This window comes from Genypterus blacodes, unplaced genomic scaffold, assembly GCF_046128005.1.
Source record: "Genypterus blacodes isolate CSIRO-AG114 ecotype Tasmania unplaced genomic scaffold, CSIRO-AGI_Gbla_v1 ptg000021l_1, whole genome shotgun sequence".
NCBI lineage: Eukaryota > Metazoa > Chordata > Actinopteri > Ophidiiformes > Ophidiidae > Genypterus > Genypterus blacodes.
Window position 1 is genome coordinate 4,041,112 of NW_027466834.1, and position 63,889 is coordinate 4,105,000.

Genomic DNA, 63,889 nt, shown 5'->3' on the forward strand with positions numbered 1-63,889 from the left:
TATTATACGTGTTATTACTGCTTTAACAGTTTGTATTTGTTCTCAGGAAATACAGACTTTAATTAAATCACTTTAATCAATATACTCGTTATAGTGATTATTACTACAATTTATAACAATAATCTCATTAAATAAACAAATGTAATATCAAGTGTAATATTTTTGCTGTAGATGGAGCCTGTATGATAATGAACACACACACAGAGGGAGTTTCCTTCACTCTCAGCAGCCCCCCCCCCCCCCCCCCCCGCGCCCACACACACACACACACACACACACACACACACACACACGGAGAGAGAGCTAGCCTGCCTGCCAGCTAGCTCCACCACACATCCACACTCACTGCTCCTTCACCCAACTAACCCACTAACCATCGCTTCTCTTCTCATCTCAAACATGGATCTTAAAGACATCTTGTCGCAGCTTGAAAATGACAGCGGGGAGGAGATCGAGAAGCTTCTCCTGCAGTATAACCGAGAGGTGAGTCGGCGCTCTGCTAGTGGAGACGTTAACCAAAACAAACCGCTGTGCTAACCGACAGCTAGCTGCTGTGGCTAAACTGGCTAGCTACTGTTTAACTAGCCAGCAGGTTATCAGTGTCACCGAGGGACTCAAACGCCCCATCGCTAATTGTATCAGACTGACAAACTTAACCTCAACGTGATGCGTTTACGACATTTCAATACGGTAGAAATGCCGGTGAACAGGCTAATGCTACCTGCTAACAGAGGCTCAGCAATACACAAGCTGTCTCGCTGTTGCTACTTTATTAGCTGTTTCTTCCATGTCTATTTCCAAGGCTCCTGTATTTAACTTTAAACTGATACCCATCTAGGTTTGTGTATTTAATAAACATGTACTTAAGCATGATGTCATATTTGTTAGTGAATGTATGTTGTGTTGTTTGGTGTCACTGAGTGTCTCATCTGTTTCAGAACAGTCACACCTTCAGCTTTGACCAAAAGGAGGAGAAGCTGCGCAGTGTGAGTATGAAATGATGTGTTTGTCACGTCGGCCCTGTTATTAGGTAATGACAGCCGTGTCGTTTCAGAGGCTGTGTCAGAGCCTGCTGACTGTCCTGGGGAGGCAGGTGGCGCCCAGCTGCCAGAGGACATGTCTGGAGACGCTCCGCATCCTCTCTAGAGACAAGAGGGTCCTGGCACCCGTGGCCACCAGAGAGGGCATGCTGACCCTGGGCGGGATGGCTGCGCTGCGTGGCGCAGAAGATGGAGGCGACGACCAGGAAAAACCTGAGGACGTCCTGACGGAGGAGGAGGAGAGGGTGGTGGTGGAGGCTTTGAAGTGCCTGTGTAACGTGGTGTACAACAGTCCCGCTGCTCAGCAGGTCAGTGTGGAGGTGCAGCTGGTTCACGGCCTGTGCACCAGCTTACAGGCCGCCCGCACCTGGCACCACGAGGTGGGCCTGTTCACCCTGCGTCTGCTCTTCCTGCTGTCGGCCCTGCGACCTGATGTGAGGGGGGGCTTGAAGAGAGAGTGGAATGCAGTGAGACTACTGACAGAGGTGCTGGAACACACCCTGGACGTGCGCTGGGTGGGCGAATATGAAGCGGCCCCCCCTGACCCACAGGCCCTGCCTATACCTGCGCAGGACAACGAGCGAGCCATGGAAGCACTGAAAGCCTTGTTCAACCTCACACTGTCTGCTGGGGGTGAGGTGAGTGTTTACTGCACACATTACATGCTATTTAATGTATACAATAAGAACAACATAAACACTTCCTACCCCAGGCTAATAAGAGTTGAATGGACCCTATGTTAGTTAGTGTTAGTATTATAAACTAGTTGTTACTCTATAAACAAACATGTTTGAACACTTATCAGTACAATTCAACATTTATCACCTGCTTGACCTTACCAAAGCCCTCTAGCAGCGACTTTGTCCTCTGTGTTCAGCCCGTGTGTGTGTGTGTGTGTCACCCAAAGATAGAAAATGCAAACATAAACATTACTGCAAATCTAAACCCTACAGTTTTTGGGTTTTGTATATTTCTCTAAACATCCAGTTCATCCAATCTTACTCATTCTTTTACCATCACACATTATAAACCTATTCCTGGCGTGATTGAGAGACAGCATCCTTTATGCTCTTTACATTTCTTACTCTTTCTACCGATTGTGACTGCTCCTGTCAAGATAAGGTTCAATTGTGTGTTTCACATTCGTACTTAACCACTTCTTTTCCTCCGCACGACCAAATGTGACTTTGCTTTGTGTCTATGTGGCTTGATTTGTCAGGAGGGAGACCACCAGTTCCGCCTCATCTCTGCCATTCTGCGTCATCTCCTGATGCTAAAGACAGAGACAGAGGACAAAACGGAGGAAGCTCACAGGTTTGACGTTCTGTTATTGTCCCTTCATATAGTAGATGTTCCCGGGTTTCATTTACTTGGCAGTGAAAGAACACACCACAAGCACAAAAGCATTCAACCCTGCCACACACCTGTATGCTGTAGCTTTCCTCACCTCTGTATTTAGGCAATATTACACTGTGGGGATTCATTTGCGTAGAAGCACACACAGGCAAGATGCAGCTGCCGTTGAGCAAACCAACTTGAAGAGAATCATCAGCAGTTATGTGCATATAAGAACATAATTAGAAATGTACTGATAATAATTACATAGGTACTGTACTTTAAACAATGTTTCCTGATGTGTTTTCGTGGGAGGGGCCTCCTTTTATGGTAATTAAATGGAAGAATGCCAAGAATCTGTGGCCTTAAAGACTGAAAATGAAATTGTGTCAAGTAAAGGTGACTGATGTTGTAATTATCTGAGTATGGGACAGAAATGGAAACGATCTGGAGATTAAAAAGGAGAAACACTGAACTTCATTTGAAATTCATCTCAAGATCCAGAAGTTTCTTAAGAGGCCAATATTGTCAGGTTGATTTATGGGGAAAACTGTCAAATTCATCTGGAACAAAAGAACCCCAACATTTTTGGAGTATTAACCTACATGTCACACTTTGCTTTATTTGTCAATTCACTCTATTGTCAAGTATCTCACATTTGATTTACTTCTCTAAAATGTTCTCTCTCTCTCTCTCTCTCTCGCTCTTGTTGTTCAGCCACGCCATTAACCTGCTCAATAACCTGCCTGTGTCCTGCCTGGACGTGTTAATCGAGGTGCCTGTCCAGGGAGGACAAGAACAATACGGCGGCAAGAACATGGACGCGGTGCAGGGCCTGCTGGACTTCATGGAGAAAAGGATCGACAAGGTGAAACACACACCGATGTCTTATGATTTTACGCGGCCCTCGATACATCATGACGTCATTCTGCAGCGTTGCGGTTGAACGTGTAGGACGTCTTAACGACATACAGTTCAGTTTGACACTTCCACTTCATCAGTGCATAAATTACACATGATTGAAAAGAGTAAACAAACATAAGACTTTGTTGACCTGCGAAATGGAGATAATTGAAGAAATAGTCCAGATTTACTGTTTTGTTTACAAGCACTTGTCTGTTTTGTACAGCTTTCGTTCTACTTTGCCCGCCGTCGTTCACATTTACGTCACAGATTACAAAAGAAAGGAAAGGAAATCTGAGCTCTGCCGGGAAGATAAACTGTACATGTTTGGATGGTGTGTGTTGTTGACTGGCTCATCTGTCTGTCTCTCTCTCTCTCTCTCTTTCTCTCTCTGAGCAGGGCTCCAACTACAAGGAGGGCCTGACGCCGGTCCTAAGCCTTTTGACGGAAGGATCCAGACACCACAGGGAGATTCGCAGATACATCAAAGCTCAGGTACGGAAAAACGAGTGTCTGTATCGTACCTGCTGCCGTGATAAGAGTGTTCGCTGTCTCTGTGTTTGTTTATAATTCTATCTCTCTGAGCACGTGGCATTGAGTGACTCCTTTATTCCTGAATCATCATCATCCACTGTGCTCAGATATCACCCTGACCTTTGATCTTTGAGTACAATCACAGTCAGTAGCTCTGAGTTCGAGGTTAGATCCACTAATCTGATGTGTGTGAAACCTCTGCCCCCTCAGGTCCTTCCCCCTCTGACAGATGTGAAGATCAGGCCAGAGGTGGGCACCGCCGTCAGAAACAAGCTGGTCCGTCTCATGACCCACGTGGACATGGGCGTCAAACAGACGGCCGCCGAGTTCCTCTTCGTCCTGTGCAAGGAGAGCGGTGAGAAAGGGCAGAAATGGAAGAAATGGGGCGCAGCAGATGGAAGAAATAGATTTAGGAAGGAACATGAATGATGATTGTGATGAAAACATACTGAGAGGAGTGATTACAGTGAACTACAGGCGTCCATGTATGAGCCTGCACACATTAACACAGCACCGTGTGTCTCTGCTGTCATCTTGTAGTGGACAACCTGTTGAAGTATACAGGGTACGGAAACGCAGCGGGACTCCTGGTGGCCCGAGGACTCCTAGCAGGAGGGAGGGGAGAGACGCAGTACTCTGAAGATGAAGAAGACTCAGACACAGAGGAATACAAATCTGCCAAACCCTTGTGAGTGGACCGTATGATGTGACGGTGTGTCTCATGCATGCATACACACACACACACACCGAGTGAGACAGACTTAAGCTGTGAAGCAGTTTTCAAGCTGTACATTGATCGCTCTCACTTTTGTCCCAGCATCAATCCCATCACAGGCCATGTGGAGGAGCCCATGCCGAACCCCATCGAGGAGATGACCGAGGAGCAGAAGGAGTACGAAGCCCAGAAGCTCGTCAGCATGTTTGACAAGTTGTCAAGGTGAATACAGCAGAACAGATAACAACCCGGCAAAGCCTCAACTAGGATGATTAACCTTTGTTTTGCACTAATAACTGCTTCTTCTCCCTCGTTCTCATTATTCATATTTGTTATTGTCCTCGTGCTTTGAGCCCAACTGTGTTAGTGTTGACCTTTCCCTGAGAGCACGGAGGCTAACGGGAGGAAAACATGGCGTCTGTACAAAGGTAGCGGTGAGCTCGCTCCCTGCCAACCGATTCATCAAAGAAAGAATCTCCCGCCGTTAGCCTCCGCTTCAATTAGGCCCCAGACTTCCAGCACGCCTGTAGCATTCAGCCGCGGTAAAAGGAAGCTGCCGGCACGCCGCTGCAGCATCATTACAAGTACTCCTTTAATTATCACCTAATTGGCACACAGGGTTGGCTTTGCCGCGTCCTGGCCCTTCTTTATGTGCCGCATTCAGGTTTTTAATAACACACGTGTCCTGACTTTTATTCTTCTCCCTTTCTGAGAAGCCAAACATTGCCCAGACGGGGTGTGGACACAGAGAGAGACACAACTAGACAAAGCATATTTGGGGGGCTGAACGTTGGGAGAGGATGCGAAACACGGGCGAACACCCGCGCAGACAGAAGAAAGCTGACCTCGTCATTGTTGGACGGCAAAGCCGGGGGGGAGGGGGGGGGCCTCAGCCGTAATGAGGCACGTGTGTGTGTCTGTGCGTCCGCAAGAGGACAAGATTCCTTTTTTTCCGAGCTGGATCCTCTTTCTTCTCGTCCTCCTCCTCCACATTGACGAGAGGTGCGAGCAGCAGGATGAGCTGCCTCTGTCCACAGCTCTAAGGAGATCGCTCAGAACCCTGCAAGAATGCGCTTCCCTCGCCACCTAACTTCTTCTCCAATTAGCACATATTGTGGACACACACACACACACACACACACACACACACACACACACGGCCATCACCACATCATCGTCCCTGTTAATGTTAAGGAGGAGAGGGTGGACTTAACCGCTAATTGGGAGAGAGAATGTCACTTGTGAAAGGCAGCATTGGGTGGATGCTACATGTGTTTTTGTTTGATTTGTTGTCAGTGGACCAGTTATCACCCACTTCTCCTTACTCCTCATTGTCCCCCGCTGTCTTTGATGAGGGACACCAGGCTGCGGATTGGCGGCCGGTGAAGTGCAGCAGGAGTCACAACTAAAGAGACGCTTATGTCTTCTCAGCTTTCATCTGCTCAAAACTTCGGTTATACTGTGATTAAGATAATGAATCGCTAGTAAACACATTAATGGGATTGAAATCGGCACAATTATATAACCTGTGATATGATTGTAGGACTACGATTACGCAACATGCCACGGATACTGAGCGTGGAGTCCATGTTGACATACCGGCTGAGAAGATACCAAAAGATTTAAATATCCTTTCAATTCTATCAGGCTAGTTAATATTTCCCACAGGTTATGTCTTAAATTGATTTAAGGCATAAGTACAGATTGTATGACCATTAATGTTTAAAACGTATAAATGGCTTTTGATTAGATAATTCCCTGATAAATCATCTCAGAGGGACTGGTGACACACGGTGCAGATATAATTGGATTGGGATGAAGGGGGCAGCCGTGGCTTTGAGGAGATTAGTCTGAGCACTGATCCTGTAATTAAAGTGCCATAGGAGGCGAAAGGAGGAGGGCCGAGACAGAGAGAGAGAGAGAGAGAGGGAGGATGGCCAGGAGCGGTCGGTGTCCATGGAGGGGGGGAAGGGAGGGGTCCAGGCTCGCTGTATGCAAAGTGTAAAGATGTACAATGGCACCTGCCGCTCCTGAAGAGCCTCTGTGGACACAAAGCTGAGCAGGGTGAGATGTTTGCCTTTGCCTCTTCAGGAGCTCTGACGTTCTCTCCAACTCTCGTGTCCACAGGCAGAACGTGATCCGGCCCATGGGGGTCAGGCCAGACGGGACGCTAGCGCCCCTGGAAGAAACTCTGTGCGAGCCGCTGGAGGACAGTTCAGGATCAGACTCTGACTAGTGCACTGAGCCTCACACGTTCCAGGCTAAGGCCAGTGGCCCACAGAGGTATGTATGTTAGAGGCCCTCACACAGACGCCAGCCACATAAAGGAAAGAGGAGCTGGACTGGATACATGTGGCGGGAAGACTTTCCAGTGGCGCCATTATGCATAGGAGGCTACATTGATTACTGTTTCGTGACGTTTTTGTTTTTGTCATGCATCCTTTTTTTCTTTTTTTTTTAATTTTGATTCCTACACATGTGAGGAACTTTAGAGGCAGGAAATCAGATTAGTATCACTGAAAGCACTGCTGTCTGTTTGATAAGAGCGGAACCGAGTCTGAATACAAAATCATTCCTTGACGTGTTCCTTTGTTTATGACACGTATGTTTCCCTTTCTGCTAAATTATAAAGTTGTCCATTAAATACTAGTAAGCACATACCAGTTAGCTATTTTCATTCGGGGGCGCGTCGGCAGCCGTTTTCTCACTGAACGGCGTTGTTGACACCGTAACGACTCGACTTTAAATCTCTCATTGGCCAAGTTAAGGATTTCTGACGGTTTTCTGCGGTGGATGAAGAGTAGCCACATAGTTTCTGCCTTACTTGTGAATTCTTGATAAAAGAAACTTGTGAATTGAAATTGTTTTCTATCGTCCTCTGGCAACTCTGCATGATGTTCAAACGATTCTCAGATGTGTTTTTTTTATATATATATATTGAAAAATGTTGATTTTATATAAATCTATCTAGTGTATGAATAAATTAAATAATGAGAAAATAGAGAGTGTGTAGGTCACTAGGCCTGAGCTTAACCTTTTCCTGGATTTTACTCTTAACCAGACAAATCTAATTTATAGGAGGCAACAGCTCACTTGTTGTTGATGTAGCTGGATGATGTCACACCTTCACCTTTATCACACGGGCACAATTCAGATAAGAAGTACAAAGATTTCATCATTTTGGGGCTCTTACCTGAGGATTTCCTCCTGTGAGCTCTTAGTGTGTGAATGCAACTCCTCATTTCTTCCACTCCATAACAACACGTTCCAGTGGAACAATGGGACACACTCGCATGTTGTTCTTGTTGTCCTTCTCTCTGTTATTGGAATAGCTTTGTATTTCTTGCACATTTTTATTTAGTGAGGCTTCCACTGAAAAGTCATTAAACTGGAGAAAATAAATAAAAAATGTGTCTTTTTTGGACTGTTTAGGACAAACTATGGCAGACGCAATATGCATATTACACAATACTTTATTAAATACTGTTATAAACCATATAAAATACTGTGCTGTAGGGATATAAAAACAGTAACTGGATTTTAATTTGATACGTGGCTCAGACATTTACTAGTGTTCTGTATAGAGTCCCAAAATAAGTGCTTAAGTATTACACACTGACATAAGATATACATCAAATATACACTCTGATACTTCCAGACTACTCACTCAAAGATTCCCTCTGTGAAATTACCACTAGGCCAAACTAACAGTTCTGCATCTATGGTGTCGGGAGCCGTATGTACAAAAGGAGAGAGGAAACCCGTCTCCCATCTTCGTTATGAAACCGTCCTTGCTCAGTTGCTGTGGCCGGACGATGCCGAGCTCTTGCTGTCCGTCTCAGAGTCGCTGTCCTCGCTGTTGTCGGTGGATCTTTGAGCTCCCGGTCTGGACTTCAGCCTGCTGTGAGGCTCTGATGCTCCTCTCCCCCCCGGGCCGCTGGATTCGCTCTGGCAAAGCTTCTGCCCGCTCACCGCCGGACCGCTGCTTACAAGTGCGGGGATGCTCTGCTGAGAGAAATATTACAGCCGCATCTGACAAGTGCTCTTTGTAACATGGCCCGGAGAGTTCCCACAAGATTCCCCACCGTCTGAGGGATTTAGCCTCAGCAGAGCTTTGTGATATGGGAATATAAGCGGGCCTGATAAAACATTTCAAATGCTGTCTTAGATTAAGTTTAGTCAATAACAAACTCGGACTGCGCTGTGACGGAACCGACCTCTTCTCTCCGACTCATCATCAGCTGCTCGATCTCACTGTTCCAGCCCAGCATGTCGGCAAACCTCCTCACTGTATCCTCCAGATCTCCCAGCTCCACGTGGTCGCACCTCCGCAGTGGCACCTTCTCAAAGGGGCCCACAGCGTGCCGGTTCAGGAGGAGACGAGGCACAGTCGAGCGCACCGTATTCACCAGGCTGGCAAACGGTTCAATCTGGAATGTAGGATGATAGTACAGATAAAAGGATTCTCTTTCTGTAATACCAAAACTTGCTACAATGTCAAGTGTTTACCTGTAAAGATGTGCCCATAATAATGAGCAGGTCGGCTTTGGGGAAGTCTTTCGTATGGAGGGAGTATTTCTCAGGAAGGTCCTCGCCGAAAAACACGACGTCAGGCTTGACTGTCGCGGCACAGAACGTACATACAGGGACGTTATCGTTCATTATGGCGTGCTGTGAAACGAACGGGTGAAGGATTACTCAAAAGAATCCCTGTAAAGAATTTGATTGGTCTGCAAGCTCTGAGGTTCTGGTGTGCGGCGCCGTACCTTGGCCTCCTCCGCAGGGTACGGAGTGTAACACAGGTGACAGGACGCTGTGGCGAAACTACCGTGAGCCTCCACAAGCTTATCATCCGGGATGCCGCACACTGTGAAGGCGGTTAAGTAGAACCATCAGATAACAATCCAACATCCGACGCCAAGAAGTGCAAAAGACTCTCCAAAAATCCAGAATCCACCTGTAGGAGCAGCTACAGAGACGTACAGAACTTTTTCTTTTACAGTTACATACTGCAGCTTGAAGGTCTCACTCACGTTTCTCCAGTCCGTCGATGTTCTGCGTGTACATCCGGAGCAGCAGGCCTTTGTGGTAAAGCATGCGGATGAAGTAGTGGATGTAGTTGGGCCGGTGGCTGCCGGGGTACAGCTCTTTGGCCAACGAGAAGAAAGGTTGTGGGTCGTTGGAGAAGTAGTCGATGTTGAAAATGGCCTCTGGGAACGGGATGCTGTACCTCTCCAGGTTGGCGTAGAGGCCTGTTCCTGGCGTTCTGATGACAGAGCAGCACAGACGTGTTTACATGTACATTTTGGGGCGTGTTAAGAGAGATGATGGTGGGGTTGGAGACGTTCCAAACCTGAAGTCAGGGATGCCGCTGGCTGTGCTGATTCCGGCTCCGGCCACCACCACCACGTTCTTACAGCGGCCCAGCTTCACCAGCCGAGCCACAGACGCCAGCCCGCGGGACGCCGCCCTGGACGCAGATGCAGGCTGGGTGATCAGAGCGGTTCTGGACCCCGAGGGCTGACCTGCCTCCCCGGGGTCACTGCTAATTTTGGACATCTTCCCGTTACTAAGACAGAGAGAGAAAGAAAGCAAGCATGGCTGACTCCTGGAATATTTCTGTATCGTCTCGCTGCCCTCGGAAAACCCTGTCAGAGTTAGCGGCATGACTTCCTGTTTAAGTAATGTAGCCTCACCCTGTGTGTAAGAGGTCCAGGCCACTCACGCTCATTTGGCTGAGGTCCTGGGCCAGAGCGGCGTCAGTCTGCTTCTTACGCTGTTTTCCGTACGGGCCGATCTCGGCGTCCCGGGGTCCGGTGGGATGGGAGTTCCTGGCCTGGGAGCTGCGGGTGATTCTGCTAACGGCTGCCTGGGAGGCTTTCCTTTCCCCGCAGGCCCTCAACCTGCTCATCCCAACACCTGTGGACCACAAGGAAACAGATCACATCATCCAGCCTCAATGAAACTTTCAAAATTTCACTTTGACACAGAAACCATTTGAATTTTTCCACCAGAAACTTGCTTGAACTTTTCCTTGTCTCACTTTTCTCACCCGGCTTTTCTCAATCCATCAAAATTGCAAACATCACTTTGCTCCTGTCCCTTCCTCTTCTATTCAAAAAGCTGTTACACTGGAATCATCGTGGCATCCTTTTGTGTTCAGATCTTTAGCCCAAATGTTTTAAAACTGTCAACTCTTGAACAAAAGCTAATGGCTGTAATATACGTATTTAGCACACACACCCCTCCTCCTCCTCCTCCTCCTCCGCAGCTATGCTAATACAGTTCACAGCTGTGGCAGCTTTACTGTTCAGGGAAACAGGAGAAGAGAGAGCTGGGGAAGGAGGGGGTGTGTGTGTGTGTGTGGGGGGGGAGACTTAAAAAGAGGGGTGGCGGAGGTGAAAGAGAAGCGTAGATTGACTGTGTGTCAACAAACCCAGCTGGAAGAGAAAAGAGGATGCCCCCTAACGGCCCCCTCAAACCCAGGGAAAGGAGGGGGGGGGGGGCAGAGATAAATGATACGGAGGCAGGATTCAATAAAGAGGGAACAGAGGAGTGGAAGAAGAAGAAGAAGAGAGGAGGGGGGAGGGGCCTTCTTTTGGAAAGCCATTCTATGCCTTCAAACAACTTCCATGAGGAATGAGCGTGAGTGGTCAGGCAGAGGCAGCGGACGGAAGGACAAAAGAGCTGCAACCCATAAAACAGGCCGGCTTCAGAGGCCTGCAGAGAGATAAGCAGCACCTTATCAGCCTCCAGACGAGAGCAGGGGGGCGTGAGGAGAGGGGTCCCTGAAGGAGGCCCAGACCCCACCCCCCCCGGATCCACATTACAACAATATTATGTTGCCAATTGGATATGTTGGATGTTGTGATTCCATATTGTGATTTGTTTTGCTGAATTTGCTACAATCTTTCTTAAGATTTTTCCATCAGTGTGACGATTCCAGATCTGCTCATCTCGGGAATTTTTTTTCCCCCCTCCCATCTCTGCACTGTACGGTTGAGGACATGGGACAGTGAGGGACAGAGAGGTTTCTGTCTGCTCAGTGGAACACGGCGTAGCTTATAGCAAGTGGAGCTGCAGAGACAATCGGAAAAAAACCTTCTGATAAACTTTCATTTTCAGTCTCAATCTTCTCTCCCTCTGCCTCCCTGGAGATGAAGAGCCTCGGTGTTACGCACATCCTACACAACTATTAAGAACAGTGGGAGGGTGAAGGTCTCTGCTTTTGTCTGGGCTTCTCAGAAACACACTGCTGGGTCCAGGCAATAAATCAGCAGCCCAGTTATTAAGCCCCCCCCCCCCACCCCCACACACACACACCCCCACACACACACACACCCCACACACACACACACACACACACACACACACACACACACACACACACACACACACACACACACACACACACACACACACACACACACACACACACACACACACACACACACACACACACACACACACACACACAACAAAGCGTGGACATGATCGCATCTCTGAAACACACCAATCACCACCACTAAAGTTACACAAGGCCGCAACTAATCATCCTCCTCCAATCTTATCGATTCATCTGACGATTATTGTTTTCACTTCATCCTGTTGGCTCTATGGTAGCAGCAGTGGACGGTGCACTGCAGCTAGTGCCTTGGCCAAGGGCACAAGGCACAAGGCAAAGACATTCATACGGCTGCAAAATGTAAGGAATATGAACGTGTTCCATTCAACGTCACACAACTAATCTTGAAAATACAGTGACAATAAACTGATTATTAGTTTTGCCACTGATTAACCGACTGATTGATTCGGCCCTAATACACACATTTGCGTTTTCAGGAGAAATTAGTGACGGCCCGTTAAGGGTCATGAAGTAACAATGTAGAACTGCAGATAGAACACACACACACACACACACACACACACAGCGGGGGACACGCACATAAATGAGGAGGGCTATGATTTAGCAAGTTACACATGGATCATAAACATTCAGCTGTGGGGAGAGAAGAGGAGGGAGGAGGAAGAGGAGGTGAAGGCTTTTTCAGGCTCTGACCGGGCCATCAAAAGCGTCCCATGCAGGGCGTCAAGATTAATCGATTATAATCAACTACTTGATTAGAATTATGTTGATGACGACATCATCGATTATTCTGCACTGTGACCCCACAGCTTGGTTTATATTTTCTGCTCTATACTAACAATTGAAATAAAAACAATGTAAAATCTAAATCCTGCAATATAAAATACTATCATGCTCACCACACCATAATCTAATATATGTATCCTAATAGAATACATTATTAAATCCAAAAAGGTTCTTCTTCTCATTAAGAAACAGACTCTTCCAACTATCAATGACTATTAATAATCAGTGGATTGATCAGATATGAAATCAATGGAGTAACAGCGTCAGTCCCATGCACAGATGCACAAACAGCTTTGAGGTAAAAGCTCAAGTGAAGTTTTTTGGGTGTGTGACGTTTCAGCTGATAAGAGCCTAATTGAGCCACAAATGTTGTAACTATTCTTAAATGACAAATAAACCCCTGTATAAATGACAAAAGGCTTTAAGGGGATTTGAGAGCCCACCCCACGTTCCGGCCTTTCACACGGCTCGCCCTCCCTGCCGGAAAAAAAAGAAGAAGCTGAGCCTGGTGTGTGTGTCACAGTACCGGACCACCAGGGGTGAAGCTGCTGCTCACATGAGGTTCCAGTTGTCTTAGTGGGACCTGACCCAAACACTCAGGGCTCACCCTCACAAACACACCCATCCACCGTAAATCCCTTTAAAACTTTACAGACTGGAACAAAGATGCTACCAAACCTTCTCCTATGTGGGAAAGGGGATGACTGAAATTATATAGGATAGAGGAAGACGAGGATGAATTAATACCGTGTTAAATATCACATTCTCTTTCTCTTGTATATAAATGATAAGATCAAATTTAAAAGTGCTCTCAGCATCATTGACACTTGCTGTTTCTGGTGGTTTTAGGTCTACCTGCTGTCAGTGGAGCCTTGAAGGAGATTTGGTGAAGTTTAATGAGGGCTTCTCCTCCGCACCCCGAGCATTTAACCCTCCACTTACACAACAATTGTTCTTCTCTGAAGTCTGGAGGGAGAGCGCAGCCGTCTTTGATCTCTGCTGCCCCCCTGATGCAGGGACGGCAACAGGCAGCCCCGTCACCATGGAAACCTCTTCATTACTTACTTGGAGAGGCAACCGCTCCATGTTCTCTTTCCCCACCTGCTCACTAATGGCATATCACTTTGTGCAGTAGCTTTGTTGGACTCTCAATTGACACAAAGCAGCTAGTCCTAATTTGTGTTAGTATATTGTTTGCTCAAACACAAAGGAAGGTGGGTGGTGGAGAGCTAATTCTGCCCAGTTGGCTGATGGCTAACTGATGACTCTTGTCCCGTTACTCCTCAGAGGAGGAACCAGCACTAATCTGCACAGAATGGGATGTGCTGTTATTTCCATTTTTATTAAGATTACAGGATCTTAAAATTAAACAATTGAATTTCAAGTCACTGCTTTTACAAACAGGGGTTGAGCTTCAGAGAAATAAATAGCAATGATGTCATCAGAGGGTCAGTTTTGGTTATGGAACAGACCTATAGGAAACATAATAGATCTACTTCTGTTTAATTGCATGCGTCCTAATTTTCAAAAAATGCTTCCGAATGCACACAAGATCTCCACTGCTACACAACTGACAGACACAAGAGCTAATTGCTATATCAAAGACGCTCACAAGTGAGGCAACACTGCCACCTGCTGAAAGACTCAACTGTGTGAACTCTAGCCACTCACCCAGGCTCAAAGTCACTCACACAGGGAGAACATGTCATCAGACACAGGCAAAGTCCACATGGAAGAGGGCCCTGTCAGACTGGAACACTTAGGACTGTGAAGCAACAGTGCCAATAGCCACACCAATCCACATGTATGAGCCAGGTAACAGGTCAGCTACATTGGATTCAAATGTCGACCACATTTCAATGAAACAAAGGTATAAAATGAGCAACAGAAGTTTCTTCAACTGCTCCTCCAGCACACTCAATAATCAGAGCTCCATTCAGTGTGAATGGTGCCACCTGGAGTGTATGAGGCCACGTTAAGGTAGAGATAATGAGTAACACTGTGTAACACATGTACAGTGCAAGAGTGGATTATGAGGAGTGGGTTTAAAGATTCTACATTGTGAGGGCTGGTCACTATAAGAATTAGCAATGTAACTGCTAAATTCAAGATGACAAGCAACTGTGTGTTTATACACATATAAAAGATATAAGTATCACAATTAGTACCTTATCAACTTACAGCCATCTTTGTCTTAGTGATACCAGCATTACATACTATGGACACACTGATGACATGTGTGCAGGATCCTAAAGCGATACGGCTACACTTAGTTGATTGTTTACTTGATTAAAACAACTTCTTCTTCTTTTGGCTGCTCCCTTCAGGGGTCGCCACTGCCAGTCCTCTGTCTCCATCCACCCCTATCCTCTGCATCCTCTTCTCTTACACCAACTAACCTCATATCCTCCTTCACTACCTCCATATATCTCCTCTTCGGTCTTCCTCTAGGCCTCCTTCCTGCCTGGCAGTTCCCACCTTAGCATCCTTTTCCCAATAAATTCACTATCCCTCCTCTGTACATGTCCAAACCATCTCAGTCTGGCCTCTCTGACTTTAGCTCCAAAACATCTAACATGTGCCGTCCCTCTTATGTACTCATTCCTGATCCTATCCATCCTTGTCACCCCCAAAGAGAACTTCAACATTTTCATTTCTGCTACCTCTAACTCTGCCTCCTGTCCCTTCCTAAGTGCCACTGTCTCTAAACCATACAACATCGCTGGTCTCACCACTGTGTTGTAGACCTTTCCTTTCATTCTTACTGTTACTCTCTTGTCACACATCACTCCTGACACTTTTCTCCACCCCTTCCAACCTGCTTGCACACGTTTTTTGATTAAAACAACAACCTATACAATTAACAGTGATATAAAGCACATCAATATTTCAGACAGTGAAACCAGCTAATGATTTGTAAATGTACTTAACAAATAACTGAAATGATTACATTGGATTCTAATTATATCAATAGCTTTATTTTTCTGTTGAAAATCATCCCAGTTGTTTCAGATTTAATCAAACTGCGAAAACTTCTGATTTTACTCACTTCTGATGGCCTGCTTTTATTAAATCTTATACACTACACGATTGTTACTATACTGCCAGTATGCACACATGTAACTAGTGTCAGCTGTGATGATTGCGTAAGATGAATGCAGTGTTTACTTCAGGTATGTCACATGACTACTGTAGAAAACAGACTTCCTCGATGAGCAAGTTCAGACTGTTTCTTAATGTTCTAAAATGTTAGGCTTTATTTTCATCATCATCGTACCTGGCTCTCCACAGGGCGGAACTGATGAATGCTGAACACACGGCTAGGCGACCTCAGGCAGCGGACTTTGTTTGCTCGGCCACACGGGATGTTTGATATCCAACGACCCGGAGCCTGAACGCCTCCTCCTGCATACAAGTCAACGTCTCAATCCCTTGCAGACAGAAAGGGTCTCCTTGTTCTCCGACACAAACTCCATGAGGACCCTAAGAGCGGAGCTGTCACCACGCTTCTGTTTCCGGGTGCGACAAAAGTCAATACGAATACAGGCGGGAAAAACAGTGGGAAGTCACGTTGTACAAAGGTTATTCTTAAAGGGCCACACACCCTCTTTTATGTGACGTTGTAATCAACAGTAACCATTTCTTAGCCCCATAACCCCCTACACAAAAAAATATGTTTTGGGGTGATTTTAGGGCAGAAAAAGTCCTTTGATATTCTCAACTTTTTTACACAGCAAAACAGAATCATCGACAAAATGGAATCGTCCACAAATACCACATAGATACAGGAAAAATAGTTCCCAATAGCTCCAAAAGTTGGAGATGCCTCTAGTTCTGAGCAGAGGCCAGTATGTTCAGATTCTTAACAATGACATAAACCACAAGAAACTTTTGATCCATTGATGGGAGAAATTAATCCTTTCAAACAAGCAAAGCAATTGAGCTGAATATAGTTTGTTACTCTATTCCTACAGTCATAGTGAGGAGTGCTTTCCATCTTCTCAGGTTCTCACAAGGACTATCTTTTTTTTAACAAACTACTCTTAATGGTTGTGTGAACAATGCTATTTTGCTCACTATTTTCACCTGTCTTCATTACTGCAGCTTTTTGCCTTTATTCGACTAGTATTGGTGAGTAACTGAAAGTTCTGGGAGTCAAAACAGGTCACTAAAATGAAAGTACAACCTGAGGGAATGTTAGGATGTTAAAGGAAATGATGATGATGAAAAAGTTTCCTTTTATATTAAATAAAGCCATTTCAATTCAATACTTTAGCATTAATAAAGATGCATTGGCCACATATTTGGCAATTATTTTTCAGGATATTAAGAAAATGATAAAGAAAACGATATTTGATGCTGGCCTGTAGGGGGCGTGTGCCATTTCTATTAGGGGTTATAATGATCGTGGCATCATTGCAAACCTACATACAACTTAAATAAATTGTCCCAATTACCTGAATTAAAGGTATTTAGCTTCCATTTCCGATGGTATTTTATATAAAGGTGGGTTTGCATTCGCTGTGCGAGTGAGTGCGTGGAGAGTGTTGTGTTCACGGACAGCGTGTCTGTTTGTATGGGTGGAGACTGAAGTTCTCTTCCAAAAAACAGCAGGCAGACGGGACGAGGTACGTTGCCTCACACCAGCTACGTTGTAGGCTAACAACGAGAAGATCATTTTTGGACCATTAACGTTAAGTCCTACACAAACGTAGGACATATTGGGTAAATTGGCACCGTTAGCAAACGAGGTAAGTCTAAAATGAAGTGCGTTTGAGATGGAGTTGATGGTAAAAAGTGAGCTCGAAATAAAGTAGGGCCAACACTGAAAAGTAATCGTGAAACAAATTGATCCGTTTATTTTACAAACTCATTCCCTGCCAGATTAGCTTAAACCGTACATTTGTATATAGCTAATGTCGAAAAAAGACGGTTGTTTTTCCGATTAACTCGTTTTTACAGAGATGTTTGTTCATAACCTGAAAACTTCAGTGACGTGTCTGCTTACATGTTGGAAGTTATGGCGTTCACATCAGACAAAAAAACAGGTCACGGCTACTTAAACAGTCACAACGCCGCGATAAACACAACGGCGTCGTGTTTTAGAGCGTATTTTAACAAACCGAAATATTAAAAAAACGGGAAATTCCTCAGGCATTCGACAAATTTAAGCACAAGCATCGTCGGCTGATGGCTAGCTGTGGAAAGGTGGTTGATGGGGGGTGGGGGGGCGAGTTGTAGCGTCAGCATTAGGGCTCCAAACCTGCCACAAGGGCAGATTCTGACCTGGAACAACGTCTAACAAGCGATCACATCCGTCATTTTAATTCATTATAACCCTATGTGTACTCCTGTAGGATATGAGCTGAAATGCGAGTTTTTCATTCGTGAATTTTCACATGTGGATTTAATTTGCCAATGGTATGAAATGATCCTGTGTATTCGTGATCGAGACACACAGTGAAAGCACCGTCTTGTCAAGTCATATAGTCTGAAGTCCTGTAAGTCAGATGTACAGTTGAGAGGTTGTGTACCGGATCAGGAAAGAACATGATGATCTACTTTTTGCTCGAGTCCATGACAAATGAAGAAGTCATTGTTCAGTATTGACAACGACAATACTAAAGTGTTATTTTTTTCCCATGTTCAGTGAAATGTTATGCTGCAAAAAATGACACTAGATTCAATCTAAATTGATAATTTGAATATAAAGTAAGACAACCCCCCGACTACACCCCCCCCCCCCCCCTCTCTTATTTATTTATTTAAAGGTCAGTAACAGCTGACAGAGAGGCATTATATTGTGCAGAACAGCTTTTCTGTTTTATATTCTGAAGATTTTACCGTTTTATGTCAATGTTGGTAATTGCTATGTCATGTCAGGGCTACCTGAGTATAAACAATTCAATGACCAAAGTCATTAATTAAGTAGCAGTATATTCTTCATTCCCATTAATTTCCTGTTGTGTTTGACCTGCCTCTGTGGTGGTGAACAGGTCTGCCTTGTTTTACCATCAGCAACACCCAAAGCAAGCTGAAGGTTTATCTTCTTTACATAGTGGTTTGTCTTCAACGGTCCGCTTCCTAAGCAGGGACATGCAGCTGAGGCTTCTGTGTAAATTGCCACATGTGTAACGCACTTTGCCTTAAAGGCCGCCATGTTAATGTCATCCCTACAGCCACAATGTCAGGCTTTAGTTTTCATTCACTCGATTAAAAAAAGCAGCTCAGACATGTTGAACATGGAGGAAGGGATTGATATTGATTACATGCAGAATATGTATAAAATATGTGAATTCTACTTGGCTAAACACTGATTGATGCATCAAATCTGAACACAGGGAACTTCTATTGGCATTTTGACATTTGTTTTTCAGATGAGTCAGGCGGAGCCGGTGCCCGAGGAAGTGCCTGCATACCTCAATGAGGAGCCAGTGGATGCAGGTAGATTTAGATGTAGTTAGAGGTCTTGTTACGTTATCTAAGCATTAAGTTCCACAAATGATATGGTAATACACCTATACATGGTCTTGAAATGTATTGACAGAAGTTGTCATATTTCTAAATGCACTTTATTTAGTCTTATTTTATATAATGTTTTCCATAATGGATGTAAATACAAGTTACTACAGAGAAGCAGTGCATTTCTCCTTCACCAAAGTGTTTGTTGCCGTTATATGTTTTAATTATGGCTCAAGCGTGCCAAGACTCATAGTGTAACAGTAAGTGTCTATGCATGATAAAACTTTAATTATACTTCGATTAATGCAATAACAGATTATATTAAATGTCTCGAAAGACCTTAATTAGATTAAATTTTTGATTTAGATTAGAAATCAGAGAGATTTAGTCTTCCTTTTAGTATCAGATTAAAATTATGAGTTTGTAATTTCGTTCACTAGAGCATGTTAATGTAAGAGGACCACAGAATGTAGTATTCATGCATACATTTGTGTGGTTGATTGTAATATTATCACATTGTTAGTGAATCAATGAACTTTAAATGGTTAGGCACATTGCACCCCCATAGGCCTTTTGAAGTAATATGGAGAAGATTTCTGTCCTGTGCATTGAGAATATGAAATGATGCCATCTCACTTCTGTTCGTTTACTCAGACACCCTCAAGGGCCACCCACAGGCACAACCGGGCATGTTTGGCAGGTTAGCAGGGGGCCTGTACGGTGTCACAAGGGGGGCCATAGGAGCGACGGTGGGCGGCGTGACCTGGATCGGTGGGAAAAGCCTGGACTTCACCAAAACCGCCGTCGGCTCTGTCGCCGCTGTGCCTGCAATGGGAGTGGGGCTGGTGAAAGGAGGCGTATGTGCCGTAGCTGGAGGAGTGACTGCCGTAGGCTCTGCAGTGGTCAGCAAAGTTCCCATAGTAGGAGGAGGGAACAAAAAGAAGGACAAGTCTGACTGATGGGGGAGAGAGGGGGTGCACACACTGCTGAGCTGTAAGGCTCAGACTGTGTTTGCTGTTTTAGTATTCGGTCACAAGGGGGCTGAGGAGAAAAAGAGCACCAGAGGACTCAAACGTTCAGTTTACACTTTTTGGTGAGGGGTATATGCAGTGTTTTGTTGTCTTTGATCCATGTTTGTTGGTACACCACATGCTTATGCAATTACATGGCAAGGAAACATGAAGCAACTACCGGTCTTTTATGGTCCGTTATTCAAGGGAAACAATCTGGGTCAAAAACCAAAACATTGACTGTTGTTTTGGCAATGAGCCACAAATCCTGAAAAATCTGCTATTTGTCACATTTGTTAGCTTTTGTGCCAAAAGTGAACTGCCGAATATCCTTACCTTCTTCATCTCTGTGTACCTGAGTTTTACTGTTGAGACAATCAATGATCGTGATGATCTATAAATGACACTGGGGGTTTTGTTTGGGATAGGTTTTCTTTCACTCTTAAGTGGGTCTGGAAAAGTTACAGAAACATAAACACCTTTCTGTTTTGTTCACACATTCATTCGTCATACACAACTACACTAACAATGGTTCATGCATTTGATCCGACGTGTGATGGAAGGTTACAATCCAGTGGTTGGCTGTGGAGCGTTCACGTTTCACTTGTGAGTTATGTAATCTAGTGGGTATTTTCACTGTGCAGTGAAAAGACCTGACCATATGATAGTAAAATATGTTAAACATGATGGTTTACATTACCACACAAACACAGCCTTCATTCATTATACTTACGTGAAGGGTGCTCAATACAAAACAAAGTATTTTGATTGCAATGAACTTTATTTTCAGATGGTCTTTTTGCTTTATTAGTTAGACAACTAGTTAAATCAAAGTCAATTCAGTCATTTATTTGTAAGTAAAGAGATATTGTGAAATCAAGTTATTAAAAGTCGGTTACTATAATGTAACTAAAATCCCAATTATGTCAAAATACTTACTTGAAAAATGGAAGTGCCGATGACGTGGCCCTTCCACTGCCCCGATGTAAGTTATGAATCCTAAGGTTTGTCAAATGTTCCACTTGTGTTGCATGGGGCTCACTGTATTTACCACTGTTGAGATGTAACAGCTGCATTTCTTGATTCATTTTCAATTTCAAGTTTCAAATCCATTTTAAAGATAATATCGAAGTACATTTAATAAAAAGACCTTTTGTGAATCCATATTTAACTGTGACATGTTGTGCACATGAGGTATGAGGCAGAACTCGGGTTTCAATATTGCTGTTTGCAAAATGTTTGGGTGAATGAGTATCAAACCTCAAGACTAAAACAGTCAGCATTATGTAACTAGACTGAAATAGTTCAACTGTTTGTCTTGGCTTATTTGCAGCATTTAAAGGATTCAAACCTTATTATGTTGACCTCCAAAGATAAAAAATCACCCAAATAATTACAACCTGATGTTAAATCATTTGGACATCTCATCTTTTTAGGAGTCATCATAAAACATTCACTGATAAAGCTAACAGAAATAAGTTTATTCACAACACGTGCTATTTAATTCATTTAAACCAATCGAAATTGGTTTTTATTGCTTGCTATTTTAGTTGCTTTTATAGCATGTCATACACAATTTTCTTATACCAGTTTCAGTTGAATATTTTTGGTAAGTACTTAATTCTTTATGAGCCTCTTTTTCCCCATACTCTTTCAGACATTCCAAATAAAGCCCATTTTCATTCCTTTGCATAATTAAACCAAATAAAGTGAATTTTAAGAGGGGACTTATAAGATACCTCCTCTCTAAATGTCATAGTAACTGTGCAGTGAGTGAGAAATTTTGTGTGGTGAGCTGATGGCATCTGGCACAATTTAGGTTTCTGCCCTGTTAGTGAACCCTGACCTTCAACCAAGGGCCCAAAGAGGTAAACATTATTGCTTTGCCATTGTTTTAGAGCACTTTGACTCAGGCAGCCAATAAGTGCACCACGAATGCTACCCGGTGTATTTGAATCCTTTGAAATCCCAACTCAGAGGGTAGGTAACTTCTCCAGTCTATATCCTGCCACCTAAAAGTTGCATCTCAATTGGATTAGATGATTTAATTAGCAATTTAACACAAAGTTAATCAAGCAGGTGCAAGAAACATTTGTCTTTGATCAGGTGGAGTGACGTGGAGGGCAGTTTGACATTAAAACATTTATTGCAAAATCCACGCGGGTTGCGAAACCCTTTCCAAAGGTTATTGTGGTCACTGTGGTACTAAATGTCACAATGTCTCTAAACTCATTTAGTTTTTATGTTTTCAAAAGTGGACAGCAGTTTGCACTTTTGACACAACAGTCAAAAGTTTAGATGACATCGAGAAGATAAGCCAGAAGGCAATGGCAGACTGGTGTACTTCAGTCCATATGACGTGTCACTCATTTCATAGATTGAAGTGACTGTCCAACATATTCACTCAATCTGGTTAAATCAAAATTGATGTTCTTCATGATTATGTGATTATTTTACAGTTGAATGCAGTTTAGAATTGAGTTAAACATAGGTATATGTAGGCTTATGAGGGACAAGAGCTACAATTTGGGAACTATTTATAGAAAGTACTGTAAAATGTCCATCTAAAACCAAATCATTAGCCTGACATCCAATAAATACTAGTTGATCTTGAATTGTATATTGAGTATTGAGTCAGTTTCCTCTGGCTGAAGTCAAACCACCCTGATGTTATTTCTGTAGATGTGTATTATATACTGTATATGTATTATATATTTTTCCACTACTATTATTGGGGAGTGTGTGTTTGTGTCTACATGTGCGTGTTGTGTTGCAACGAGCACCATTTGTCTAATCTCCAGATTTGCCAAAAATATTGTTCAGCTGTCCGGCATTTGCATAAGGTGCTTTTCATTTCATTAACATACAATTTGCAAATTTTTATTTGCATTACCAAATTATAGTAATGGGAGACATGAATGCAACCACCGATAAATATCACTACAGTCCAAGTATCACTTCTAAGGGTATCAATAATTTTGTCCAGGCTATTTTTTTTTTTATTATTTAAAATTGTATTCACTAAAAGATACATTTTACTGCTATTGTGTGTGTGTGTGTGTGTGTGTGTGTGTGTGTGTGTGTGTGTGTTGACAAAAATTACTCCCTGATAATGACAAGTGTGTTTTAAGTTTTCCCCATGTCTCTTCATAGAACACATTTGAACAAAATGAATGTTATACTGTTTCATTTCCAATGTTTATTATTTGGGGAGAGTCACTTTTAGAATACATGTCTATACATGTATTTAACGTCAGTTTTTATCACATTTTCTTTATTTTCCTCTGGATTTCAATAATGACGTTGTCCTGTTAGCCTTATAAGAGCTGTTTTCATAAATCAGTTCCTTTCAACTTAGAAGACTCCAAGGTACTTCTACAATGTAATGCTATCCAATGCAGTTGTCATCTAATAAGCCCTACCTTCATGAAGTTGGTAATGTTTTTGTTGACATTGTGTCAGAGAGGTGTTGACAGTGTTAATGCAGCATTACGTTGTACTCAGATGTCTTTCCTGTATTGTGCGCCCCTCGTGTGAATGGGGCTGAGCAAACATTAGAAAGACACAATGCAATAGCACAAACTGTCACCACCACTGAATCAATACCTCTCTGACAATTGTGTTGACAATGTCGACAAAAATACCAGAAGAGCCTAAAGAAGGTCATATTTATTACAAGTGCAGTTAATAAAGACATAACATATATTAAGCAAGTTAAAGCTTATATAGAACATCATTTTCTTAGTTAACACTTTTACAATAATAATGTCACTAATACTGAACCATGATAGAAGTCCAAAATCTTTTTCTAAATTATCACAATTACATCGTTGAACTTGACGTTCTGTTGTTTACTGGTCTGCAGCACCAATGATCACAGGTCCAACAGAAACCACAACCTTTGGCTCTCCATTCTCTAAGGCCACAGTCTTGGTGTCCCTTTCTGTAGACAGAAATGAAAGCATATCAGTTTCAAATGCACAATCCCTCTCAATTCACTGGTTGAGATTACAAATGCATTCCTTACTTTTCCTGTAGCATGCTGGCTCACAGGAAGAGTCGGCTGTAGGGGTGCACACAGCAGTGCTACAGTGAACGTACACCTGAACAGAGGAAACACTGTTAGTAGAGCAAAACAAAATACTGGCGCGGCCATTTCATAAGCGAGGATGTGTTCATTACCAGTTCCTTCTGGGGGACGAGTGAGCTGTATTCCACAAAGGTAAACATCTTGAAAATGAAACGTCTGTAGTGTGATGGAAACAGCAGTCCAGCGTTGTGATCTATTGGAACCAGGGCTGACATGTAGCGGTCGTCCCTGTGTGGGCACCTGGATGAAGAGCAGATGTAGTAATGACAAAACAGTTGTTTCATACCAAAGTTATCACATTGATTCCAAATCAGTCTATTGATAATCTAACATACAATGCAATATGTACTTTTGTACAATTTTGGAAATGTTCTCTTAATAAGGTTAAGTATTCATTCAGCAGTAATATTAATATTGAGTAATATTGTTTGTGATGATTAATACTGTGCACAGTAATTGAACACTATGCCTTGCAAGAAGGTTGCATGTTTATTATATTATATATAATATTATAGTTTACCATCTAGTGAGAGGAGTTGAACGTATCACAAATAATTGAATTCAGAATAGTATTAATAATTCCCAGTGAGAAGACATGACAGTCCTGATAACTTTGACCTCAATGTGACATGTAATCATACACAGGACAGTGTAAGTTTATGTTTAACTTACCCGTTAATGAGAATGTCCCATTGGGGTAGGCTGTGTGGGTTGGGGCCCATAGTTGTCCAACAGTGACCAAGAGTCAGAACAAGGTTGGGATCTGTTCTTTGCATGAGCTCAACTTCCACATACACAGGGTCCCTCAGTACCTTTGTCACAGGATAGTCCATCTCCGTATAGAAAGATGTATATGCCGTGTCCACTGTGGGGGACAAATATGACTTCATATGATTGCCAACATCTTATGAAATAACTCACAAACACTGCAACATTACCTGGAAGAGAGGCACTTACTTTCATTACAGCCCTTTGTATAGCATTGCCCGTTGGCCAGTTTGAGCTGGACAGTGAGAGGTCCAACAGCTGCAACTGGTTGGGGAGAAATATTTCCTGATGTGATCTCCACAACCAGAGTTTCAACACTAGTGCCATAGTACCGACACTGGAAGAGCAAGCTGAAAAGAAAAAACTTGGATTGTAATCAGAGCCTTAATTTAGATTTTTGGAATAGTCTTTAAAAGGGATCACCTACTCAAACTGGGTGTCCCTGGTAATGCTGCCGTGAGATCCAACTGCATACTCCAAGTAAGAAGACATCCTGTTCTCATAGCTTATAACACCGCCCTCCTCCTGCAAAAGGAATAATAAAACTGGGCTGATTGGGCTCAATTTGATTTGTTTTGTTTTGTTGGACAATAGAGAAATAGGAAAGAATTCTTACCATAACAACAGAGCCACAGCTAGTTACAGGAAATTGGTAGATGACGAAGCCTGAATTGGAGTCAACATGAGAACAACCAGTACCACTCTCCAGCAGTGAGACTGACTCCAGGTCAATAGAGGGCAGAGTGGCGTCGCGGGCCACAACTACAATAAACTGGGCATCCTTGGTGCACTGGACAGTTACTGGGAGCAGAAAGACATTGAAATGCTACATTTACATTTAGTCATTTAGCAGACGATTTTATCCAAAGCGATGTACACATGAGGTTTCAGTACAACACAAGCAAAGATCTAGCCAAGAGAGAATAATAAGAGTAAACAAGAGTAAAACAAACAAGGGTAAACAAGAGTAAAACAAACAAATCTGGAACTGTTTATTCATTCAAACTCAAAGTACTTATATTACTTTATTCCTCATCGTTTTTTACCTATACGAGTAATTGCAATGTAGAAAAGGATTTTGGTCAAAGTAATCCAAATAAGGAAAATTCAAAAGCAAACCACTGCAGTAGCATTAATGACTTAAAATTTAATTTGTAAAGATTTATCTTAATTTGAGACACTTTATGCATGGCTTTGTATTGAACAAACTATGTAATTGTCAGAAAAATAAATACTAGAAAATAGCCGAGCACTTCTAAAATTATCTAAGACAATTTTATTGTCTAGTAAAAATTACTCTGGATTAAGCAAACGCAGAATTACTCTGACAGATATGAATGAAAAACGCACCTGCTTTTCCATAGTAGCACTGTTGGCCATCAAAGCAACAATGCAGAGCCTCACACACCCCAACAGAGCTACCCAGAGCTCCACATGGGATCCTCTGGTCTACTGGCACATCACAGGTCTGGACAGGATTTTGCAGTGGCACACTTGGCTCATAAGTCCTTTGTGGTATTGTGGGTGCTTGTGGTTGTTGTGGATATTGCTCCAAAAATCCTCGAGGAGATGGAGCGCGCTTTACAGATGAGGTCAATAGATGATGAGGATACCTTGGCACAAAAGATGCTGATGGCTTTTGGAGATACTTTACAAACCAAGGAGGTTGAGGGACCGGTGCTGTCCTTGATGGTGGAAGCGGAGGAGGTTGAGCAGCCTCAGGAACAGTTTGTGGTGGAGGTGGTGCATGAAAGGTAGGATACTTTGGCGGAGGAGGTGGAGGTCGTTGAGGATAATCAGAGACCATTGCTGGCTGAGGATACTGAGGAAGCTTTGGCGGTGGAGGTGGAGGAGGCTGAGGATACTGAGGAAGCTTTGGCGGTGGAGGTGGAGGAGGCTGAGGATACTGAGGAAGCTTTGGCGGTGGAGGTGGAGGAGGCTGAGGATACTGAGGAAGCTTTGGCGGTGGAGGCGGAGGGGGTGGTGGAGGAGGTTGAGGATACTGAGGAAGCTTTGGCGGTGGAGGTGGAGGCGGAGGAGGTTGACGATACTGAGGAAGCTTTGGTGGTGGAGGGGGTGGTGGAGGCGGAGGAGGTTGACGATACTGAGGAAGCTTTGGCGGTGGAGGCGGAGGGGGTGGTGGAGGAGGTTGAGGATACTGAGGAAGCTTTGGCGGTGGAGGTGGAGGCGGAGGAGGTTGACGATACTGAGGAAGCTTTGGTGGTGGAGGGGGTGGTGGAGGGGGTGGTGGAGGCGGAGGAGGTTGACGATACTGAGGAAGCTTTGGTGGTGGAGGGGGTGGTGGAGGCGGAGGAGGTTGATGATACTGAGGAAGCTTTGGCGGGGGAGGTGGTGGAGGAGGCGGAGGAGGTTGAGGATACTGAGGAAGCTTTGGCGGTGGAGGCGGAGGGGGTGGTGGAGGAGGTTGACGATACTGAGGAAGCTTTGGCGGTGGAGGTGGAGGCGGAGGAGGTTGACGATACTGAGGAAGCTTTGGCGGTGGAGGGGGTGGTGGAGGCGGAGGAGGTTGACGATACTGAGGAAGCTTTGGCGGTGGTGGTGGTGGAGGAGGTGGAGGAGGTTGAGGATACTGAGGAAGCTTTGGTGGTGGAGGTGGTGGTGGAGGCGGAGGAGGTTGACGATACTGAGGAAGCTTTGGCGGTGGTGGTGGTGGAGGAGGCGGAGGAGGTTGAGGATACTGAGGAAGCTTTGGTGGTGGCGGTGGAGGTGGAGGAGGTTGAGGAAACTGAGGAAGCTTTGGTGGTGGAGGTGGTGGTGGAGGTTGACGATACTGAGGATATTGAGGATACTCAGGAAGCGTTGGCGGCTGAGGCGGTAGAGGTTGAGGATCCTTTGGTGGTGGACGCTCAGGAACTTGAGGATAGAGTTGAATATATGGATAAACCTTTGGCGGTGGAGGCGGTGGAGGCGGTGGAGGCGGTGGAGGCGGTGGAGGAGGAGGCAGAGGAGGAGGTTGAGAATACTGAGGAAGCTTTGGTGGTGGAGGTGGTGGAGGTGGTGGTGGAGGTTGACGATACTGAGGATACTGAGGATACTCAGGAAGCGTTGGCGGCTGAGGCTGAGGAGGTTGAGGATCCTTTAGTGGTGGACGCTCAGGAACTTGAGGATAGAGTTGAATATATGGATTAACCTTTGGCGGTGGAGGCGGTGGAGGAGGTTGAGGGTACTGCTGAGACCAGGGCCAGTTCTGACCATCAACCAAATTCCCAATTGAGCACCATAGCAGTGCTAGTGTCGCTAAAGAGCAGGCACTCCAGTGCCATGCCATGGTTTGCCGAAGTTGGACCAGGGCAGTCCACAAGTTACTTATGCTGCCACACTTATATATGGGGAGGCTGATGCTTTCAAAACTCCACCTTTGACACTAAGTAAGTCCTCCAAACACTACTGCCTCTCTTTTCCACAGCCAATTACAAGTGATGGGTGTTGTCATTTCCCTCTGATATTTCTCGTGGAAGATTTCGTAAACCTCTTGTCAAAGTCACAAGGACGGGTTTAGAGGTAGGACGAGTCGGGATGATAACTGATTCTAACAGGTCAGTTGAAAGTTGGACAGCAACTTGTGTTTTGACCATCCAGAGGTTACACTGAACTTTACCCTATTGAATTGAAGTCTAGTTTGCTGAATCACAGTCTAAATTTAAAATGGGAAATTAAAGCCTTAGTTCTCTGTAATTCGTATAATAACCAATTATAAATATAACTGTATACCAACTGACAGAAAATCTCAGGAAAACATATTGTCATCAACTTTAGAGGTTCTCAGGATAGGCAAAACACACGTTCAGGCACAGAATGTATCTATATTTTTGACACAGTGACACACTTCATACTTGTATGTACTTACTTTACTATATTATACATGTCCAGAACTGCAGTACTTTTTACTGCACTGCATTAATCGGGTGACTGTTTTTTTAGGATAAAGGTTTTATACACAAAATATGTGCTTCATTATGTCATGAAAATATATCTCTAAATGATTATGAATACAATCTTTAAAGGCATGGTACCACATTAAAATATAACAATCTCAAATGGGGTTATTCTGGATAATGCTAGATATCTTCACAGAAGCGAAATTATAATATGTGTCACTTTTACTTGCACTGGTTTCTACTTCTTCTACTACTGGACAGATCGAACACAGAGGTCACAAAAACCTTGCAAAGGTCTTTTTGACCTCAAGCTATATTTGTCACCAGTTGTTTATTTTGCCTGTGCACAATGTGCAGGATTTTGTTTACACATTGCTGAAGGTAAACATGACAAACTGCACTTCCAAAATATGCAAAACTATGACACTGTGTACTGTCACGCCATAGATTTAATTGTAAAGCCCAATATCACATACGTTTTCCGACTGTGCTCAAACTATGATAAACTTTTACCCCAAAAGCTACAACATGAAAGGAAAAAGGAAGGGAAAAAAAAGAAGCAATTGAAGAGAGATTCCCTCTCTGGCCAGGTGTGCAAAAGGAACCAAAGGTGGTTGAGAATAAATTATAAACAGATATAATAATACATCTGAACACATGTCCAGAGAGAGAGAGAGAGAGAGAGAGAGAGAGAGAGAGAGAGAGAGAGAGAGAGAGAGAGAGAGAGAATACATAGACACTGTAAATTGTTTGCAGCTGTACTGGCTATATTGAACAACATTCACATGTCTTTGCTCTGATGTGGTTTCTTACACACAGAGGTTTGCATGTAAATCAACAGGTCTGTAGGATGTGTTTGTTTGGTACAATAACAGCCTGGGAAGATTTTGGTATATTGTGGGTAAGGTAGAAGGAGTAGGGACTGTTAAATGTCTACTTTTTGGTCTACTAAGTCAAATTCTACTAAATTGTTTCAGTCCTGATGTTTCAATATTCAGTGTATCAATCTTGCATTTGCTGAGAATGCTCCATTCGTTTGTCGTTGTAAGTTAAACACACTATTTAACGGAGAGGCAAGGACATTAGATAGTGTGTCTTTGACTAACAACGACAATTAAATGGATTCTCTCATCATGGATCTTGTTGTTTATATTGATAGATGAAACATAGTCTTTTCTGTCCAATACAGTAAAATCATTGAATCACTGAAAAACATCAAATTACAAACCGTATTTAAGTGAGTTTAAGCATGGTATATTATTAACAATTTGGAGGTTTCTTTTCTTTTAATAAATTGCAGGATTATTCAAAATTACAACAACAAAATGATTGTGGTGTATGTTTATGGTCTTAAAAGCCATTGTGTTTCTATGAGGTAAATATATCCTGTATTTGTATTACATGCTTATTGCAAGCTCATGTGATTTAGTCATCATGATCATTGAGTATAATTATTTAGCAACATAATTAATATTATTATTATTATTATTATTAATAACATAATTCTATTTTTTCTAAAAGGATTAAGTGATGATTTGTCGTTAAATATTGACAGAAATCGTCTAGGCTTTTCAGAAAACAGATTAAAGAATAATCTTGTATGATTGATACTAATGAACAGAGGCTAGATTAAGATTTAGTGTAAACGATCCCAAGATTTCAACGTTTCATCATTCTTGATTTGTGCCACTTTTAATTTGGCTTTTATTGTTGCTTTTCCTGTGATAAAGGAAACGTTTTATTTTGAAAGTAATTTAGTCACTTCTTAGCATTGTAGTCAGCGTCAATGAACTAAATCTGGAGCTGCAAGACGCTTTAAGCTAATTTATTTTGTTTATTAAACCTATTTTAATCTGCCGGGTATTCGATAAAACCGACGAGGTAAAAAAAACAATTGGTTTCCTTTCCCTACGAGAAACTAGTTTGAATTTATTAAGTATTTGAATTACTCTTGTAACATAAATATAATTGCTAGTGTGTTTGCCTGTAGTGTGTACGCTATCGCAATGCTTAGCAAGGTTAAGCCCCGATTATTACTTTTGAATTTGTTAAAATTGTGTGGCAAAGTTGTGATAACGGTGAATAGTTATTTATTATTTGTGTTCGTTAATTCCACACTCCGACTCTACGTTCGGTTTTGAGTTGAATCTTCCCCTAAAAGATCAGCAGACTTCAGAGTGTGGCCTACATTTCCCAGAATCCTCTTCTCTATGACCCAGTGCGTGCTGTACGCGGAGATCAACACAGTTAGCTGTGCTGGTCCGTCCTGTCTCCTCGTTGTAGACGGAGTTTCTGGTCCGTGGGTTTGCCGTACCGGCGGACATGTCCCTGTCCTCATGGAGCTCTGACTCAGCCAGTCGGAGGAGGAGGCCGCCGGAACTCGCTCACGGTGAGCAGCTTGAGACCAGAAGAACTTGATTTCTAACAAGCAAACCGTGTCCTTAATGCCTGAAAATAGATGTGGCTCCATCTTAAACCATGACATTTGGGCATAACGTCAAGACAGAGACGCGTTCAGTTTGTTGATAACAAGCATGAGTGACATTGACAAGCTTCTTAAAATATATATGGGCCTGACAGCTGCTAGAAAGCATGTACAAGACAATAATAATAATAATATATCTGGTTCAGCAGTATAAAGGATGTTGTTATATCTGTCTGTAGTTCTGCACCAAAGCATTGACAGTTAATAACTTTACCACCATATAATTAAGTGTCATGTCACATCATACGAAATCTCCTAATTTTGGACATTTTACATTGTATTATCTTGCATTCATAGTAAATCTTAAGGTCTTAATTTATCTAATGGACAAAACAATACACAGTGAATTACGCACACATCACAGAGCACAAGTGCTGTTTAGATTTCTGTATGTTTCAGGAAACGCAGAAAGGGGAAACAAGAAGACTTAAGTGTGCAGACCAAAGTATCCAGATTAAAGCAGTAGTAGTTGAAAGTAGAGGTGAGAGTGGTTAAAAAGAGGAAGTCTTGAATGTGGAACGGTGCATTTGCTTGACAAGTGATGCATTTGAATGAGATGACCGGAGCTTCTTAAATCTTCACTAAATTGAAGTCATGCTTCTGGTTCCCATGCAAACAAACCAGGCTGTATTCAGGCTGTCTGAGGCATTTAACAGTAAACGATTAGACCCTCAGGAGTGTGGCTGCAGTGTGTTGTGAGACTTGCGGTCTCAGATTTTCTACCTCTTTTTCAATCATCTTTGTTTGCTTTGCTTCTGCTTTTCTTCTAACCGTTCACTGCTTAAATGGGTAATTCCCTCAAACGCAACACAGACACAATTGAACCCTATAATAATGAACCCTATGAAACATTTACTGTATCTATTGATTGCATGACATTGGGGATACAGATATGCATTTGTTAGTCACAGGTTTCCCATAAAGAAGAAATCATGAAAGTGAGTACTGATCAGCATCTTATCCCACAACTGTACTGGTTTATTTGTTACCATAACTCCATTTTCCTTCTTGCTGTTGCAGATCCTCCACATGAGCAGGATCCTCAGACAGACCACGTTCACGGGCTGATCCAAGACCAAATATGTTCAGATCAGCAACTGAATCGAGCAAACACTCCATCACCTCTTCACTCTATCCGTCCTCTACTGCGCACTAATAAATGCACATCTGCACACTCTTGTAAGTATATTGCAACTTACCTTTTAATCACTGTTTACTCTCCAGAGCAGTGATTGATTCATTAAACATTGATTTGTAATATCATCACCCCTGGTTTTAGTTCCAGGCCATCATGCGTGTGATGATAGTTGGGAGGAAATCCTGGTCAAGAAGACCATCAGAGCAGAGAACGAAGTGGAAGCCAACAAACTGGCCAACAACTACAGGGTAGGGCTACTAATGGAGATCATTTCCCATCACAAATAAATAATGGTTTATAATTAGTTGCATATGTCTGTGTCAGTTTGGTTTCAGAAAATGGAAAAGCCACGTGACCGAGCGTCCATTTGAAGGACGGTCTGAAGTCGTCAAAGAGCTGTACTCTGAACTGAAGGTTATTAAACCACACACAGGCCCAGGTATTGGTTCTTGTGTTTGTGTGGTGTGCAAGGTTTGTGTCATTTCTGAACACATTCGGTGAACTTGTCAGCCTTTTACTAATGATTTCCCCTGCGTGTGTTCTTTGCCTCAGGTCAGTTCATCTCATGTGGTAACGTGGCGTATGTGTTCCTCTTTGGATGGTGGGTTTCTCTGGCATACCTGCTGGTGGGCTTGATTATGTTCGTCACCATCGTTGGTATACCGTACGGTATGACAGCTTCTTCATCCATTCGTCATCATTGATCCAAATGAACACAAGCTAATGATTATGTTTATTATCAATTACGTGGTGCTGTTTTTCTCATTGTTTTCAGGTAAGCTTTGCTGGCAGTTGTCATGCTACTTCCTGTGGCCATTTGGCAAGCCAATCCAGGAGGTACTGTTTGGATCTGGTCGATTTTGTCTGATCCTATTAAATTCGTGTTGACAGATGCAGAGTAACCACTGGAGTCCCTCTTTGGCTCTGACTTTAATTAGCATGAAAGCAGAAGCTGGCAGTGCATTTTTGTAAAGCATCATTGAAGACACAGTTGACATATCATTTGATTTGACATTAGCCCTGTTTTAATCTCTTTCTGAAGAATTCATTAGTCCAGTTTGACTTATCACACACAGAGCAGTGTATGGTCAGACCTAAACCTATATTTCTAAACTTTCAAACCTTTATTTTTTAGCGTAATTTAGCCTAAATTATCTCAAAGGGAGATCAATCATTTGCTGGAAACTGTAAACTTTAAAACACACTTCTACCAGTGTTGACATATTCACCTTGAACAGATTGGCCTCTTTTGGACTACTCAATAGTTTTCTCACAGAAATAAAACTTGTGCTGTTTCTGCTCCTCAGATAGGAAACACGGTGAGAAGATGCTGTGGTAGAGCGCCTGACTGTGAATGCAGCCTGGATGAGGTGGAAGACGGCTCACCCATCCTGCTACCTTCTCCCACAGAGGTGCTGGTCTCAGACACACCAGATCGACCTCCGCAGACCCCCTACTGGGTACGTTTCCAAACTTTTCAAGAAGTCTTATAGAAAAAACACAATCTACTACTCAGTCAATGTAAGTACGGCATACCTCTGCCAAGGCCCAACAATTATTTCCCAATGATGAAAACGAACATGTTACCAGACCATGACCCCCTTCTCCTGCTGACAAACCAACAAACTTTTGGTTCTACCCTTCCTGTTCCTGTTAATGGCTTAAGAGTAGTTAATTCAGCACATACAACGTAACCTACCATTTGGTGTGCAGCGTCGTTTCTCCACATATGTTTGGTTGCTGCTGGGATACCCTCTTCTGGCTGCAATCCACTCCCTGGCCTGCGTCCTGTCCTGGATGCTGGTCTTCACCATCCCGATTGCAAAGATGAATGCACGTACTTTGGGCGTCATTCTCCTCCTGCCCCCTGAAGATGTCTGTGTTTCCTCCTGCACTGGGAAGAAGGTAAGAGAGAGTTTAAGTCCACAGCAGCCGCAAATGCAAAAACCTGGACAAAGGCTAGTTTCTTATTTTATTGTTTCACCTTTTTACCTTTTACCCAATCCCTAGCGTTACAGCAGTGAGACGCAAGCGCTGCTGTGCTGTTACCATGCTACAAACTGGTACTACTACAAGTACACTGTAGATGGGATCAACGTGTTTGCTGTCAGTATCCTTTGTAATTTGAGAGCCTTTGTGAAATGAGCGTGCATCATTTAAAGACCAGTTATTACCTTGATTCCCATCTCAGACCTCCTCCCTCTCGTGATCATTGCTTTGGCAATCGGGTATATTGACAAAGGAAACCAGTACGCTAGCTCTAATGTCAAGTTTGTCATTGCACTGGGCTCCATCATACCTTTGTCGTATTACATTGGTATGGGCATTGCCAGGTGAGCTCTTGTTCCTCGTTTCCTTGTTCCAGCAATGCAGCATAGTTACCTTCATTCCTGCTCCTCATTAAGGTCATTATCTCTCTCTCTCTCACTCTCTTTCTCTCTGTCTCACTCTCACTGTCTGCAGCATCTCAGCACAGAGTAACTTCGCTGTGGGCGCAGTAGTGAACGCCACCTTCGGCTCTATCACAGAGCTGACCTTCTACATAACTGCCCTGCTCAGAGGTCACTGGGCAGCCAATCCCTGTCTGCAGGAGGTTGTTAAGGCAGCGCTGACTGGCACGCTGCTTGGATGCATCCTCTTCATCCCTGTGAGTCACCCCTTCAGTACATCAGTACAGAAGGATTCATCATTCAATCAAAATACACATAGTACTACATGTAGATTTGAGGTTGTACTCTTTCTCAGGGCATCTGCATGATCATTGGAGGGCTGAGACACAGTGAGCAAAGATTCAGCAGTCGCTGTACAGGAGTCAGCTCAGCTTTGCTCTTCATCTCTGTAGGAGGCAAGTACCTGAAACAAGCACACACCCACCCAGCTGTGCGTTTGTCGAATGGAAGTGACAGAAACATGTAGCCATGACAACACAAGTTCTTAGAACCTCTTCTAACAAAGAAAGTAGACAACGATTTCCTCTTTTATCATTTGTTTTTGTAGCAAACGTAAAAATGCTTTGGTGATTTTTGTAACAATACAACCAGCTCAGCTTTTACTCCTCTCTATATTTTTTTTCCCCCAAATTGAAATGGACTGCAATGTAAAGCTACCAGAATGCTTAACATGTAATGTTCTTGTCCATCTTTGTCAGGCGTGTTTGCCCCCACGTTGTTCTCCAAGGCTTATGGGAACCTGGTTTGTGACTCCTGCACCAACAACAGCAGCGGGCCGTTTGTCTGCCACAACTGCCACTATGACGTGGTTAGCATCTTTGTACCAACAAATAATAAACATGTGTTGTGTTTTGTATGATGTATTTCACATTTCCTTCTTTTACATTTTCTATTCAACAGCACAACAGTACATTGTTCCACAGCCACGTGCAGTAAGTTATTTATTATTATTTTATCTATGCTCTGAATGTAATATCTAGGAATGGTTTTGCACGTTTTCACATTTTTCTTCCCTGTCATTAATGGTGTGTTGTCATCGTTAGGCCACTGGTGTACACAGTCTCTGCTCTCTTGCCGATCGCTTACATCATTGGTCTGTTATTTACCCTGAAGACACACTCCCATATTTATGACATTCATGTTGAGGACGGACAGGGTACGAGTCTCTCTCAGAATTACATGAAATAGCTGTCACAACATTTCATATCACCACATTACTCAACACTAGAGTGGACAGTGATAGTTGTAGTATTTTAATGCCTCTGTAATCTTGCGTATGTCTGCCCAGTGACTGGACATCACGGTGCGGTGGTCCACTGGTCGCGGTGGAGGTCTTTGGTTATCCTCATCATAGCCACCGTGCTTATGTCTGCCTGTGCTGACCTGGCCACTGAGTACATCCAGCCCATACTCAACCAGCCCAACATGTCTCAGGTGAGGATGTTCATCTGATCAGAGCACACTCCAGATGTTCAATCTGACCCCGTCCTCCAGATGATAACATTCATCTTCTCCGCTGCAGTATTTCATAGGCGTAACAATTGTTGCAATGGTCCCAGAGATCCCAGAGATTGTTAATGGCATCCAGTTTGCCCTCCAAAACAACATCAGTCTCAGGTACGTATATTCTGTCCTATTATAGATGCACTGACATTGTTGGAAAATGTGTCTCAATGATCTTTGTTTTTCAGCTTAGAGGTGGGGAGCTGCATCGCCGTGCAGGTCTGCATGCTACAGATCCCTGTGCTCGTTGTATTTAATGCGTTTTATGTAAGTCACTCCTTTCCCCCTTTGGTCTCTAATCCGCTGACAAAAATACACAATGTTTGCCATTTATCGTGTCCTGATATCAGACGTGTGTTTTGTGTAGGATGTGGGCTTTGTGCTCTTGTTCAGTGACTTACATCTTTGGGCCAGCATCTTCAGTGTGATTCTTGTCAACTACATTTTCATGGATGGCAAGTCGGACTATCTTCAGGGTGAGTTACGATGCAGTGCTTTTACTGATGGACCTTCCATTAAGACCTTTTAATAGAACTATACTTCTATGTATATGGTCATTCAGCATGTATAAAATAATAAATTGTCTAACTACAGTATGAGGTCAATTGAGTCTCCCAGAAATAAATTTCAATCTTCACGTCATGTGCTGCCCCCTTGTGAAATATTTGAGGAGTGTGACGACACAGCACTAGTTTTGCAATTCTTGCAAATTATTTATATAGTACCTACATTAACCACTGTTCTAAGCACATCTATACGTTTTTGAAGTATTTTAATACATTTTAGGTGGATGTCATCACAATAAAGTTGCCACTTAAGTTGTTGTTGTCAACAAAAGGCTCCTCTGGTGGCTTTTCAAGGGCGTGGTTTCATTGCAGGAGAATGCCGATACAGACAGGGACTGTAAACATTCCTTTGTTGGTGCATGCAAGGACACACGACGCCTGAGATTTGACACTCAGATTCCAGCAAGGCCTACATTCTCGTACCAAGTCTATAAAGACTGTCAAGTTTGCGAGTGTCTTCCATTAAAACATTTCGGTTTGGCAGCCAGTTCTCTGTTCTCATACTTTAAAAGCATCATTGAACACAACATTGCCTGTATTGCCACACAGATAATAAGGCTTTAACAACATTAACTAAAGGTAGACTATCGTTTCCCTGGTGAAAAGCTTTTCTACAGCCCAGACTCTCCTGTGTGTTCTCAGGCACGGCGCTGGTGGTCGTCTACCTCATCCTGCTGGCTCTCTACTTCTTTGCTCCATCTCCAACTGGCTGCTGACTGTGGGGCTTCGAATCTTAGGCGGGACCGCATTGGATGTTCTTCACCTCTCGCTCTTTGGCATATTAGGGGAACACGTGACATGGATCTTAGAAATATTGGGTATTTGGTTTCTTTAGTCAACACGTTTCCTCCATATTTTGCACTACTGTGGAACTGAAATTTTGAATCTCTGGTAGATTGATTTTGGCTGCACAAATTGCTACTGTAAGATGTTTGTATGTTAATGGTCATTTTGTAGACCAGGCTCAGTTTAAGTACTAAATATTTTACAGTACTAACAAATAATATGGCTATGGGCATCTCCACTAATGGTATTTATTTTCAGGGTACTGCAGTAATAAGTTTTAACTTTTTAATCAACATTTGTCAGAATTGGAATCTAAATTTTTGAGGTCAAAGGGTGCATGTCGGTGTTAAAGTTGATGAACTAAGTAACATTATTTTTACATGGAAAGTGGCATGGCTGGCTGTGCTTAGCTGGTGCAGTAACAATACAGTGTCAATACAACATTTTGAAAAATAATTAGTCAGCGTTTTTATTCTCTGCAGACTGGTGTAACAAAACCGTATACATTACTGACAAACTGAATCTGCCTTTGAGGAGATTCAGTATGTTCTCCGCTTCATCGATTTAAAGTGACGTGCACAACATTCTGACATGCAAGATGTGTTCAACTGTCAGACATCTAACACAATGGCAAATTTAGGATGTGAAAATAAGTTGCCAGAAGTTTTTTACAAATATGAATTTAGCCAAAAGTAAAGTATGTGTAACATTATGTTGAGCATTTGAAACAAACACTGCTGAGACTTACTTTCAAAGCCAAGATGGAGAGACAACATAAGTGAAAAATGTATACAAACTCTAGATATTAATTTTTGGCAGTAAAAAAGAAAAGAAAAGACTCTACAACGGCTCTTACAAGCAAATATAAAATAAATTAAAAGAGGAAAAACTCTGGAGGCATACCGAAATCTAGTTTCACAATAATTAAGAGTATAACATCTCCACTGACCACTGATCACAGTATTCAACGTCCTGAGTACGCCTAACGACTTTTCACTTAAAATATAGAGAAGGCCCATTTTTCAAAGCACTGCAGCACAAAGGTCTCTACAAAAATGATCTAGTTTGTAACAGTAAAATTAAAAAAAAAACAAACAGGAAATGGGGGGTTGTATGGTGGGAAGAATAAAAATACAATACAATTCAGCTTTGTATTAACCTACAATGTAACTGCAGCTAAAAGGTTAAAGTAAATAAGTTAGAACTATCCGGGGTTTAAGATGAACAAATTTTAAGATGACAAATGATTTGCAAGCAGTTTCCAAACTAGATAATGAGCAGAAAGGATTCACCTCACCGGTCTCAGAGCACCAAGTATGTCACATGGCTACATGAAGACAGTTCAGACAGCTTAAAATTGGACTGAATTGTATTCAAACAGTGAGTGAGATTCTGAAAATATAGATAGAAGGCACCAGATGTAAAAGCTTCAGAATCACCATGGAGCTGCTGCTCATAAGTTAGAGCTTAGTAAGCTTTGTTTTTCAGAAAGTAAATAAGAATGAGAGAGGCACTGCAAAATTCACAGTGATGCCGTGTCACACGTAGGCTTTTCCTCCGATTACAACAGTAAGTCACGATTTACTTGCCATGCTTTCTTAGCAGTGCGTCTTTTTCAGCAAGTCACTGCTTAACTGTTTATAATTATGCATTTTGCCTTTGAGTGCAAGGACATTATAAAACAGAGGTTTAAAATTGAATTAAAACCAAATATTTACAAATGGATCTCTGACTTCGGCTGTTTTGACCTGTTAATGGCCGTGTTTGCGTTTGTCACAACGAAAATATAGGCAGCATCCATCTGTATAGGAGGTGATGGCAGTTTGAATTGCATCATCACTTCGGCAACAGTGAAACGAGACAATCGTGCTTCCCAAAAAGAGCAAAAACTACAAGAAGCAACATTCATTTTGCTTTTTGGGAAATCGTCTATGTAAAGATCAACTTATTCCCTCATGGGGAAAAGCAGTGGAGTGTACCGGTATACATGGAACTCAGCATGCTGTGATTCTGATGCAGGGGTCCTGGCTGATGGGTAAGAACCCTAATCTAAAATCAAAACATTTCACTTTCCATCGAAATAAAAAAAACATGTAGCAAGAACAACAAGTGAAGGCATTCCAAATGTTGCTTTTTCAGAGCCAGCTGACTTCACTCCACATCCTGTTGCTTCTTCAGTCTATTCTTCAAGTTTGTCCTTCCGTGGCCTTTGAGCCTGCTTCACAGCAGTGTTAAAGGTGAGGACATACAGTACCTCCCCTGTCTTCTGTCTCTGTGTGCTGTCTATTTGAGGCGTTGAATTAGTGTGTGCGAGAGTCCCAGGCTGAGCAGCTGTAGAGTGGAGAGCCGAGCCAGGCGAGGGAAGGTTTTGAGCAGCTTCTCCCAGGTCAGTTCCAGCAGACTGGGCACCACCAACCACACCTTGTACAATGAGCCTGTCCTTCTGTTCCCAGACATGTTGACGACACCACCATGGACGTACATACAGCCAGCCTGCAGGTGAGCAACAGATGGAAGAAATCAGAGAAAACATCACTGAGGGTGTATACGTGTCTAAAGTCTAATCTCCTTCCATCAACACCACTCCTATCAATGGCTTTTTCTCAGTTTATCTATTTAAAAAAATGTTCCATAGCTGATATGTCACCATCAGAGGCCAAACAGGTTCTTGCTAAAGCCTTCATGCTTTGGAAAAGGTGCGCTAGACTATTTTAAGGCTACAATCCACACCAGAGAGAGACCTGATGTCCGTTGCAGGTTCATTCTTAGACCGTCATACACAATTCACAGACACCTTTAGTAGGATAGAATTGTGTCATCTCAGCTCAGAATCATCCCTTGAAGTTTGACTTGTACTACTAACTGGAGTAACTGCGGCACAGTGAAAGTAGGCTGGCTCTGGCATGACGGCGGGGAGCTTAGTCCACTGAAATGTCCGCAGGTTGATCTTCCACAGGTCGGGCAGGATCATCTCGCCGTTGTACCCCCCGCAGATGAACACCTCTGTGGGGAGGACAGGGACAGAAACGTCAAGTTAACGCAACGTTTCCCAGAGCTATGTCCAGACGTGTCCAGTGAGACGCATCTTACCTTCTTTGACCTGCACACAGCTGTGACAACGGCGTGCTGCAGGATATCCTGTCAACAATGATAACACAACTTGTAAAAGTGTGCTATACAAATCCAAAACTCACAAGTTTGACTTTTCTGCACAGTACTTACCTATTTTTCCATGTGGTTTGGTGACTATTTCCTCCCAGTTATTTGTCTCCAGATTGTAAGCATGAATCTGATAAGAGTTAGTATTGGTAAAGTATTAATACATAAAATATATATAAAGCCGTTTTTCTTTGAATATCATGATTGTTATGTACCTTGTCCAGTGGATATGACGTCCACGAGGTCCCACCGCCTAAAATGTAGATCCTCTGTCCGTCATGAGCGAGCTCATGTCTGTACCTGTTAGATATTTCAAACCAAGTTAATTTAATGTGGATTCACTTTAACTCAAGCGTCCAGTGACCTCAGGGACCTAAAATGTCTGACCTCTCCTCAGGTAGGTCTGTGGGTGCGTTGTTGGGCTTCAGGTGGATCCACTCCCTGGTGGTCAGGTCCAGCCTGTGCAGGTCTGTGCTATAAAGGTAGCCTGTTGTCCCTCCAAACACATAGAGGTAGCCGTTTATAATGACCATAGCCTGTAAGTGGAGAATGCTGACAGGTGTGTGTGCGGGCGGAATACACGGCTACACAGTCAAGAGTTATGACACAAGAAGAAGCAAACATGCAGATTCAACTGCACCTTCTTCCAACTGCAATGAGACCAAGTTTACCTGCCCGTAGATCTTGTTGGGTTTCTTCCCTCTGCAGTTGAGCAGGTTCCATCGCTTGTACTGGACATTGCACACGTGAACGTCATTGCCATTATTCTCACCAAAAGGGATCCCAGTGCCACCAAATACAAGCAGGTTGTTTCCATGAAAAACAGCTGCAAGAAAAGAGAAACCAATGCCCTCAGACTCTAACAACATGCATGATTTGCTCTGAGGCAGTAGTCTCCAACTCAGCTTTCTATGGGCACCAATTCAGCAGATTCCGATCTCAGGAATTAGGTGACATGGAACCAGTTCTCTACATCTCTAACCTGGAATGTGTCTAAATGTAATGGAGTTAACTGCATGATGAGTTAGTCCTTACCTGACATGGAGGCCAGCTCAGTGGGCATGTAACCTTCTGTGCGGACCTGCTGCCATGTGGCCGTGGCGAAATGAAACCGCCAAAGCTCCCTGAAAAGTGGGTAGTCTTCATTCTCTGAGCCGCCCGCCTCGTCAAAGTCTGGGTTGTAGCCTCCGAACACATACAGGTTGGTACTGTCTGCAACACAGCGGTGTCCACTCCGGGCCGGGGGTGCATATTGTCCTGCAGGGGTTAAGACAGACTGGGCTTTAGAGCTCCTCACGTCACCAAAGACATCCTTTCAACCAAACTTTGACAAAACAAGAAATGCAGACACATACAAAGTTGCCACTTTACTATTTTGCAGTTCTACATATACAACATAACACAAGAGGCCAATAGTAAATACTAACCTTCTCGCAGAAACCTATTGGGGATGCGCAGGTTATGGCATGAGGGTGAGAAGATCCGCCGGGCCTGGAGCCACCGCACCCTCTTCTTGGAGCCTGCCAGCCCATCATCACACCACATGCAATGAGATAGAGACAGACAAAAGAACATTGACAATGAAGGCAGTATTTCTAGCTACAAAATGAATTTTGTTAGACAGGATGATGATAGTCCACTGCATACTACTGAAATAAGTTAAGAACTCCTCCCCACATATGTGAAGACATGATGTTAAAACAGAAATAATGTTAAACTAGTAAACAGGTTATGAGCACATCTGAAATTACACATAAAAAATATTTGTAAAATTCAAATTTGGATCTTTGCACCACAGTTGAAAGCGGTCCTGAATATTGTAATGCAGCAACAGAACTTTTATTGGTTGCACATTCAAAACAATGACCTTAGCCGGGTCTCAATGCAACGGCTTGATTTGCACTAATGGACACTAAACTTGAGCGATTAAACTTTAAAAACCTGTGTGTAAATTGTAAAGGTTTTGGAGCCTTTTATAAAAAAGTACTCTATTCATTTCTTTAGTGCTCTTAAAAAAACATCTTAAAGTTTTCATTCATCGTCTCTGTAACCATGTAATGTGTGTGACGAAATTTGTGTTGGAGCAAATTGTAGTTTAGCCAGTCGGCTGTGCCAAAAAGCTCCCAACAAATATTGATACATTGATAGATAAATATTGGTCATGCACGTGAGTTTTGAGTGCTACAATATGCGTTTACACACGTAAGATCGGTTATGAACAATGGGTTTAAGGACAAGGTAGTATAATGGTTACAGTGAAATTAACTGTTTACAGATTCAATTCAGTTTTTTTATTTCTATATTGTGCTAAATCACAACAAAAGATATCTCAAGGCACTATGAACAGGCAAACGTGAGCTGCAGAGAGTACGACTACATGAAATGACTCATTCTATTAACATTCTTTGCTAATTACATCATTGTAAACAGCCCAGGTCAACAGATTTCATCAATTATTAGAGCATGTTGTTAGTATGTGGTGCTATAATTGGATTATAGCGTAACATTTACAAATGTAACTAAACTAACTGATTCTGATGGTAGTAATCCAATGTATACAGTCCTTGAACACACATAGTTACGAACACACATCAGTAACCCATCTTTAAATGTGCATCTCATGTGTCTTATGGTTCCTCTCACTGATATGGTGATCCTGTTTTACTTGTTGACCATGGCGGTGTCAGATAAGCCCTGATACAGAGGTATGCATGATTGTTTATCTGCATGACTGGAAAATAACTCAACTGAACCCATCTTTGCTCTCTTAGACTACTATGTTCAACTGATTCATCAAACATTGGCGAAGTATCGATTCATATACTGTATATCGACGTGTAGCTCTCAGACAAGCAGCCAATCCCATGCCTGCATTGAGAGAAACGAGACGGTTGTCCTAAATTGGTGCATAATAGTGCCGATAATAAACTTTAATGAAGGTAGTGGACATTTTCGTTGATCGTCTTGTAACTGTTAGATTTAATAATGGTTCCTTCTTGTTTCCTTACTTTTGTTTCAACGTATTAGTGCAAACGTTAATAATATATTTTAAGAAAGCAGAACTAACAATATCTGGTTGATCGTTCACTCACTGACTTATTTGCTTCCGTAGCTAGAAAGACTAGCTTATTGCAGTTAGCAAACTGCTCCAATGCTAGTACAGCTAACTGCAAACATTCTACCATATGCGTAATAATACAAGGTGGATCGCTTAAACACACACAGAATCTGACCACCGACATAAGGTTAACACGCAGGTGCTGCTTTGCTTTGTTGACGCGATCCTCAGTGGTTGTAGCGGCAGAGCAGATGGTTTTGTTTACAAACCTGAATCGCGGGCGGAGGGCCTCCACGACAGTTTCACGAACTTATTCAGCTGATTGTAGCCGCAGTTTCCATCGTGTTCGGCCGACGACATTTTTCCAAGCAAGCGCGACAGTTCAAACCCAGACCCGGACAGGAACCCGTTCGGGTAGAGTCAGGCGAAATGGCATGAGGGTACAGGTTACAAAAGGCAAAGACAAATTACCACACCTGCAACTGATGCTGCTGTGACGTCACAGCCAGCTGGTACATTCTGACCAATCAGAGCCCGATCATTCGTGTTGCGTTCAAGACACACATGTTGTCTGTGGTTGGTTAACGTTGAATCGGTTCACGTTTTAGGACCTAAAACATCTAGCTAAATTATCAAATAAAACATTTCAAAAAATTCAAACTTTCTGATTTCTAAAGACAAAATTCAGAGTGTGAGGGTAATGCGAAGAACTTAAACACAAACAAGAGGCAAGAACACATTTTATCCAAAGTTTCCATTATGCATGGGGACAATATTCTGTCACAAACAAGTGTTAGTGTCTCAATTGTAGCCAACAGCACCAAGAGTCAACCTTTACCCCAGATCCTCATTCGCTGCTTTGCTTACATGTGGTGATCTGGATTTGAAGATAATTTGGATAGAATGATTGAAACGGAGTAAACAGCACCAACAACACCAATATGAGGGGAAAAAACTGCCTCTTGCCTGTTGAACATGAGGGCTGTGTTAAAACACATAAAGGTGTTTTCTGTCTGTGCTGTTGTGAACCGTAGTCTCAGTGATGCAGAAGTAAACACAGAGCATATTACGATAATGAGTAGATTGGATTAACCACTCTCCTTTGTCTGGCTTTTCAGTGCTGTTTCCCTGCAGTTCACACTCTTCAGGTTACAGGGACACCTCACTGCAGGACATTGACATGCAGTTATATTCATGTTTTACATATATGCAAAAAATAATATAGACCCAATTGTCAGTCAGTATATGTACAAATGTAATATGCAATGCAGGGCAAGAAAAAAAAAAAAGATAATCAGTCATTTTGCATGTCTGCCATGTTGTTGAAATATGAACTTGGGGATTAGAATTGATAACTTCTAAAGATAATGGGAAATAATCATAAGTGTATCTAAAGTTTGCATTTACAAATGATTAATCAACACATCATCATCACAAGATTAACAAGCAAGTTGGACCAGGCTATGGATTGCCATTGATGTAAACAATTGACCAAACAAAAGGTTAGAACTGTAGGTCAGTTCCTTTCCAGTGATTTACTCAAAGACTTATGGAGCTCTAAAGTGATTAGTGTGATGGGCATTCACTGAATTTATGCTTGGCTAAGTCAAAAAATGTCAGGGACAGTTTATATCAGGCTGAACATGCTACAGACATACAGGCAGGTATGTAGCTGAAACTGATTTGCAGCCTTGGATCCTGGATAAGCCGTTAAACCAAATGAAAGGTGAACATGAGAGACATTTTCAGAATACATCTCATCCATCTCAATCTCAAAAAATGGAACATAACACAAAACACATAGAAACTTGAATCATAGAACCAAGCACAAAATTGGAAGAGAGTTTGTACTCTTGTGATTCCGCCCCTGCACATGCATGCCCATATCTGCATTTACAAACTGGCACTCTGGAATTTTGAGGGTTTCCCCTAGCGGGCTGCTTCATTATTGACCCAATACAATTAAGTGTTAAGCTACTGGTACCAACTGTACCAAAGTATACTCAAACATTTACAAGACAGTATTTTTCTCATTGATTATTAATATGTTTTCTTTTTTTTGACATGTGACATGTTGTCCCCCCCGGAGAGAAATTCTTCAACCTGGCGTGTTTTTCTTCTGTATAGTCTAATTCTATACTTTGGCCCCTCCTCTCAGCACTGGAGAGAGAGAGAGAGAGAGAGAGAGAGAGAGAGAGAGAGAGAGAGAGAGAGAGAGAGAGAGAGAGAGAGAGAGAGAGAGAGAGAGAGAGAGAGAGAGAGAGAGAGAGAGAGAGAGAGAGAGAGAGAGAGAGAGAGAGAGAGAGAGAGAGAGAGAGACTGACTACAGGACAGGACATAACGAGATATAGGCAGAATATTTAGGCTCAGCCGAGAGGAAAAAGTGGGCAATGTTACAGCTTCATTGAGTGTATGGACACACCGGACAGGCTGCTGATACTCCTAAAGGCTCCTAATCATTCTCCAGCTGAAAGGCTGACATAGCTCGGCCGCTGCAGTATTTTTAGATCACTTCTGAAAGGAATACAAAAATGTCGTCTCCAAGTCCGGGCAAGAGGCGAATGGATACCGACGTGGTGAAACTGTATCCTTCCTGAACATTGACAACAAACCCAAAGAGCTAAAGCATTGCTTGTGTTATAATAAGTGTCAGTTGACGTTGGTTAATCACAGCGTTTGTTCATGTTGTCTGTACCGAGGCTGTGTGTTGGATCCCTCACTAGCTGTGTGAGCTTAATGGATGTTGTCCAAAGTGAGTAAACACTTTGACGGTGATGTGGCTGTGTAGCTCTGTGTGTCTAACGTTAGGCTCTGTGCTTTGACACACACAAGCTAGCTTGCTGTGGAGTTAGCGCTGTGGCGATTGGGCTACACGTTTATTTAGACCAACTCAGCGTTACTAGCCTGCTAGCCAGTTTTAGCAGGCTAGCACAATAGCATTACGTGTTTGTATCAGGCGGAATCTGTCGCAATATTACGCTGTCTGTCAACTGTTAGCCGTAGCCTGCTAGCTATAAGTTAGCCTGTTAGCCTGTAATGTGTAATTCGAGCCATCTGGGAACAGAATGTGAAGGATTAGTGAGGTCTGTTGGTTTTGATAGCACCGTGTGGGAAGGGTGACGTTACACCAAGAAAGCGACTAATTCGGAGACGGTAACATTTCACCCGAGTAAACAAGGTGTAGCTAGCTGCTAGCTTTCACATCAGAGAATAACTAAGGTCGATGACAGTCTTTGTCAAACGATGTGAACTACACGAACTAATATTAGAGAACATAATCCGATCTTGGACGTGTTGTGCTCTCTGAACATGACACTTAAAAACAATATATTTCAAATAGAAGGTAAACATTATATAGATATTTATTTTATGTAAGATTTTTCATTAAATAAACCGAAAAAAACACAAAGCCATGTAGATATAAATCGATCAGAAGTAGAAGAAAACAAATAACACGCAATGTTGTTGTTCTTGATAAATTGTTTTATCCGTCACAACTGTTAGAATAGTTAACAGTAGTTTAACAGTGTGGTGTGCTCGTAATGAGCAATCTGGAAATGTCATTTTGTAACATTATTGTTCTATATTTCGGGCCATCTGCTGAAGTTTGCAGAGCTTTCCTGACAGCGTGAGCTGAATTGTTTTGTTTTTGTCCTGCAGCTAAACCACGCTCTCTGATTGGTCAGACTGTTACCATCCGGAAAATGGTAGAGGGCGGGGCTTCAGAGCAGCTGATCGAGGAACAACAAGCGTGCTGTAGGTGCACATGCAGCTATGGGGGCTGGGGGCGCGCGTGCCCAACAGGCTGTTTACTGAAGCCTGAACTCAGGCACAGAGACCAGGACAGACCGGACTGAGCAGCGGAGCGCCAGCCTGTTAAGACGGTCACACATGTCACACAGGCTTGGAAGAACTGGTTTTACTACATTTCCCTAAGTTAACTCAGGCTATTGCACAGGATACGTGTTTCAATGCTGGATCACAACAGTTATTTTAATCACCTATTCATCTGTTTGATTTATTAGATCATTTAGTGAAACAAGTTTAGTTAAACAAGTTTTTGAAAAGCTATTATTCGTAAATGTTTGACCGTTATGAATGATAAATGACTTAACTGATACAATTTCTGTTGCTGAATAGTTGATTAATTAACTGTTTCAGTGAGATCGCATATTCTTAATCGCAGAGATGGAAAGGGAAAACCTATGAGGAAATTGGTTTAATAAGTCTCTTAATCAACAAAACCAAAAACTAAGACCACTATGGTCTGACGCAACAATTCTTAAAATAAGCTCTCTTTGTTTTTTGACACTTTTAATGAATCCTGATCCAGTATGAGTGAAGTTTACCTGTGTGGTTACGTTACTCTTGGTTGAGTGTGTGCTGGTAGGCATTAGTTTCTATGGATGACCCTCAGGGAGAGATCAAAGAGAGACATGCACATTGTTACTCTGCTACTCTTTGTCTTTGGAACTCACAGACTCTTCTCTTCTTGCTCACTGGTTTGTAAATCTCTTCTATGTGAGTGACTGCACTTTTGAAACCTCGCTCTTTTTCAGTAGATGTTTACCGTCATCATGTCTATGTAGTCGAGTTATCAGGCCTTGTTTGTGCTCCAGTAGTTTGGGCTTATGAGCATCATTTGACCTCAGTTAGTTTACAGATTCATTGCTTCATGCATTCATTGTTTCACACTTGAATTGAACAGAACAGGCCCAACAATTCTCTTTCACTGTCACGCAGTCGACTCAGCCTTGTGTGTCTTGTTGTCACGGCACCCTGTGATTGTGACACATCCACTCGATCAAAGCCACCTTTCACCTCCCCTTGCTGTATTTTTCTGGAAAATAGAAAAATATTCAACGATTTCAGCAAACACATTTAAGTTGAAATTAGACATCCCAGAAGTGAAATCCTGAACAAAGACAACACCAGCTCTGTCTTGTGGCCATGATGCATCAGCCAGCTGTGAACAAAATGGAGGCCTTAAAACACTGCAGCAATTCATGGACATTTCAGGGCCCTTATTTTGGGAGGTGACATGGTGCCATTTGCCATATTTTCGACGAGAGTGCAGAAATTTAGATTTAGATGTTAGAATAAAGCAGGGGTGACAGTTTTCCTCATACAGTGATTCTGCATGATGGAGCCCTCATGGATTGTGAATTCTTTGAGTATTGTTTTTCCTTTTTCAGTGCTTATTCACAGTGGTGATGCCTGAGGTGTTTTACTGATGTTTGCTTTGAGAAGGAGACTCAATGTTGTCTTGTACATTGTGAGAAAAGTGGAGTCATAGCTGAATATTGTCTTTGGGTATCACTGCCTCCCCTCATGTTATTGATCAATGCTTCACATGGAGGTCAGAAAGTTTGGCCACATCTGACTGTGGACACTCCGTTGTTGTTTTTTAACAAATGTCAGACACATTTGATTTGAGCTCTTTGCCGCTTCTGTTGCTTGTGTTCCTGTTTTCTTGTATCCCGTCTTCCTTAACTCCAATGTCAGCATCGAGAGCAAACACGAGGTCACCATCCTTAGTGGACTCAACGAGTTTGTGGTCAAGTTCCACGGTCCACCTGGAAGTGAGAGCTGCAGAAATGTATTTATGTATCGTCTGACACAGTTTCCGGTGTGTTTGCATTTGGTGTTCTGACCTAAGATCTTCTGTTCCAGCGCCGTATGAGGGAGGTGTGTGGAAAGTTCGGGTAGACCTTCCAGATAAATACCCCTTCAAATCACCATCAATAGGTATGACATGTTTGTGCCAGTGTTGACCTCTTGTCCTGTCTAGACCTCTCACACACTCGTGTCGACCATCAGACACCACAGTGACTAAAATGTGCTTCTTTTTCTACAGGATTCATGAATAAAATATTTCATCCCAATATTGATGAAGCGTAAGTAATTTATACCTATTTTGAATATGAATCTACAGTGGATGTATCTTTTATTTGACTTTGGCTGTCATCTGGTACACGATTAGTATTTTTTCTCAACATATTCTCAAATGTGTTGCTGTTGGAGCAGAATTTGCACGAGTTTGTTACAATTTTGTGTCTTTTCTCAGGTCAGGAACTGTGTGTTTAGATGTCATCAACCAAACATGGACAGCTCTATATGGTAGGTAACAGGAACTTTTCTAACTTTAAGGATAACTCCTACATACAGTGATGTTGCATCCATAGCACAGATAGATAAAGAGGCTTTGAAGCTGAAAGGTATTTTGCTCACTTTGTCAGTTTCAGTGAACTATGGGGAAACATTTTGCACCCATGTGAACATTCCAGAAACTTCCTCAAACCTACTCCAGTAGGTTTGTCTGAGTTTGCCTGAATACGACTATAAGAACAATCAATACACGTAGAAAAATGCAAACGGATGTGTTTACTGTTGCTGTGTGATGGATATTTGCAAATGTTTACTAGTTTAAACACAGGAAATGGTATTATTGATATTGTGTCTCTGGAGGGACAGTGAATAGAGGCGTTAGGGTTGGTGTGTGAAAATGAAGTCATGGTTAAATTCACTTTACTAACATAAATGACATATTCGATTAGCTGTTGCTGTCTTAACTTCAATTGAACTCCAACAGCCTTTAAGTAAAACAGAAAATTACAACACCGACCTCTAGTGGTTGCTATTGTAGCTGCAATTACTCAATGACATTTCTATAACTCACCTTTTACTTCCCACTCACATTAGATCTGACGAACATCTTCGAGTCGTTCCTCCCTCAGCTGCTGGCCTACCCCAACCCCATCGACCCCCTGAACGGTGACGCAGCTGCCATGTATCTGCATCGGCCAGAAGATTACAAACACAAGATTAAAGGTAGTGCAGCAGTTTCTAAAAGCATCTAGATCATTGAGCAATTTATTACCAAGATATGCATTTCCATTAATTTAGTGTTTCTTCCAGATGTTGATACAAATACAAAGACAGCTGATATTTAGACCTGTTCCTTGTTTCAGAGTACATCCAGAAGTACGCCACAGAGGAGGCTCTAAAGGAGCAGGAGGAGGGAGCCGGAGACTCGTCTTCCGAGAGCTCAATGTCAGACTTTTCTGAGGACGAGGCTCAGGACATGGAGTTGTAGTGAAGGGGAGAGGAAGTCCCCTTCACACTCGCAGACTGTCGTTTCCTAAAGAGCAGAAACTCAGTACTATATTCATATTTAAACGAGACAATTTTTTTACAGCAACACGAGGATTTTTATTGCTACACAAGGGTTTTTGCAGTATGATATTGCAGGATATTAGCCCTCACTTAGGAACTCATGACAACCAGCCCGTCCCCCCCGCCCCCCTGTCCCCCCACCCCGAGAGTCAGCCTAGATCAGGAAGGAGTGTGTCAATCATTTCCATCGTCGTCAGGCTTTCACACCGCTCACCTCTGCTGAAGGACGAGACCATGGCGGACAGGGTGTTGACTGTTTACACACTTTGTTCCAAACCTCATGTTGTCTTCTTTATTCGATATTTCACCTCTTCGGCAGGTCATCTCATCTTCCGCTCGACCACAGAAGACTGACAATCCACCATTTCTGGGCGATGCCTCTACTTCAAAACGTTTTTAACTGTTACCTTTTTCGTTTTGCGACGCCGGCGCCTTTTCTCGGCTATGTCTGGAGGAGTTGCCATTCTCATTACTACTTCCAAGGAGTGGAGGAAGTGCAGTCGTGCATGAACGTGTTTACAGATTGGTATGTGCTGCTGACGGCCTCTCTGATCGCCCTCTGTGCAAACCTGCGGACCTGCTGCAACTTCGTGTTTGTGTAAAAACACTTTCCACCCCTTGCAAGATGCACCACGGCACCAATGCCACAGCACATATGTGTGTGAGTGTGCATGCATGAATGTAATCCACAGATACCCATGTTGTATTGACCCCTGATGTCCATCAGAAGTCAAAAGAGGGCCCTTCTCTTCTTCAGCACCTAGTTCCTTGTCCTCCTCCTCCTCTCTGTTGTAGGAAAGTATTTGTCATTCTATGAGTATCTTTGTATATTGTGGCATGACAGCAGTAAAGTTGTGTAGGGCTTTGTAGAGCTGTAATGCTGTACAAACGGGGAGGAACCCTGTGTGTGTGTGGGGGGGGGGCCTGTGTGCTCTCAGGCTGCACTGCTTCAGGTGGGGTTTGTTGTTTGGAATTATCCAGGTCCTTGTTGAATTGTTAAAACTTCTTAACTTTGCCTATTGCTTGTGTTAAACTATAATAGGTGTTTGACTTGTGTAGGGATAGTTAGTTTTTGCGGGCGGTGACTCCTATCATAATGTATGGTTTATTACTTATATAACACACTAGTTTAAAAAGGAATTGTCCTATAAAATGAGGCCAATTATACATCTTTGTCTGTAAGGATGACTCTCATCACTGTTGAACCAAATCCTCCAAAGACATGTTGCACCCCTGCTGTTTCTTATGCAAATGTGTCCTCCGTTATCTTCCACACATGTTTAAGTTGTCATACAGAAGTGCTCTTGCTTTCAGACCTTCATCTTCCCACTTCCAAGTTTTTTGTCTCAATTATAATGAGAGCATTTGTTATTTTGAGTATTTGGTTGCCTATTGATTTTCAAAATGGTGGGACCAAAATCAAACAGAAGTACAAGTTTAATTTCATAAAAAAAGGAAGTGATGAAACTCCCCCAGACTGGATTTTGGTGCTGTGGATGTGTTAGGATCTCGTGAAGTTTACCTGATGATTCTTACCAATCTCAGTTTTGTTAAAAGAGGAGTGAACTGTTTCATAGATAACAATTTAAACAGTGTTTCTGGCTCACCCTGGAACAGTGTGTGTCTTTGTCTACACACTCTTGTGTGTGTCCCACACTGGAGAAAAAGCAGTGACAGTTTACTGTCCAAAGTCCTATTGGTGCACTGATCTGTCTCATCGGTGGCTGAGAGCAGATCAGCCTGTATTTTGTTATTTCTGTAAGGAAAAGTTAGAATCTACCATCAAAATGGGATATTTCTTCTTATGTGGAGAAAAATGGAGATTAATCGAAATTGAATCAATCCCTTTATCATTTTTTATTGATTTAAAAAAGACATTAACGATTGATATCAGGATCTCCTTTCACGATTTCTCTCTTTCTTTTCTTTTTTTTTTACCTCCAAGTGAAAGTTAACATAGGTTTCTAAAACTAGCATGTTATTTGCTGACATGACGTTAAAAATGTAATCAATGTTACAGAGCTTGTAGTTGAAGTGGCTCTAATTAGCCCTGATAACCAAATCATATATGTTGGTGTAGTTCTTAGGACATCTCTTCATGGTAAATTTTGCTTTCAGTCATTATCATTTGCAAAGAAAACAAACATTGTCCATCTTTGTGGTTTGTTCTCATCTCGATCCGTCAGTGTGTTATGTACTTTTTATGAATGAGACAATTATTTGATGCCTATAATTTGTTTGAATGTTTTTTATTTGGTCTTTAAACCCTGATATCCAGGATATCAAGATATACCTGATTTTTTTTTAAAGGCAAAAATGGATAAATGTGCTTCCCTTGTAACTTGAAGAAAGAAATAAACAACATATGAGATATGTGTGTGTATGCTTATTGGTGTCATATCAGTACGAGTGCTAGTGTGTACTGCTTGTTCTTGGGATTCAAGAGTGAAGATCCATTTGAACAAAATCCAACGATTTTGTTGAATCCTCATCAGATATAGAAACCAATCACTGCCTATTTTCTCCATCCCTCCCTCCATCTTTCCGTCCATCCATCCATCCTGTCCGTCCATCTTGTCCATCTGTCCATCCGTCCGTCCATCTGTCCATCTGTCCGTCCACTGTTTTTTATTCATCCCAAGTTTGGATCTTTCCTTTGTATTATGTTAATTCGAAAACACAAAATTGTAAAATGGAGTGTATAATCGGTTGTACTTTGTAATGTGCGTTCCAAAATTTATGTTGTTTCCCATGTTTCCAACTCCAATGTTGCTACAGTATCACTCTACAGCGACGTGAAGATACATCCACCAAACTAACTTAAGAGTGTGTTTGTAACTAGTGAAGTGATGTCAGGCAAATGTAAAACTCAGTAAAGATGTCATGCAAAAACTTAAAAACAGTGATGTCATGTGAACTGTAACTGTTGCACAATAATTTCCCTCGGGATAATAAACTTTTATTCTATCTTATCTTAAACAGTGATGTCATCAAAACTAACAACTCAGTAATTATGTGTGATGTCATCTAAAATAACAGTCACAACGATGGATGAAATACTAATCTAATTCATCTTTGGCTCTTACAGTATAAAATGAATAAATAGATGAAGGAGTGTTTGTGAACAGGCCAGCTGATCCTGACAGAGGAACACTATAACGCTTTTTAACACACACACACACACACACACACACACACACACGCCGACTCTATAATGAAGTGATGAAATATTCATGTTGTGCTGCCTGCGTCTATCTCAACGTGTTCCCGTTTCCAATTTCAACATTGGTTAATTTGGCTGCATGGTGACGTCACAGCACATGGGAGACGATCGGTGATGGCTTTGATGACTTAATGGCTTTGAGTCGATGATACGGCTGATGTGTTTCATGTATCTATTTCCTTGTATTTTTCTTACTTGTTCAATTATCACAAACGAATGAAACAACTCAGAAGATACTTTGGGCACAATAATTCAAACAAAGTTATAATTTACATCCGTTATATGTTAATTATATCAAACTTCTTAGCTGTCTGTTTTACGTTTTATATTTGAAAAAGTTGCGCGCATCAAGTGAGGCGTGTAACGAAATGAGTGATCAGACGCAGTTAGTGAGTAAAGTTATGTGTGAGTAACGTGAGCCTCCTGCAGCGCCGCGCAGAGGGCGATCAGACCTGCTGACCGGCTGCGCCTCCTTCATAATGTATGGAGAGGACAAAGGATGCATGGGTGGATTTCAGTGTCAACTTCAACCGGACTGAAAGAGCCGTAACCCAAACCTGCCCGGACCCGCTGTGACGGAGGCGCATCAGCTCAAAGGATGATGCGTCTTTTTCCATTTGCAATCTGTCTAATAATCACCGACAGCAGGTAAATGAGCCCCGGAGGAGGAGACCTTTGGGTGGCCCGTATATAACGAGGCGCAGCAGGGGCCTGAGATCAGACTAACCTGGTCCCACGATTGGATCACGAAAAGCGGAAGGCGCAGGACAGGACATGGACATGGACATGGACAGGAGGCCCGGCCGCGGCGCTGGACGGGATGCCCCACCCGATGGATCCAGGTAGGTTCACCCGTCGAATATCAAACACCAGGGCAGGTAAAGTGTTTAGTGTGTATGTGCGGTATAGACAAATGGAGAATGTGTAGGTTTGCAAATTTAAAGTAGCTCCTCTTCATTAAGAACTAACTTTAATGCTTCATAGAGTTTTTGCTTGTGCAGTCACGCATCTATCTCTGCTTTTGGGCAGAGTTACGTCATCAATCCATCAGTTTTCCCCCAGTCAAATAGCTCAAGTGTCCCACATCCTCCCCTCTGCAGTGCGCGTCCTGTGCGTAAAGCGCAGCGGAACAGCCTGCTGTAGGTTTGCTCACAGGCGGCAGAAGGAGAAGGAATGAGGAAGAGGAGGAGTAGGAGGAGGGCGGCGTGGATTACTGTACTACCACCAGGGTTAAGAGGCTTACCAACTAATTACAGGACCACTAGAATATCCCCTCGGTCATACAGTCCAAACAGACCAGACTCGTGCTGTGAGGGGAGGAGAGAGGGAGAGATTTGGATGGATGGAGATGGTAAACCTGGTCAGATGAAGAGGTGCCACTAAAGTCACTTACCCCCCATAAAGGAGCGCGTGTGCAGCGGGTCGTTGGGCAGTTTGTGTGATGAAAAGCCTTCTGCTGGATGCTGTGAGAGGAATGACTCAACGGAAAAGTTGTTAAATAATGAATGTTGTGTTGCGCAATGAGGACACAGGATCACCACTGAAGGTAAGAATCTGCACATATACACAATAGAATCTGCAGACTGGTATAAGTGTAAATTCATGCATGTCCTTCCCAAAATGACAATGGAGGCACTTATGCTGATACTTCTAATAACTTATATTACAATAAAGGGTGACATCCCTTTTGACCTCCAGATGATAACGAATACAAATACAAATACAAATACAAAATGAATGAATCCTTCTTAGTCACTATGGCGTCTTCTATACAAGGAGAAGGAGAGAGGACAAAGAGCTCGATGCTACTTCGATTTGCAAAAAATATAATTCTCTTTAACTTTATTTGAAGACGAAGATGAGGTGATTGTGTCGGTGTACGTTCATGCCTTCAGATGACCTGAATAAGGCTATTCTACTTTTTTGATAAAATGGTGTTTGTCCTCTGCCAAGGTGGAAATGAAGCTCAATCATCATAACAGACAATGTGATTATTACAGAGTGAACCAAAGGCGAGCTAGAGAATATGAGCAGCAGCTAAAAACAAAGCCCAGCCCCTTCAGTCTTCCTCTCTCTCTCTCTCTGTCTCTCTCTGTCTCTCTCTGTCTCTCTCTCTCTCTGTCAAGCTTTTTACTCTATTGATCTCTCCCGGAAACTGGAAGATGAGCCCTGCTTTGGGACCCATTTGGAGCATCTCAAAAATCACTAAGCGCATCATTCCCCACAGCCTCAATCAATCTGTGCAGTAGAACCATTCTTTCATAAGGCAACGTTGGCTCCTTAGTAGGCCAAAAAGTGTCTCAAACGGCTCACAAAAATAATAGAAATATTGGATTGTTATTGCCTAAATATCTGTGACTATATCCTCTCTCTCAGGGTGTGTGTGTGTGTGTGTGTGTATGGGTTTGTAATGGGTAGATTTGGAGAACATGTGCTGGAGGTCTATCCCAGGAGCAGATGGCATGGCTGGATTTATCCCTCATCCCTTGCGTTGGGACACGCTGAGACGTGAGGACAGACACGGTTGTCTCTGATGCAAGCTGCAGTCAAGACGCCTGACGCTAAAAACATGAGGCCGGCCCAACATGAAGGAAGTTAGCGAAGGTTTGACAGGCGCATGTTGAAGAAGAACCCGAGCACGAGGCGGCATCAGCGTGTCAGCTGTCATCTGATCGGTTAGAAGAGAAGACGTTCAGGTTTCAGCGGAGTATCCGTGTATCTGCAGAGCTTTGGGACGACACTCGTATCTCCTCCTGTTCTGTGTATGGCACTGGTAGAATTCACTGTCACAGCACACAATCAGTGAATTACCATAGGGCCATAAACAGAGTAGAGAAAGAACCACGCTGACCCTCGTCCCTGTTCTGCTTTACCCTCTCTGCTTTCAATATCTGGACAGCAGGGACATTGTCTCATATCTGAGCGTTGCTTCCCAAAAGACACAAATGGCCCATCTTCTTTGCCCATTTTGGCACTAGCACATTTTTGCTTTGTTTCTATTCCTTTGAGCAATCATGTGTAGTGCCAATATGGGACAAGAGAGACGCTCGGCTGTTTGTTATTCACGTTAAACCGGCATCTGGACCGGATGGACTATATAGGTACGGACAGATATTTCTTCAGGTTCGTAATGTCTCTGCATAGTCTGGTGATATAACTGTGTGTGTGTGTGTGAGAGAGAGAGATGCAGGATGGAGAGGGAGAGTTGGAGAGGATGAACTATGGATCTGATCGATAGTGTCGGCCCTCTCAGGTGTCTCTGGTTACCATGGAGGCCAGTACTTTATCTCTTAGACGCCGTCCCGTGTAACCCGAGGCTCAGTCCCACACAGAGGTCTGGTGGTATTGTTACACGTCCACTCTCCCACAGTGTTTGGCAATGGTAGAACTCACACTGGTGGGTTTGAAGGATCCGGTGGTTCTAGACTTGCCAACAACTGACCGAGAGCTTTGACCTGCCCGCTGCCTGTCAGGAGCTCCTGGAAGAGGAAGGTTTGTTAAGGTTTTGAGGAGGGGGCAGGCATGTACTGTACGGCGTGTGCGTGTTAGTGACTACAGGCAGAGCAGCGAGGGGTTCAAACTCAATACCTTCCCCCCTTTGGTGTTCTTGCAGTCTCAGAACACTGTGGAAACTTTGCCCGAGAGGCAACTTCAACTCAAGAAATGCACAGAAATTCATATTCAAGTTCTGGTTAGGAAAACAAGCTGATCTTTGTCTTGATCCTCTTCCTCTTTTCTCCTCTTTGGCTACATTTAGCAGATCACGTCATCAAACCCTGAGTGTAATGTGAGACCCTAAAGACTGAAGGAATGGGAAAAGGAGACTATGGGTCCATTGCCCATAAATCCATACACGGGCCATTAAGCATCGACTCAGTCATCATCTGCCTCAGTCAATAAATCCATCCTGTTCATGAGTGTGGTTGAGACGCCATCAATATGGTTGCTTGTGTTGCAGCGGAGAGCCTGTTGTAAATCAGGTGTTAGTGTATGCAGCAGCTCCTGCAGGTTACAGTGCAACATGATCTCGTTTGGTCACCGAAACCTCTTAAAGCAGCAGTCTGTAAGATTGCACAGAGGGCAGAGAATAGCAGAGAAAATATATCTCCTTCTTCCCCTTCTTCCCACCTACTGCACCCGAGTCCTGCCTCCATTACTCAACCGGAGAACATAACACGTGATTAACAGCTGAGGCAGCAATTCTCCTTGTGGTAAATGTTATTTTTCCTTTTTTTTCTCCATACTAATATCAGACTTTATTTCTCTGACAGGATGTATCAGATTCCGTCTACTCTACTCATCTTTCAGCTAATTCTTCCAAAAAACTATTCTAAAGAGTTACGTTCAACATTACAAACTGATACTAGTAGACAACAGTTTGTAAGGCTGCAAAAAAATGTTTTTTTCACAATTTCATTAATTTGAAAAGCATTTAGGAGGAATTTAAGGGCTGAAGTGTAAATGTCAATGGTCAAGTGGCTGAAATGATATATGCCATACATGAAGAGAGGAGGAAGACCAGTCCAAAGGGGGTCAGATGAGGACGAGAGTAGATACATTAGCTTCTCCAACATTGGTAGGACAAAATAGCAGCGTGTGAGTGGTTTACTTATGAGGCAGTTTGTGTCCATTATGGACCAATGCAGAGGACGTGAGGTTAAGTGCTGCCGGTGGACATAAAGGAGAAGAAGGGAGGACGACTTACTGACAGCTGGTACAAGTGATTAGAGCGTGTAGTGATGGAGGGGAGGCATCAAAGCTCTTTAGACCCACACATACACACACACACACACACACACGTACACACACACACAGTATTCTGACAAACTACTTCCTGGTTGCTAACGCTGCCCTTACTGATCATGCATTTGCTACACAAGCCATCTGTCTGTCTCAAATGCATCACTAACCAATGGATTATCAGCAGCTCTGCCCCGAGACACCTCCCCTCTCCTAAGTAACAGACACACACACGCACGCACACACACAGTGACTATATTACTGGTAATACACAAGAGGGAGTGTGTCATTAGATTAGATTGGGTGTGGAAGTTAATGGTTGTAATCATGAATCTGTCACACTGACAGTGAGGATGTTTGCTGATTACTGTATGAATTGCCTGTTACCTCTGAGATATTTCACAATAAAATGATCTCAATGGTGCGTGTCAAGTCTTTGATCATTCCAGAAAACACAGAGGAGCGGCCCAGTCGTGACACACACACACACACACACGCGCACGTACTGCCTTGACCACATGGAGACTCTGGTTTACTGTAATCCAGGGACTGGGTGTGTTTTTAAGACTTCATGGTCAGAGACAGATGCAACAATTGGCACGTAAACACGAAAATATTGCCACTTTTGTACAGATTGTAGATATCAATAATATTTACTGTATATTATGACACATTTACAAACAAAACTGCTTTATTTTGAAGAATAGAACAAACAATGACTGCCTCCATATGATTTGCAAAAAAATAAATGTCAACACTCAAAACAAATCCTCATATAAATGTAAATGACAAAGATGTAATTATTCTCATACAAACAAAAATGGCAGAACTCTCAAATTATGATGTGCAGACAGATATTTCATACATGACGTGAGAGATTTGGTAGGATGAAATTTGGTAGAAGTGAATGAAACTACACCAGAATCCATACGTAAATACAAAATGAAGCGGAAGAGCAGAGAACACCAAACCTCCTGTGCTTCACACACAGCAGCCTGTAAATGTATGTAGGCAGTAATCACATTTAGGTGTGTGTGGTCAGTATGATTAATGAAGCAGAATAATAGAAAGACAGTCAAAACACAAAGCGAGATAACCTGATTTGTAGATTTGAGAGAAGAAAAAGCAGGCAGGCAGAAAGGAAACTGTGCGAATAATCAGCAACACAACACAGAAATGTTAGAAATGTCTCTATTTCTATTCTGGTTTGGCCATTCTGCTTTGACGACTCAAGTTAATTTACGCCAATTAATGATTTTATGAAATGGTATGGTGATCAGTTCATTCATAGAGAGAGAAAACGTCGCCTTGCCCACTATTGCACCAGTTTGAATCTTAAACCTCATTAAACACATTTCACCAAAAGCTGTGACAATATTTTAGCAATGAAGTAATGAAAGCATTTTGTAAATGTGCCATACACAGCAGTCTCTCTCTCTCTCTCTCTCTCTCTCTCTCTCTCTCTCTCTCTCTCTCTCTCCCTCCCTCCCGCCCTCTCTCTCTCCAGCCTCGTTGTCACCTTTCATGATGATGAGAGACGTTAAGCGTTGAGTTGACCTGCTCACCCTGCAGATTAGCTGCAGGAACACAGGCCCAAACCCAGACCATCTGCCACTGGATCCTGGATTTAGCCTTCATCACTGTACTTAGCAAACATTTGTAAATATCTGTGTGTGTTGAGATATGAGGTGAGTATTTCAGTGAACTGATGCTGAAGAAAAATACAATATTGGCCTTTACAATTTAAAGTTAAGTTATTGCAATATGGCACCATCTAGCGGCAGATTGTGATTAATACATTTAATATTTTAGTGGAATTATCCAAAAGACACACAATACAATAATAAATACTTATACCTCACTCTGATTATCACTTAAAGTCTAGTGGTTGGTATAATATTACAAATAGATGCATGAATAACAAAAGATTTAGAAGTTGATATTTATTGTATTTTTTTTATACAGAAATTTAGAGATAATTAAAATTCATGAACTGATTGAAATGTCTGAAGGTATCTTTCAGCACAGTGCACAATCATAACTAGAAAAAGAAATACAGATAAAACAGCACAGACAAAGACAGAGAAATCAGTGAGCTATAGTGAGTGAATCGATATTCAGTCTATAAAAGCTTCTTCCTCTAGAGGGCGCCACCGCTCTGTCCACAGCACCTGTCTTTGGCCCATTGGATTAATATCTGTTTGAAAAAGCCTTTCGTTAGAAACAGGAAAGTGTGTGCGTGTGCGTGCATGTGTGTGTATGTGAGAGTATGACTGTGTGCATGTGAATGTGTGTGTGTGTTACCTGTAATAGCTGGGTTTAAAGGGTCCGTGCTTGCTCAGTCCCAGGTATTTGGCCTGATCATCAGTTAGTTCTGTTAGGTGAGCGCCAAATGTAGGAAGGTGAAGACTGGCCACGTATTCATCTGGAAACATGAACGTGGGAATGTGGACGATATTAGGACTACACAGAAAAATAACACACACACACACACACACACACACACACACACACACACACACACTAAAGATAATGAGTGTTTGGGGAGGACGTACCCATCTTCTTTGGCAACAGGTAGACGTCCTTCTTGTATCGTCCCTCTGGGGAGTTGTAGAGTTCTATGAGAGCCAGGGCCTGATAACCAGCAGTGAAAGTCTCTGTTAACACCACAGCAACCACCAATACAAAGAAGAAGAAGAAGAAGAAGAAGAAGAAGTGTGCAGGGGTTTCTTTAGTTTAAGAGGTGTTTACATACCTGAGTTGTGGTCGTGATGGAAAGGACAAATATGGGCACAGTGGAACAGCTCAGGTTTAACAAACGGCCCTGACATACGAGACACAAAATGAGATCACAGATAGCAGCTTTAAATATAACCAGCAGAATACCTCCCCGCATTCCTGACACACATGTTCAGGGGGAAAATATGACATCATTAGTGTGGTCACCTCAGCCAGCAGGACTATTCTCTTCCCATCAGGCCAAATGACGTGATCCACCTGAGGCCTAATGCGCTCCCACCTCAGCTCAGGAGACCGGAGACCCGTCTGAGGGACGAGAGGTTACATTTACCGACAAAAGCATACAGGCACATAGGCCTACACACACACACACAAACACACACACACACACACACACACACACACACGCACACACACACACACACACACACACACACACACACACACACACACACACACACACACACACACACACACACACACACACACAGTCAGAGGCTATGATGGTACCAAGTTTATCTCAGTGTTGGAGTGTCCCATGTTGCAGATTATGCAGCCATTCTTCATCTGATCCATGTGTTCCCTCCCCAACACGTTTTTATTGCCTAACAGAAACAGAAGTGGCAGAACTTTAACTAATAGCAAATTCTATGGTATAATGTGTGTATTGGTTATACAATAGTAACTGCATCACTCATCAGTATTCTTAATGGGGGTCAGTATTACTTATTGGCGCACAGCAACGCTCAGTCTGTTACCTGTGCATGTGACTACCACGTCTGCATGTCTGATTACTTCACCCATTTTCAGCAATCTGAAGCCATCCATGCTGACGAGGAAGGAGGAGGAGGAAGGCGGTCAGATGTTGTTAAACAAAATTTCCCCATGTGTCATTACAAAACGTCCTTGAGAGACGGAAGCACATGTGACTCGTCATACCAAGCCTGAAGGCCACAGATGGGATCCACTTCTGTCACGTAAACAATGGCACCCAAAGCTTTCAGGGCAGCACAGCACCCTTTACCCACCTGCAGACAAGAAGAAGTTATACTGAAGTGTCACATGGAAAGCTTAACATTTTGTTTGGCAAACTTAAGGTAAATGTGGACACCTCAACCATTTATTAAACATCTATTTACAAAAGTGTAGGCATTAGTTTTGGTTGATCTTCTTTGCTTTCCACTAGATTTTAGCTTAAGGGATTTGCCCCCATTCAGCCATGAGAGCATTATGTTATTACAGCGCCACCATCAGTCCAACCGCTACCAAACCTGAACCTGTTTTTTCCCCTGAATCATGTCCAACCTGATGATCAAATTTCATGGCGATCATTAGAGGTAATTTGACGACAGATTGAGGTGTACACAAAGTCTTAGCCTTGTTGTGTACATACAGTATGTGTGTAACATAACAAAAACCTTTATTTCAGTTTACTGACCTCACCATAGCCGCACACCACTACCTGTTTTCCCCCCAACATGACATCTGTGGTTCTCTTCAGCCTGAAGGAAGAGGTCAGCTTAGTCAGTCCGCTGCTCTGGAATCTTTTTGTTTTCACTTGTTAAGCTTTCACTTGTGCTTTGTTACCCAGCCAGTATGGACTCCTTGCAGCAGTATAGGTTATCAAACTTCTGCTTGGTCACCGAGTCGTTGACGTTCATCGCTGGGACACACAGCTTCCCTGCTTTTGACATCTGGTACAGCCTGAAAATAAATGGATAAGCAATGGGTGTGAGTGCGAGAACGACTTCATCTGTTTATGCACTTTTATGTTTCAAGCCTCAAACGAACCGATAAACTCCTGTGACGCTTTCCTCCACGATGCCTTTGATCTGTCTGAACAGGCTGGGGTGTTTCTTATAGATCCAGTAGGTCAGGTCACCTCCATCATCCAGAATCTGAAATGGGTCAATGTTTACTTCAACAAAACCTCCGTCAACTGGGATAGGTCCTTAAAG

The 63,889-nt window shown here is 42.8% G+C and overlaps 8 protein-coding genes across 11 annotated transcripts in view; 4 read left to right on the forward strand and 4 right to left on the reverse strand.

The window, feature by feature from the left end:
• Nucleotides 1–260: 260 nt before the first annotated feature.
• ric8b (RIC8 guanine nucleotide exchange factor B) lies at nt 261–6,945 on the forward strand. The gene is made up of 10 exons (XM_076142387.1): nt 261–483; nt 939–986; nt 1,055–1,678; nt 2,260–2,354; nt 3,093–3,243; nt 3,678–3,773; nt 4,023–4,167; nt 4,353–4,500; nt 4,630–4,749; nt 6,655–6,945. The coding sequence occupies exons 1-10, from the start codon at nt 400–402 to the stop codon at nt 6,761–6,763; spliced, it is 1,620 nt and encodes a 539-aa protein (XP_075998502.1). The 5' UTR covers nt 261–399; the 3' UTR covers nt 6,764–6,945.
• A 1,069-nt stretch (nt 6,946–8,014) lies between these two features.
• LOC142992001 (NAD-dependent protein deacetylase sirtuin-3) lies at nt 8,015–16,192 on the reverse strand. 2 transcript variants are annotated; one of them, XM_076142254.1, is made up of 8 exons: nt 15,957–16,192; nt 10,224–10,446; nt 9,881–10,096; nt 9,561–9,793; nt 9,294–9,394; nt 9,037–9,198; nt 8,745–8,957; nt 8,015–8,532 (listed from the first exon to the last, which is right to left on the reverse strand). In XM_076142254.1, exons 2-8 carry the CDS (start codon nt 10,436–10,438, stop codon nt 8,323–8,325), a joined length of 1,350 nt encoding a protein of 449 aa, XP_075998369.1. In that variant the 5' UTR covers nt 10,439–10,446; nt 15,957–16,192; the 3' UTR covers nt 8,015–8,322. The 2 variants fall into 2 exon arrangements, with proteins under 2 accessions (XP_075998369.1, XP_075998367.1); XM_076142252.1 differs by having other exon boundaries at nt 8,015–8,535.
• Nucleotides 16,193–17,264: 1,072 nt separating this feature from the next.
• On the forward strand, nt 17,265–21,311 carry tmem263 (transmembrane protein 263). The gene is made up of 3 exons (XM_076142225.1): nt 17,265–17,430; nt 19,057–19,123; nt 19,796–21,311. The coding sequence occupies exons 2-3, from the start codon at nt 19,057–19,059 to the stop codon at nt 20,098–20,100; spliced, it is 372 nt and encodes a 123-aa protein (XP_075998340.1). The 5' UTR covers nt 17,265–17,430; the 3' UTR covers nt 20,101–21,311.
• A 2,055-nt stretch (nt 21,312–23,366) lies between these two features.
• Nucleotides 23,367–28,298, reverse strand: LOC142991846 (uncharacterized). Its single transcript, XM_076142007.1, has 10 exons — nt 27,915–28,298; nt 26,736–27,818; nt 26,360–26,558; nt 25,626–25,810; nt 25,437–25,534; nt 25,199–25,359; nt 24,914–25,106; nt 24,334–24,481; nt 24,179–24,254; nt 23,367–24,094 (listed from the first exon to the last, which is right to left on the reverse strand). The coding sequence occupies exons 1-10, from the start codon at nt 28,296–28,298 to the stop codon at nt 24,003–24,005; spliced, it is 2,619 nt and encodes an 872-aa protein (XP_075998122.1). The 3' UTR covers nt 23,367–24,002.
• A 2,366-nt stretch (nt 28,299–30,664) lies between these two features.
• cax2 (cation/H+ exchanger protein 2) lies at nt 30,665–38,489 on the forward strand. Its single transcript, XM_076141973.1, has 21 exons — nt 30,665–30,789; nt 31,128–31,297; nt 32,414–32,572; nt 32,673–32,779; nt 32,856–32,970; nt 33,084–33,200; nt 33,307–33,368; nt 33,839–33,991; nt 34,245–34,436; nt 34,542–34,641; nt 34,723–34,864; nt 34,995–35,178; nt 35,277–35,376; nt 35,680–35,789; nt 35,882–35,913; nt 36,025–36,137; nt 36,270–36,415; nt 36,504–36,598; nt 36,673–36,751; nt 36,852–36,960; nt 37,693–38,489. Exons 2-21 carry the CDS (start codon nt 31,231–31,233, stop codon nt 37,764–37,766), a joined length of 2,256 nt encoding a protein of 751 aa, XP_075998088.1. The 5' UTR covers nt 30,665–30,789; nt 31,128–31,230; the 3' UTR covers nt 37,767–38,489.
• A 380-nt stretch (nt 38,490–38,869) lies between these two features.
• On the reverse strand, nt 38,870–44,542 carry LOC142991825 (kelch domain-containing protein 10-like). Its single transcript, XM_076141974.1, has 10 exons — nt 44,323–44,542; nt 42,423–42,515; nt 42,031–42,252; nt 41,667–41,821; nt 41,383–41,531; nt 41,211–41,295; nt 41,059–41,125; nt 40,927–40,974; nt 40,700–40,839; nt 38,870–40,329 (listed from the first exon to the last, which is right to left on the reverse strand). Exons 1-10 carry the CDS (start codon nt 44,411–44,413, stop codon nt 40,120–40,122), a joined length of 1,260 nt encoding a protein of 419 aa, XP_075998089.1. The 5' UTR covers nt 44,414–44,542; the 3' UTR covers nt 38,870–40,119.
• Nucleotides 44,543–46,368: 1,826 nt separating this feature from the next.
• On the forward strand, nt 46,369–53,530 carry LOC142992005 (ubiquitin-conjugating enzyme E2 H-like). The gene is made up of 7 exons (XM_076142261.1): nt 46,369–46,637; nt 49,559–49,635; nt 49,727–49,801; nt 49,911–49,950; nt 50,121–50,173; nt 50,756–50,884; nt 51,025–53,530. The coding sequence occupies exons 1-7, from the start codon at nt 46,585–46,587 to the stop codon at nt 51,147–51,149; spliced, it is 552 nt and encodes a 183-aa protein (XP_075998376.1). The 5' UTR covers nt 46,369–46,584; the 3' UTR covers nt 51,150–53,530.
• A 6,355-nt stretch (nt 53,531–59,885) lies between these two features.
• LOC142992102 (S-adenosylhomocysteine hydrolase-like protein 1) overlaps nt 59,886–63,889 on the reverse strand; it is an 8,756-nt gene continuing 4,752 nt past the window's right edge. Inside the window, exons 7-17 of one of the 3 annotated variants that reach the window (XM_076142398.1) lie at nt 63,723–63,829; nt 63,519–63,635; nt 63,370–63,433; nt 62,871–62,959; nt 62,690–62,760; nt 62,442–62,536; nt 62,139–62,237; nt 61,948–62,016; nt 61,748–61,826; nt 61,497–61,617; nt 59,886–61,389 (exon numbers count right to left, since the gene is read on the reverse strand). In XM_076142398.1, the coding sequence (XP_075998513.1) occupies nt 61,383–61,389; nt 61,497–61,617; nt 61,748–61,826; nt 61,948–62,016; nt 62,139–62,237; nt 62,442–62,536; nt 62,690–62,760; nt 62,871–62,959; nt 63,370–63,433; nt 63,519–63,635; nt 63,723–63,829 (918 nt within the window). In that variant the 3' untranslated portion in view covers nt 59,886–61,382. Of the gene's footprint in view, nt 61,390–61,492; nt 61,618–61,747; nt 61,827–61,947; nt 62,017–62,138; nt 62,238–62,441; nt 62,537–62,689; nt 62,761–62,870; nt 62,960–63,369; nt 63,434–63,518; nt 63,636–63,722; nt 63,830–63,889 lie in introns of those variants that run through there. The other 2 variants (XM_076142396.1, XM_076142397.1) reach the window with 2 other exon arrangements.

Excerpts from the sequence above, each read along its gene's own strand:
- tmem263 (XM_076142225.1), top strand. The coding sequence starts at position 19,057 with ATGAGTCAGGCGGAGCCGGTGCCCGAGGAAGTGCCTGCATACCTCAAT. Across the intron at positions 19,124-19,795 it reads TGAGGAGCCAGTGGATGCAG|ACACCCTCAAGGGCCACCCA; the intron begins GTAGATTTAGAT and ends TCGTTTACTCAG.
- LOC142991825 (XM_076141974.1), bottom strand. The coding sequence starts at position 44,413 with ATGTCGTCGGCCGAACACGATGGAAACTGCGGCTACAATCAGCTGAAT. Across the intron at positions 41,822-42,030 it reads TGAGCTGGCCTCCATGTCAG|CTGTTTTTCATGGAAACAAC; the intron begins GTAAGGACTAAC and ends CTTTTCTTGCAG. Across the intron at positions 40,330-40,699 it reads ACTGTGCCGCAGTTACTCCA|GCTGGCTGTATGTACGTCCA; the intron begins GTTAGTAGTACA and ends GCTCACCTGCAG.
- LOC142992005 (XM_076142261.1), top strand. The coding sequence starts at position 46,585 with ATGTCGTCTCCAAGTCCGGGCAAGAGGCGAATGGATACCGACGTGGTG. Across the intron at positions 49,951-50,120 it reads CATCCCAATATTGATGAAGC|GTCAGGAACTGTGTGTTTAG; the intron begins GTAAGTAATTTA and ends GTCTTTTCTCAG. Across the intron at positions 50,885-51,024 it reads TTACAAACACAAGATTAAAG|AGTACATCCAGAAGTACGCC; the intron begins GTAGTGCAGCAG and ends TCCTTGTTTCAG.
- ric8b (XM_076142387.1), top strand. The coding sequence starts at position 400 with ATGGATCTTAAAGACATCTTGTCGCAGCTTGAAAATGACAGCGGGGAG. Across the intron at positions 484-938 it reads TCCTGCAGTATAACCGAGAG|AACAGTCACACCTTCAGCTT; the intron begins GTGAGTCGGCGC and ends CATCTGTTTCAG. Across the intron at positions 4,750-6,654 it reads ATGTTTGACAAGTTGTCAAG|GCAGAACGTGATCCGGCCCA; the intron begins GTGAATACAGCA and ends TCGTGTCCACAG.
- LOC142991846 (XM_076142007.1), bottom strand. The coding sequence starts at position 28,298 with ATGGCATGGCACTGGAGTGCCTGCTCTTTAGCGACACTAGCACTGCTA. Across the intron at positions 24,482-24,913 it reads TGGGACATTCTCATTAACGG|GTGCCCACACAGGGACGACC; the intron begins GTAAGTTAAACA and ends CTCTTCATCCAG. Across the intron at positions 24,255-24,333 it reads TCGTCCCCCAGAAGGAACTG|GTGTACGTTCACTGTAGCAC; the intron begins GTAATGAACACA and ends TCCTCTGTTCAG.
- LOC142992001 (XM_076142252.1), bottom strand. The coding sequence starts at position 10,438 with ATGAGCAGGTTGAGGGCCTGCGGGGAAAGGAAAGCCTCCCAGGCAGCC. Across the intron at positions 9,199-9,293 it reads ACCCTGCGGAGGAGGCCAAG|CACGCCATAATGAACGATAA; the intron begins GTACGGCGCCGC and ends TTCGTTTCACAG. Across the intron at positions 8,958-9,036 it reads TTATGGGCACATCTTTACAG|ATTGAACCGTTTGCCAGCCT; the intron begins GTAAACACTTGA and ends CCTACATTCCAG.
- cax2 (XM_076141973.1), top strand. The coding sequence starts at position 31,231 with ATGTCCCTGTCCTCATGGAGCTCTGACTCAGCCAGTCGGAGGAGGAGG. Across the intron at positions 32,573-32,672 it reads ATGCACATCTGCACACTCTT|TTCCAGGCCATCATGCGTGT; the intron begins GTAAGTATATTG and ends CCCTGGTTTTAG. Across the intron at positions 34,642-34,722 it reads GATCAACGTGTTTGCTGTCA|ACCTCCTCCCTCTCGTGATC; the intron begins GTATCCTTTGTA and ends TTCCCATCTCAG.